This window comes from Aegilops tauschii, chromosome 2 (assembly GCF_002575655.3).
Source record: "Aegilops tauschii subsp. strangulata cultivar AL8/78 chromosome 2, Aet v6.0, whole genome shotgun sequence".
In the NCBI taxonomy this organism is placed as follows: Eukaryota; Viridiplantae; Streptophyta; class Magnoliopsida; order Poales; family Poaceae; genus Aegilops; species Aegilops tauschii.
Window position 1 is genome coordinate 28,531,261 of NC_053036.3, and position 60,948 is coordinate 28,592,208.

Below are 60,948 nucleotides of genomic sequence, written 5' to 3' on the forward strand. Positions count from 1 at the left end.
TCCTATAAGTGTCACAAACAGCCCTAGAGTTCGTACTAGAATAACACCTTAAGACACAAATCAACCAAAACCCTAATGTCACCTAGATACTCCAATGTCACCTCAAGTATCTGTGGGTATGATTATACGATATGCATCACACAATCTCAGATTCATCTATTCAACCAACAAATAGAACCTCAAAGAGTGCCCCAAAGTCTCTACCGGAGAGTCAAGACGAAAACGTGTGCCAACCCCTATGCATAGGTTCATGGGCGGAACCCGCAAGTTGATCACCAAAACATACATCAAGTGAACCACGTGATATCCCATTGTCACCACAAATACGCACGGCAAGACATACATCAAGTGTTCTCAAATCATTAAAGGCTCAATCCGATAAGATAACTTCAAAGGGAAAACTCAATCCATTACAAGAGAGTAGAGGGGGAGAAGCAACATAAGATCCAACTATAATAGCAAAGCTCGCGATACATCAAGATCGTGCCAAATCAAGAACACGAGAGAGAGAGAGAGATCAAACACATAGCTACTGGTACATACCCTCAGCCCCGAGGGTGAACTACTCCCTCCTCGTCATGGAAAGCGCCGGGATGATGAAGACGGCCACCGGTGAGGGTTCCCCCCTCCGGCAGGGTGCCAGAACAGGGTCCCGATTGGTTTTTGGTGGCTACAGAGGCTTGCGGCGGCGGAACTCCCAATCTATTATGTTCCCCAATCGTTTTAGGGTATATGGATATATATTGGCGGAAGAAGTACGTCAGGGGAGCCACGAGGGGCCCACGAGGGTGGAGGGCACGCCCAGGGGGTGGGCGCACCCCCCTACCTCGTGCCTTCCTTGTTTCTTTCTTGACGTGGACTCCAAGTCTCCCGGGTTGCTTTCCTTCCGAAAATAACTTCTCCAGAAGGTTTTATTCCGTTTCAACTCTGTTTGATATTCCTTTTCTTCGAAACACTGAAACAAGGAAAAAAACAGGAACTGGCACTGGGCTCTGGGTCAATAGGTTAGTCCCAAAAATAATATAAAAGTGCATAGTAAAGCCCATAAAACATCCAAGATGGATAATATAATAGCATGAATACTTCATAAATTATAGATACGTTGGAGACGTATCAGCATCCCCTAGCTTAATTCATGCTCGTCCTCGAGTAGGTGAATGATAAAAGAAATAATTTATGAAGTGTGAATGCTAGCAGGTGCATAAGTTTGATCAATGATAATTTCAATCACCTTTTCTAGCATCATTATATGTCATAACAGTAGCTCATATCATAAAACTTTGCTTGATCAAGTAACAAACTATTCACATGTTCAAGCATAGATCATAAGCTTTCTTGAAAACTAACAAACTATGTTCTCAGACATCAAACAATTGCAATTCATCTTATTTTCAGGAAGAGTCTATGTCAAAGCTTTGATTCAGGAAACTTCACATACTCAACTATCATTTAGTCTTCCATGATTGCTACCACTCAAAGCATATTTTTAGAACAAATATTATTCATCGAACACATAGAAAGATAGGGGCTTAATGTTTTGCCGCCCAACCTTTTACCTCAAGGGTAATGTCAACAGTAATACTTCATGCCCAAATATATTTGAATGGCCATATATGCCTAGATCTTTCCATCACATGATGCTTGCCAACTAAAGAGTAGGTTGGAATGAGAAGGAATACTACTGACTCTTGCATAAAAGTAAAAGATAGGCCCTTCACAGAGGGAAGCAGGGATTTGCAGAGGTGCCAGAGCTCGAAGCAAAAACAGAGATGGAAATAATTTTGAGAGGTATGCTTTCATTGTCAACATAACGACCAAGAGTTCCCAATATCTTCCATACTACATACATTATAGGCGGTTCCCAAACAGAAAGGTAAAGATTTTTACTCCCCCTCCACCAACAATCATCAATCCATGGCTTGCCCGAAACAACGGGTGCCTCCAACTAACATCAAACCTGGGGGAGTTTTGTTTGCAATTATTTTTGATTTGATTTCAATCTTTTGATCATGGGACTGGGCATCCCAGTTACCATCCATTTTCTCGTGAATGATGAGCAGAGTCCACTCATCGTGAGAATAACCCACCTAGCATGGAAGATACTGCTAACCCGTAGTCGCTACAAGAGCGATTCGGGCATACAAAACAGATTATTATTTGAAGGTTTAGAGTTTGGCACATGCAAATTTACTTGGAACGGCAGGTAAATACCGCATATAGGTAGATATGGTGGACACTCATGGAAGAAACTTGGTTCAAGGAATTTGGATGCACAAGCAGTATTCCCTCTTAGTACAGATATTTTGGCTAGCAAAGGATTCTAAATAGCAAGCACCACATGTTAGAAGATCCAAAACAATATAACTTATACAAATATACCCAAGCATAACTCATTATGTTGACTTCCTTGTCCAACTTCAACTAATTTGCTCAGGTTTGAAAATAATTAATGGGGATCACAATCATAGAAGATGTCCAAGATAGTATATTTATATGTGAAATCTCTCTTCCTTCAATATTCTTTCATGAATTGTTCAAGTGACCAATACAACGTTTGCTAACGTTCAATAAATTTACCACCTGTACTTCTTATATGTGAAGTCATTACTTCCCATGGGATAAGCATATCAAACATATATAATTTCAGATTTCTGATATTCAAATCATTCAACTATTTACTCATAGGATATAAGTGAAGCACGCGAGTAAATGACAAACTACTCCAAAAAGATATAAGTGAAGATTAATGAGTAGTCGAATAATTATGCAACTATGCGAAGACTCTCTAACATTTAAGAATTTCCGATCTTGATACTTTATTCAAACAGCAAGCAAAACAAAATCAAATAAAATGACGCTCCAAGAAAAACACATATCATGTGGTGAATAAAAATATAGCTCCAAGTAAAGTTACCGATGAACGAAGACGAAAGAGGGGATGCCTTCCGGGGCATCCCCAAGCTTAGACGCTTGGTTATCCTTGAATATTACCTTGGGGTGCCTTGGGCATCCCCAAGCTTATTCTCTTGCCACTCCTTATTCCGTAGTCCATCGAATCTTTACCCAAAACTTGAAAACTTCACAACACAAAACTTAACAGAAAATCTCGTGAGCTCCGTTTGCGAAAGAAAACAAAACACCACTTCAAGGTACTGTAATTAACTCATTATTTATTTGTATTGGTGTTGAACCTACTGTATTCCAACTTGTCTATGGTTTATAAACTATTTTACTAGCCATAGATTCATCAAAATAAGCAAACAACACATAGAAAACAGAATCTGTCAAAAACAGAACAGTCTGTAGTAATCTGTATCAAACGTATACTTCTGGAACTCCAAAAATTCTAAACTAAATTGGTAGGCCTAAGGAATTTGTCTATTAATCATCTTCAAAAATAATCAACTAAATAGCACTCTCCAGTAAAAAGTTGAAGCTAATCTCGTGAGCGCTAAAGTTTCTGTTTTTTACAGCATGATCATAAGGACTTCACCCAAGTCTTCCCAAAGGTTCTACTTGGCACAAACACTAACTAAAACATAAAACCACATCTAACCAGAGGCTAGATGGATTATTTATTCCTAAACATACCCAAGAAGTAAGAAACTAAAATAAAATTGGGTTGCCTCCCAACAAGCGCTATCGTTTAACGCCGCTAGCTAGGCATGATGATTTCAATGATGCTCACATAAAAGATAAGAATTGAAACATAAAGAGAGCATCATGAAGAATATGACTAGCACATTTAACTCTAACCCACTTCCTATGCATAGGGATTTTTTGAGCAAACAACTTATGGGAACAATAATCAACTAGCATAGGAAGGCAAAACAAGCATAACTTTAAAACTTTAAGCACATAGAGAGGAAACTTGATATTATTGCAATTCTTACAAGCATATGTTCCTCCCTCATAATAATTTTCAGTAGCATCATGAATGAATTCAACAATATAACCAGCACCTAAAGCATTCTTTTCATGATCTAATTGCATAGAAATTTTACTACTCTCCACATAAGCAAAAATCTTCTCATGAATAATAGTGGGAGCAAACTCAACAAAGTAACTATCATGTGAGGCATAATCCAATTGAAAACTGAAATCATGGTGACAAGTTTCATGGTTATCATTATTCTTTATAGCATACATGTCATCACAATAATCATCATAGATAGCAACTTTATTCTCATAATCAATTGGAACCTCTTCCGAAATAGTGGATTCATCACTAAATAAAGTCATGACCTCTCCAAATCCATTTTCATAATTATCATAATAAGAGTCAACATCCTCCAAAATAGTGGGATCATTACTTCCTAAAGTTGACACTCTTCCAAACCCACTTTCATCAATATAATCATCATAAATAGGAGGCATGCTTTCATCATAATAAATGTGCTCATCAAAACTTGGGGGACAAAAAATATCATCTTCATCAAACATAGCTTCCCCAAGCTTGTGGCCTTGCATATCATTAGCATCATGGATATTCAAGGAATTCATACTAACAACATTACAATCATGCTCATCATTCAAATATTTAGTGCCAAACATTCTAATGCATTCTTCTTCTAACACTTTGGCACAATTTTCCTTTCCATCATACTCACGAAAGATATTAAAAAGATGAAGCGTATGTGGCAAACTTAATTCCATTTTTTTGTAGTTTTATTTTATAAACTAAACTAGTGCTAAAACAAGAAACAAAAAGATTCGATTGCAAGATCTAAAGATATACCTTCAAGCACTCACCTCCCCGGCAACGGCGCCAGAAAAGAGCTTGATGTCTACTATGCAACCTTCTTCTTGTAGACGTTGTTGGGCCTCCAAGTGCAGAGGTTTGTAGGACAGTAGCAAATTTCCCTCAAGTGGATGACCTAAGGTTTATCAATCCGTGGGAGGCGTAGGATGAAGATGGTCTCTCTCAAGCAACCCTGCAACCAAATAGCAAAGAGTCTCTTGTGTCCCCAACACACCAAATACAATGGTAAATTGTATAGGTGCACTAGTTCGGTGAAGAGATGGTGATACAAGTGCAATATGGATGGTAGATATAGGTTTTTGTAATCTGAAAATATAAAAACAGCAAGGTAACAAGCGATAAAAGTGAGCGTAAACGGTATTGCAATGCTAGAAAACAAGGCCTAGGGTTCATACTTTCACTAGTGCAAGTTCTCTCAACAATAATAACATAATTGGATCATATAACTATCCCTCAACATGCAACAAAGAGTCACTCCAAAGTCACTAATAGGGGAGAACAAACGAAGAGATTATGGTAGGGCACGAAACCACCTCAAAGTTATTCTTTCCAATCAATCCGTTGGGCTATTCCTATAAGTGTCACAAACAGCCCTAGAGTTCGTACTAGAATAACACCTTAAAACACAAATCAACCAAAACCCTAATGTCACCTAGATACTCCAATGTCACCTCAAGTATCCGTGGGTATGATTATACGATATGCATCACACAATCTCAGATTCATCTATTCAACCAACACATAGAACCTCAAAGAGTGCCCCAAAGTCTCTACCGGAGAGTCAAGACGAAAACGTGTGCCAACCCCTATGCATAGGTTCATGGGCGGAACCCGCAAGTTGATCACCAAAACATACATCAAGTGAATCACGTGATATCCCATTGTCACCACAGATACGCACGGCAAGACATACATCAAGTGTTCTCAAATCATTAAAGACTCAATCCGATAAGATAACTTCAAAGGAAAAACTCAATCCATTACAAGAGAGTAGAGGGGGAGAAGCAACATAAGATCCAACTATAATAGCAAAGCTCGCGATACATCAAGATCGTGCCAAATCAAGAACACGAGAGAGAGAGAGAGAGAGAGAGAGAGAGAGAGAGAGAGAGATCAAACACATAGCGACTGGTACATACCCTCAGCCCCGAGGGTGAACTACTCCCTCCTCATCATGGAAAGCGCCGGGATGATGAAGATGGCCACCGGTGAGGGTTCCCCCCTCCGGCAGGGTGCCGGAACAGGGTCCCGATTGGTTTTTGGTGGCTACAGAGGCTTGCAGCGGCGGAACTCCCGATCTATTCTGTTCCCCGATCGTTGTAGGATATATGGATATATATATATATATAGGCGGAAGAAGTACGTCAGGGGAGCCACGAGGGGCCCACGAGGGTGGAGGGCGCGCCCCCTACCTCATGCCTTCCTCGTTGCTTTCTTGACGTGGACTCCAAGTCTCCCGGGTTGCTTTCCTTCCGAAAATAACTTCTCCAGAAGGTTTCATTCTGTTTCAACTCCGTTTGATATTCCTTTTCTTCGAAACACTGAAACAAGGAAAAAACAGGAACTGGCACTGGGCTCTGGGTCAATAGGTTAGTCCCAAAAATAATATAAAAGTGCATAGTAAATCCCATATAACATCCAAGATGGATAATATAATAGCATGAATACTTCATAAATTATAGATACGTTGGAGACGTATCAGAGGGGGCGACGACGGGGCGGCGGCGAGGCAGGGTGGCGACGGGGCGGGGAGGGCCGGCAACGGGCGGCGCTCCTCGGGGGGGCGGCGGCGGCCCGGTCGAGAGGGAGGCCGTGGCGGGTGGGGGCGGCGGCAGCCCGATGGAGGGGGAGGCAGCGGCGGGACGGGGCGGGGACGGCCACGCAGGGGAGGGGCGGGGCGGCTCGACGGCCGCGGCGCGGCTGGCCGACGTGGAAGGGGCGGCGGGGGCGCGGTGGACGTCGGGGCGCCGCAGGGGAGGGTTGTGGGGCGACGGGGCGAGGGGCGAGAGGGCGGCGGCGGGTGGTGGGGCGACGGGGCAAGGTGGGGGTGGGTGGTCGGGGCGGCGGCCGGTGGCTGGTGGCGGGTGCGGCGGTGGTTCGCGGTGGTCTCGTCGGGGAGAGACGACAGAGAGAGAGAGAGAGAGGGAGGGGCGGGGTGGGGAGCCGTTAGTTAGGTTATCTCTTTGCCATCCGCCCCCCTTTGTCGTGCGCTTTTTTGCTCTTTGTCGTCCGCTGGCGGACGGCAAAGAGGGGGCCGTTAGGTTTTTTCTGAACAGCTCGTTAGTGGGGCCCACCTCCCTCTTAGCCGTCAGCCCGCTGACGGCAAAGATTATTTGCCGTCCGCCAGCGGACCGCAAAGAACTGGCTGATGGCAAAGACATTCTTTGCCATCAGGCAGTTCTTTGTCGTCCGTTTTCTGCAAGCTGACGGCAAAGACCTTCTTTGCCGTCCGTCAGCGGACGGCAAAGAATTGGCGGACGGCAAATAAGCAAATTCCAGTAGTGATTGTCCGTTTTGTACACGAAGTGCATCGAGTTTTTGCGTAACCCTCTCAACTTTCTTGCACATGCTATGTCGATGAAATGATGATACCATGCCAACTTTCAACCTTTTCAGAGTTCATTTGAACTGCTTTTCAATTTCAGGGTCTTATAGCTCAAAATAATCATTAAATGCATGAAAAATAACAAATGAAGTCAGAAAGGGTTGAAAATTGATGATGTGGCTTTAAATGGTGCATTTTGAACACACACAAAGTCAGGAGTTGAAATATGTTTGAAAAAATGAAATCCTGATACTTCGAAAGAGATTGTCCGTTTTGTACACGAAGTGCATCTAGTTTTTGCCGTAACCCTCTCAACTTTCTTGCACATGCTATGTGGATGAAATGATGATACCATGCCAACTTTCAAACTTTTCAGAGTTCATTTGAACTGCTTTTCAATTTCATAATCAGTAAATGCATGAAAAATAACAAATGACGTCAGAAAGGGTTGAAAATTGATGATGTGGCTTTGAATGGTGCATTTTGAACATACAAAAAGTCAGGAGTTGAAATAAGTTTTAAAAAATGAAATCCGTTTGTAACAGACGAGTTTCCGTATGAAATCCTGATACTTCGAAAGAGCTTGTCTGTTTTGTACACGAAGTGCATCCAGTTTTTGCAGTAACCCTCTCAACTTTCTTGCACATGCTATGTGGATGAAATGATGATACCATGCCAACTTTCAACCTTTTCAGAGTTCATTTGAAATGCTTTTCAATTTTAGGTTCTTATAGCTCAAAATAATCAGTAAATGCATGAAAAATAACAAATGAAGTCAGAAACGGATGAAAATTGATGATGTAAGTAGAAACCAAATAAAATAAAATAAACTTTAATAAAATATATAAGTAGAAACAAAATAAAATAAGATAAACTTTAATAACATAAATAAAATCTATGGACCTAAAATTACCAAACTATTTTGTGTTCAAAACATTATAAGCAAAAAGAATTTTCCTGAAATAAATAAAATAGCAATAGTAAGTATTTTTTTGTAAGTAGAAACAAAGTAAAATAAATAAAGCAAAAAAGAAAAGAAAAAACTGGGAAAAAATAAAAAAAAATGCCACCTACTGGGCCACCACGTCGTGAATACGACTAGAAACCCATCCATGGGCCAGGATTCAGGCCCGCAGAAGGCCCAGCAGGCCCACAGGCATAGCAGTGAGATATTAGGCCCAGAGGCCTGCAGTTCAGAGGAGTTCAATGGAGATGGCAGGGCAGGGCTTATAAAGAGGTCATGCCGCTCCTCGGCTAGCAAGGTGGGACTAAACATCCCACCACACCAAGGCTTTGGCAGGCGCAGGACATTGGTCTCGGTTGGTGCCACGAACCGGGACCAATGCACACCTTTGGTCCCGGTTCGGGGCACCAACCGGAACCAATTCCCCCCCTTTACTCCCGGTTGGTGCCACCAACCGGGACCAAAGGCCTCTGCTTCCCGCCCTTTGGGCTGCTGAAAAAAGACCTTTGGTCCCGATTGGTGGCACCAACCGGGACTAAAGGTGGCGTTGGTCCCGGTTGGTGCGACGAACCGGGACCAAAGCCTTTCATATATAAGAAACACTTGGCAAAAATTCAGAATTTCATCTCCGGTTGCCCCCGACGACGCCGACCTCCTCGACGCCGCCAGGCTGCCCCGCCGCCGTCGCCGTCGCCCGTGCCCCCGAGCCCACGTCGACGCTGTCCGCCGCCCCCGAGCCCACGCCGACTCCGTCCGCCGCCCACGCCGTCGCCCTCCGCCACCCCTGAGCGCGCCCGGCCGCGCCCCTGCGCCACGACCCGCCCCCACCATCGCCGTCGTCGCCGGCCACGCCCCTGCCCCGGCCCGTGCCCCCACCGTGGTCGTCGCTGACGCCCTCGCCACCCCCGCCGTCGCCCTCGCCGGCCGCCCCCGATGTGAGTCGCCGCCGCCACGGCTTTGTTCAGTGCTTTTTTTCATATAATGTGTATTATTTTTTTGTTCATTGCATTTTTTCACGCATATAATGTATATATGTATGTGGTAGATATATGATGAATGGATGTGGCTATGTATGTATGAATATAATGTTCATAGCATTTTTTTGTTTATATATGTTTTTTCATATATGTATTAATTTTTTATTTAGGTTGTTAGTAGATATCGATTTTAGGTTAGTGCATTTTAGGTTAGTGTAGAGGAAAAAGTAAAATTAGTAAGTACTACTCCATTTTAGGTTAGTGCTAAGTAGTTGAACTAGTTGATTTAATAAACTACTTTATTTTACTATATATAGAAGTAGTTTATTTTTAGTAAGTACTGCTTTATTTTATTTATAGTAAGTGCTTAGTAGTTGAACTAGTTGATTTAATAAAACTACTTTATTTTACTATATATAGAAGTAGTTTATTTTTAGTAAGTACTACTTTATTTTATTTATAGTAAGTGCTTAGTAGTTGAACTAGTTGATTTAATAAAACTACTTTATTTTACTATATATAGAAGTAGTTTATTTTTAGCAAGAAAATTAATAGAACTAGTTTTTTTTAGTTCAAGCAATTATTCCCGCATCGACGTCGACGATGCCTATCCCTCATCCTCGTCGTCGACTCGGCGGAGGAGGCCGGCTTGATCAGAGGGGCCATGTCCGGGACTGGGCTCCGTCGGGCTGGTATTGGGAGGTGCTACCTTCCGGGGGGCGTAGGTTGGTGAGGAGCCAGCCCGCCGTTGACCCGATCCTTGTTTGGTGGCGGTCGCGTGGGCCAGTGACGGAGCCGAGGCTTCCGGACACCACGGAAGTGGTACTCACCGTGTCAGCGAGGAGGACGAGCACGTCCGTCGGTACATGGTTGCGTTGGAGGGCAGGTTCGACAAAGGTTCTTCAGGGATCTCACTGGAGCTATGATCCTGTGATGGTTCCTTCTCTTTGGGTGTCCACCGCCCGCGCCGATACCCGTCAGGCGCTACGGTTCTAGCTATATTAGCGATGCTATATGTATGATAGTATTCGAGGTGTATTAGTGATAATATTCGACGATGTACGAACGCAAGAGATGATGTAGTTTTGCTTATAATTGAATGCATGCTAATTTGAATACTACTTTATTTTACGATTTGGTTTTGCTTATTGAATGCTCAAATTGGAAAAGTACTCCTACTTTGAATGCTAAAATTGCAGAGCACTATGCAAGGCGTATGCATTTGATTAGTTGATAGCTTATAGGGTTTTTGTTTTTGCAGAAATGTAGAAGCCCCTCCATCATCCCCGCCGTTGTCCCTGTCACCGACCCCCCTCCGACCTCGAGGTGAGACCAGCCAAATCTCCATGTCAATATGAGTCCTATAAGATATTTTTAAATTTTTTTGCGCATATATTCAACCATTGAAATGTAATGGCCATCAAGTTTGAATGCTCATATGATGTAGATAAAAACATGTATATTTCCGTTTCGGCAAATTTCAGGCGCTCGATATGTCCTTTTTAAGAAAGATAATTAAACGATATTTTGGGTTGACTTTAAGTCTGTCGAGTCTCCACCATATATGAGAGAACGAAGAATGCCGACTGTTGTCATGGGGGTAGCTTCTCCTTCGTTCCCGTGTGCTAGACAATTTGGTGTAATGCACTCGGGAACGAAAGGATGAGCTACCATCACCGACGGTCGCAATGTCAGAGAGGAATCAGTGAGGGAGAATCTCCACCATATATATATGAGAGGACGAAGAATCCGGACTGTTGTCGTGGGGGTAGCTTCTCCTTCATTGCCGTGTGCTAGACAACTTGGTGTAATGCACTCGGGGATGAAAGGAGGAGCTACCATCACCGACGGTCGAATATGTACACCACGTGAGCTGAGAGTTTTCAAGAAAAGACTCGACAGACCGATAGCCAACACGTGTTGAATAATAATGATCTAATTTAGGTTTCTTAGTACATATATTTAATTGTACAAGCTTAATATTTGAATTAGGAACATAGGAAATGTCGTACTCGGACGACGAAAGTCTCCCGGGAGAGTGCGACTGGTGCCACGACGACCAAGGTCTGTGCGACAGGCCTCACCTGGACGAAGGTCGGCGCTTCAGCATTAAGCTGGAGGAGACCTTCGATGTTGAAACGGTACGCAACGACGGCAAGTGTTATTTTTTTCGTAATTAAGCACGACTTCAACTATTTCAACGTGTAATTTTCATCTTTTACAATTCGACTAGCTTATACCATGCCATGCAAGACGCTATGTCTTTGAGAGGATGGGTTTTAAAGACCATGAAAGTATGGAAACAAAGAAAATTCACCTAAGGACCCATCATGATATGGATTTTAAAGTAAATCTGTATAATTCTGAGAGCGTAACCCATTTTGGTTGCAAAAATTGGGAAGCATTTTGCAAGATGTATGATTTTGATGAGGGTATGCTTGTCACCATGGATCTTGGTGATCCTGACATCGACCAAGACAATATGGATATTTGGGTCCTTGTTGATACGCCTCCAATTCTACCGCTATGTGAGTTTCTCAAACATAGTTATTAAATAATTTATATTGTTTATTTCCCAAAAGTTGACAGCTTATTTCCATTGACAGCTTATTTTGATTGTTCAAACAATGTGCGGAACATGGTAGACAGAACCTACTACACCGATGGCTCTGAGTTAACTTCTAAGGAGAAAAATCATCTGGTCGCATTTTGTACTGATCTTGAGAATTACAATATCTATTGTAAACCTCCTCCACATTATAGTCAATACGTGCCACTAGTGCACGTGTTGAACTACGGTGACATCCATGGAGATGCCATGGTAAGATTTTTTAGTATTACGACATTCGTGCATCTTTTGCATAAATTCTTTTAAAACTTAACTAAATTGCTAACTACGAAGTTATTACTATATGTTTTTCAACAGGAAATCCTGAATGATTGTGTGCCTCATCTGATGTATCAGAGTGGTCGCCTTGATGTTTTGAACATACGTCTAGGTCATCCTACGAATCTCAACTGTCCATACCGGATTTCTAAAACAAGTGGAGACATGAAAATCAAGGAATGGAAAAAATGTATGGACAGTCGTAAGGAGGTTCTTAGAAGCAAAAGAAAGCGAAGCGCAAGAATTGAAGACAGGATGATCTCCATTTTCCATAATGGAGAGTCAGGGTCTATATTCACTAGTAGAAAAAGGGGCTTTTACCCCGGTTGGTAAGGGCCTTTTGTCCCGGTTTTCGAACCGGGACTAAAGGGTCGTTACTAAAGCCCTAACCCTTTAGTCCCGGTTCTTACACGAACCGGGACAGAAGGTCCTCCACGTGGCCGCTGCTGCCAGCCCAGGCAGGGGGGCCTTTGGTCCCGGTTGGTGCCACCAACCGGGACCAATAGGCAGGGCCTTTTGTCCCGGTTGGTGTCACCAACCGGGGCCAATAGGCATCCACGCGTCAGCATTTCAGGGGCTGGGGTTTTTGTTTTTTTTTTGAAAGGGGGGGGGTTGGGGGTTTTGGGGGGTTAATTTAGGTGTTTCATATATTGTGTTAGCTAGCTAATTATAGAGAGAAGTGTCCTCTCTTATCTCCGTGCTTGGTCGATGCTACGTACTATATACGTATGGAGAGGACTAGACACGCTAGCTAGTAAGCAAATGAAGGAAACAGAAGATTGTCATGAACATATGCATACAGAGAGAAGTGATATCGACCACCTCTCCTTCTCCGAGAGATTGGTCGAACAACAAGTTCTCGTATATCTATCAGACACTACCGGCTACATATATACAATAATTATCTCTTACAATATAATCTCCTAATTAAATTGTAAGAACACAGGATCCACATAGTATTCTCCATTTTCAGCGATCACGTGGTCAAGGAAGAATGCCGCCAATTCCTCTTGAATTGCTCGCATACGATCTGGTGCTAGGAGTTCATCCCGCATCCGAAACATCTAATTTGAAGAAGGGGGTCAATACATATATATATGAATAAATGAAACTTGACACAAATGATGGTAATAAAATAAAATTGTGAATATTATTGCTTACGCACTTCATATTGTTCGTCAGAGTAGCCCCACTCACAGGTCGTGTGGCGGATAGACTCGCAAACGTAGTATCCACAGAAATCATTCCCTTGTTCCTGGCACAACCACTTTACAAGAAATAGAGGTCAATCTAACTGATAAGCAAGCATGCTAAATGGTATTGATGAAACTAGAGCTTGAATCACTAGGAGATGTGCGGAACATGCTACTATAGTACTTACTTTCGGGTGTCTAAATTGTAGCTTCTTCGGCAGTCCCGGAGCTTTTGTGGTGAATTTTCTCCAAACCCTGCCAGACAAAGAAAACAATTACTTGATATCAGGAAATGAACAAAGTTGCTGATATGGTGGATAATGATCGATTTAACTTACTTCTCGAGCATTTGAGTCATGTCCGCATAGTCCTGGGGATCTTTTCGTCTCGAGTCTAAGACGGTTACTACTCCCTGCTCAAGCTTAATCTCTAGGAGAATATAGTGGAAGCTGCACATGCATGCATAAGTCATCAATTACATTACCATAACCTGGACTAATAAGGGAAACCGAATATGCACAAGACAGTAACACTCACTTGAAGTTGTAAGGAAAGAGTATTATATCTTTGTTTTGATTTAATACCAACGATCGTAGCAAGTTGGCCTCGGCTTCTTTGGCATGTTTTTCAACCGTATATGCATCTATGAGATTTGTGTTAATGAACCCAATATCACCGATTTGTTTTTTCTTCAATTCGGCGATCTTCAATCTGCATAATATAGTGAGGATAATTATAAATACATGCAATGAAAGAGCTGACCTATATAGAGAGACTTAATGACAGAAGTAGTACTACTTACAGACAGTAGCAAGTGATCATTGATTTATCGAGGGCCTTTCGATTGAAAAACTGGAAGAACTCCTCAAATGGAACATTCAGCAGTTCAATTCCAACGAGGTCATGCTCCGGTTTAACTCTCAGCGTCAAAGTATTCATCCCATCAGACTCTCTGCAGGTTTTCATGTACCAATCATGTAATCTTCGCATCATCGTTGTTAGAGATCTTCATCTTTGACGAGAGGCTTCCCGTAATGGTATTTGTGTTCGTCCACCTCCATGATTTCATAATGTACATCGTCGGGAAGGTAATCTCCAAGATTGCTATAACCGTCCACCATCCTCGGATCATTAGCGACGATGTCTTTAGACACCTTGAGCGGGGGGCACGATTGGTTCGCTTGTTCGCCGAGCTGGGCAATTTTTTTCCCAGCTCGTCGTTCTTTTAACCTTTGATCACTGACAGTACTTCCCGACCGCTCCGCTTCGACAAATTTCTTTGCAATAATGCGCTCATAGTTGCCTTTCGGCGGAGACATTGGTGGTTTTGTCAGGGCATCCAGAGTGCGCTTCGCTTTCACCGGATCTACCTTCTCCTCCGGAGGTGGATGTTTCTTTGCTTTCACCCCTTCAAAGAAGTTCTTCACTTCGGCTCGCACGATCTTCGCGTTCTCCTCCTCGGTCCTCTCGTATGGTAACTTCTCTGGAGTCTTCAGAGAAGGACCGAATCTGTATTGCCTCCCGCCTCTGGCAGTTGTCATGCTAGACGCCGACAGAGCAGACAGAGCGGCTGCGGCTGTCTTCTTTCCTTGCTTATGAGGCGGAGGAGAAGGACTACGACGCGCCGGAGCAGCCGGAGCGGCGGCGGGTCTCTTCCGCCCTTGCTGACGAGGTGGAGAAGGAGGAGGCTGGCTGCTCTGGCACGCCAGCGCAGGCGGAGAAGGAGGCGGAGTGCCGCCACGCGCCGGAGAAGGAGGCTGAGTGCCCTGATCACTCACCGGAGGAGGAGGTGGAGGAGGAGGCGGAGTGCCACCGCGCGCCGGAGAAGGAGGCTGAGTGCCCTGATCACTCGCCGGAGGAGGAGGCCGCGGCGGAGTGCCCTTACTCGCCGGAGGCGTCCAGTTCGGAAGGTTAATGAGCTCCTTCCGCCATAGGCACGAATTCTTCAGAGTTAAACCCAGCCGAGTCTCCCCTTCATCGGTAGGGTGGTCAAGCTGGAGGTCCTCAAATCCCTCCGTTATTTCATCCACCATCACCCTAGCATATCCTTCTGGAATCGGCCGGCAGTGGTAGGTTGCGCCGGGTTCAGGAGGTAAAACAGAGCCAACAGCCACCTTGACTTTGAAGTTCTGCCATTGCGCCATAAGGTGGCAATGTTGAGACTCCGTGATAGCATCCACGGGGTAGCTAGCAAGAGCCGTCAAGACATGCTCCGGCTAAAGCAGCTCGGTGGAAGCCACGCTGCTTCTCCGCTGAGATGGCGGGGTAGCTTCGGGGGTAGTTTCGGCATGTCAATTGCCGTCTCGTTCCTCTAGCGCTTGAACCCTTTCGTGCAGCTTCTGAATTTGGGTCTGCTCCATTTTTTTCCTCCTCTCCTGGCTTTTGTAACCGCCTGCGTCCGGAAAACCAGCCTTCCACAGAACGGAGCCTGGCGTGCCTCGTGTCCGTCCAGGGTGCTCAGGATTCCCGAGGGCCATTGTGAGCTCGTCGTTCTCTCTGTCTGGAACGAACGTCCCTTGCTGCGCTGCATCGATATCTTGCTGAATCTTCTTGACTGGTATTCTCAAAAGCTCGTTCGTCCAAACGCACCTCCCTGATACAGGGTCCAAGGTTCCGCCAGCCCCGAAGAACCAAGTCCGGCAACGGTCTGTCCAGTTCATTGTCTGTGGTTCGATCCCTTTTTCAAGCAGATCATTCTCAGCCTTGGCCCACTTAGGCCGGGCTTTGAGGTAGCCACCTGACCCCGTGCGATGGTGAAGCTTCTTCTTCGCAGCATTCTTCTTGTTTGTCACTGACATCTTCTTACTCTTTTCCGATGTCTTGTGGGCCACAAATGCGGGCCAGTGATCTCTGATCTTCTCATACCGGCCGATGAATTTCGGTGTCTCTTCTTTGTCGACAAACATTTTCAGCTCATTCTTCCACCTCCTGAATAGGTTTGCCATCTTCTTAAGAGCATGAGACTTGATTAATTGCTCTTTAACTGGCTTCTCCGGATCCTCCTCTGGCGGTAGGGTGAAATTTGCCTTCAGCTCAGTCTAAAGATCATCTTTCTGCATATCATTAACATAAGACACCTCAGGGTCTTCCTTCTTAGGCTTATACCATTGGTGGATGCTGATCGGGATCTTGTCCCTAACTAGAACCCCGCACTGAGCAGCAAATGCATCCTTTGTCCGAATGGGTTCAATCGGTTGGTCGTCGCGTGCGATTGCTGTGATCTCAAACCTTTCATCCGAGCGCAACTTTCTCTTCGGGCCTCGTCTCTTTACCGAAGTTGTGCTCGATCCGGAGGGCTAGAAAAAAGAAGAAAGACGAGTGTTAATTAATATGTGTACATACCAAAACAATGAATGCATCAATTAGCTAGTCAGCACAGGCTTAACTAATATATTTACCTGGCCGGACTCTGTTCGGTCACCGGAGCCGTCACCACGGGCTCCTTCTTGCACCAGCATTGGGTCACCGGAGCCATCATAATCATATCTTTCCTCCTCCACTCTTCGATCACCATAGCCTGCTTCTTCGCCATGTTCTTCCAGACCATCATTGTCGTTGAGATACGACAAGATATCACCTCCGGCTAAGATTATGTCCCCCAACACCTCTTCTGCTTGCTCGTCTCGTCCGTGCTCCATTGTTTCTGCAAATATTACAACATGGCAATTATTACACAAACATGACAGCAGGTGGATATATTAGTGCAAACGTAGACCTAGCTTATTCCGGGTTTGGGGTGGCCTCGGCAACGCTTCAAGGGTAGGGGCGCGGCGGGAGGGGGTAGGAGACCGACATCGGTTTTTTCTAGGGTTTGGGTGTCCTCGAGAGTTTTGGTCGAGCGAGAGGGCCGGGGGGTGCTCCCGTGGTATAAGTTATCACAGTCGAGAGGGGGTATAAATATCGACCGTCCATCATGTCGAAGTTATCTGGGAGGGAGTTATATATATCGACAACGACGACATACATACATGGGAAAATAATGTTATCGGGGAGGGGGTATATCGACCCCCCCCCCACGTGTATAAAAATCCTAACTTTTCTAAAAATCGCATATATACATGAACATATATATACACAGAGAACATATATACATTTTTATAAAAATGCAAAAAAAATCTAAAAAAGGACATATAAACAGATATACACAAATACATATACTCATACATATACATATAATCAGGAAAAAAACATCATATATATGTGCAGAAAAAACAGGGAGGAAGGGGGCAGTGCCGGCCCTGACCAAGGCGACGGCGGCACGTCGGGGGGCTGGGGCAGAGGCGACGGCGGCGTGGTCGGGGCAGGGGCAGAGGCGACGGCGGCGTGGTCGGGGCAGGGCGAGGCAGAGGTGACGGCGGCATGGTCGGGGCAGCTGGGGCGACGACGACGTAGTCGGGGCAGGGACGCGCGGCGTGGTCGGGGCGGGCCGCCGGCGGCGTGCTCGGGGAAGGGGCGGCTGCGCGTCGACGAGGCAGCAGAGGGCGGCGATGGCGTCTACGGGGCGAGCTCGGGCAGCCTGGCAGCGTCGTCGGGGCGGGGGAACTGATGCAGAGATAAATCTGAAAAACGATAAGTGCTTTCTTATATACTGAGAGCATTGGTCCCTGTTCGTGGCACCAACCGGGACTAAAAGGGGGCATTGGTCCCGGTTGGTGGCACCAACCGGGACTAAAGGGGGGCATTGGTCCCGGTTGGTGCCACGAACCGGGACCAAAGGATGGCATTGGTCCCGGTTCGTGCCACCAACCGGGACCAATGGCCTTGCACAGCGGCGTGGTGGTGGGAGTTTAGTCCCACCTCGCTAGCTGAGAGAGAGCCGCACCTGTTTATAAGGTGCGGTGCGCCTGAGCTGTCGAGCTCCTCTCTAAAGCAGGCTTACGGGCCTAACCTCTCTATACATGCCTATGGGCCTACTGGGCCTTCTGCGGGCCTGAATCCTGGCCCATGGATGGGTTTCTAGTCGTATTCAGGCCGTGGTGGCCCAGTAGGTGGCATAATTTTTATTTTTGCCTGTTTTTTTGTTTTCTTTTTTGCTTTATTTATTTTGTTTTGTTTCTACTTACAACAAAAAACTTATTTATTTTATTTTGTTTTGTTTCTAATTACTTATTTATTTTACTTTATGATAATTCTTTTTGCTATTAAAGTTTCTAACAAAAAAGTTCTTTATGAAAATTATTTTTGCTTTCAATGATTTTGAACAAAAAATACTTCGATAATTTTAGTTGCATCAATTTTATATAATTTTAGTTTCAATAATACTAGAGGTTGCTTATAATGTTTTGAACAGAAAATACTTTGATAATTTTAGTTTCATAAATTTTATTTATGTTATTAAAGTTTATTTTATTTTGTTTCTACTTATATATTTTATTAAAGTTTATATTATTTTGTTTCTAATTACTTATTTATTTTATTTGTTATTTTTCATGCACCATTTTTCATGCATTTACTGATTATTTTGAGCTATAAGACCCTAAAATTGAAAAGCATTTCAAATGAACTCTGAAAAGGTTAAAAGTTGGCATGGTATCATCATTTCATCCACATAGCATGTGCAAGAAAGTTGAGAGGGTAACGGCAAAAACTGGATGCACTTCGTGTACAAAACGGACAATCTCTTTCGAAGTATCAGGATTTCATACGGAAACTCGTCTGTTACAAAGGGATTTCATTTTTTTAAACTTATTTGAACTCCTGAATTTTTGTGTGTTCAAAATGCGTCATTCAAAGCCACATCATCAATTTTCAACCCTTTCTGACTTCATTTGTTATTTTTCATGCATTTACTAATTATTTTGAGCTATAAGACCCTAAAATTGAAAAGCATTTCAAATGAACTCTGAAAAGGTTGAAAGTTGGCATGGTATCATCATTTCATCCACATAGCATGTGCAAGAAAGTTGAGAGGGTTACGGCAAAAACTAGATGCACTTCGTGTACAAAACGGACAATGGTATCGTAGTCGTCTGTTACAAAGTTGGCATGGTATCATCATAATAGTTGCGGGAGAAAGTCTTTACTTTTTCTTCGCTTGTGTCATTTGCTTATTGCGCCGTAACCATGGATAATCTTCATCGTTTATCAGGATGCTTGGGTCAGCCTTGACTTTGAAGGGAGGAATTTCATGAAACTTTTCATAATCTTCAGACATGTCTGTCTTGCCCTCCACTCCCACAATGTCCCTTTTTCCTAAAAGAACTATGTGGCACTTTGGCTCATCGTATGATGTATTCGCTTCCTTATCTTTTCTTTTTCTCGGTCTGGTAGACATGTCCTTCACATAGATAACCTGTGCCACATCATTGGCTAGGACGAACGGTTCGTCAGTGTACCCAAGATTGTTCAGATCCACTGTTGTCATTCCGTACTGTGGGTCTACCTGTACCCCGCCTCCTGACAGATTGACCCATTTGCACTTAAACAAAGGGACCTTAAAATCATGTCCATAGTCAAGTTCCCATATGTCCATTATGTAACCATAATATGTGTCCTTTCCCCTCTCGGTTGCTGCATCAAAGCGGACACCGTTGTTTTGGTTGGTGCTCTTTTGATCTTGGGCGATCGTGTAAAATGTATTCCCATATATCTCGTATCCTTTGTAAGTCAATACAGTCGAAGATGGTCCCCTGGACAACGAGTACAACTCATCACAAACAGTGGTGTCACCTCTGAGACGTGTTTCCAACCAACTGCTGAAAGTCCTGATGTGTTCACATGTAATCCAGTCGTCACACTGCTCCGGGTGTTTGGAGCGCAGACTGTTCTTGTGTTCATCGACATACGGGGTCACCAAGGTAGAGTTCTGTAGAACTGTGTAGTGTGCTTGAGACCAAGAATATCCGTCCCTGCATATTATTGAGTCCCCTCCAAGCGTGTATTTTCCAGTCAGTCTCCCCTCATACCGCGATTTAGGGAGACCTATCTTCTTAAGGCCAGGAATGGAGTCAACACAAAACCCAGTGACATCCTCTGTTTGATGGCCCATGGAGATGCTTCCTTCTGGCCTAGCGCGGTTACGGACATATTTCTTTAGGACTCCCATGAACCTCTCAAAGGGGAACATATTGTGTAGAAATACGGGCCCCAGAATGACAATCTCGTCGACTAGATGAACTAGGATGTGCGTCATGATATTGAAGAAGGATGGTGGGAACACCAGCTCGAAACTGACAAGACATTGCGCCACATCACTCCTTAGCCTTGGTATGATTTCTGGATCGATCACCTTCTGAGAGATTGCATTGAGGAATGCACATAGCTTCACAATGGCTAATCGGACGTTTTCCGGTAGAAGCCCCCTCAATGCAACCAGAAGCAGTTGCGTCATAATCACGTGGCAGTCATGAGACTTTAGGTTCTGGAACTTTTTCTCTGGCATATTTATTATTCCCTTTATATTCGACGAGAAGCCAGTCGGGACCTTCATACTGAGCAGGCATTCAAAGAAGATTTCTTTCTCTTCTTTCGTAAGAGCGTAGCTGGCAGGACCTTCATACTGCTTCGGAGGCATGCCGTCTTTTTCGTGCAAACGTTGCAGGTCCTCCCGTGCCTCAGGTGTATCTTCTGTCTTCCCATACACGCCCAAGAAGCCTAGCAGGTTCACGCAAAGGTTCTTCGTCACGTGCATCACGTCGATTGAAGAGCGGACCTCTAGCTCTTTCCAGTAGGGTAGGTCCCAAAATATAGATTTCTTCTTCCACATGGGTGCGTGTCCCTCAGCGTCATTCGGAACAGCTAGTCCGCCGGGACCCTTTCCAAAGATTACGTGTAAATCATTGACCATAGCAAGTACGTGATCACCGGTACGCATGGCGGGCTTCTTCCGGTGATCTGCCTCGCTTTTGAAATGCTTGCCTTTCTTTCGACATTGATGGTTGGTCGGAAGAAATCGACGATGGCCCAGGTACACATTCTTCCTGCATTTGTCCAGGTATATACTTTCAGTGTCATCTAAACAGTGCGTGCATGCGTGTTATACCTTGTTTGTCTGTCCTGAAAGGTTACCGAGAGCGGGCCAATCGTTGATGGTTACAAACAGCAACGCGTGCTGGTTAAATTCCTCCTGTTTGTGCTCATCCCACGTACGTACACCGTTTCCATTCCACAGCTGTAAAAGTTCTTCAACTAATGGCCTTAGGTACACATCAATGTCGTTGCCGGGTTGCTTAGGGCCTTGGATGAGAACTGGCATCATAATGAACTTCCGCTTCATGCACATCCAAGGAGGAAGGTTATACATACATAGAGTCACGGGCCAGGTGTTGTGATTGCTGCTCTGCTCCCCGAAAGGATTAATGCCATCCGCGCTTAAACCAAACCATACGTTCCTTGGGACAGCTGCAAACTTAGCCCAGTACTTTCTCTCGATTTTTCTCCACTGCGACCCGTCAGCGGGTGCTCTCAACTTCCCATCTTTCTTACGGTCCTCACTGTGCCATCGCATCAACTTGGCATGCTCTTCGTTTCTGAACAGACGTTTCAACCGTGGTATTATAGGAGCATACCACATCACCTTCGCAGGAACCCTCTTCCTGGGGGGCTCGCCGTCAACATCACCAGGGTCATCTTGTCTGATCTTATACCACAATGCACCGCATACCGGGCATGCGTTCAGATCCTTGTACGCACCGCGGTAGAGGATGCAGTCATTAGGGCATGCATGTATCTTCTACACCTTCAATCCTAGAGGGCATACGACCTTCTTTGCTGCGCATGTACTGTCGGGCAATTCGTTATCCTTTGGAAGCTTCTTCTTCAATATTTTCAATAGCTTCTCAAATCCTTTGTCAGGCACAGCATTCTCTGCCTTCCACTGCAGCAATTCCAGTACGGTACCGAGCTTTGTGTTGCCATCTTCGCAATTGGGGTACAACCCTTTTTTGTGATCCTCTAACATGCGATCGAACTTCAGCTTCTCCTTTTGACTTTCGCATTGCGTCCTTGCATCGACAATGACCCGGCGGAGATCATCATCATCGGGCACCGGTTCCTCTTGATCTTCAGCAGCTTCCCCCCTTGCAGCATCATTGGGCACATCGTCTGGTTACTCTTGATCTTCAGCAGCTTCCCCCGTTGCAGCATCACCGTATTCAGGGGGCACATAGTTGTCATCGTCCTCTTCTTCTTCGCCGTCTTCCATCATAACCCCTATTTCTCCATGCCTCGTCCAAACATTATAGTGTGGCATGAAACCCTTGTAAAGCAGGTGGGTGTGAAGGATTTTCCGGTCAGAGTAAGACTTTGTATTCCCACATGTAGGGCATGGACAACACATAAAACCATTCTGCTTGTTTGCCTCAGCCACTTCGAGAAAATCATGCCCGCCCTTAATGTACTCGGAGGTGTGTCTGTCACCGTACATCCATTGCCGGTTCATCTGCGTGCATTATATATAATTAAGTGTGTCAAAAACCATTACAGAACATCATGAATAGATAATTAAGTGACCAAATTAATAGAAGTTCATCATCACATTAAACCAAAGTACATACATAGTTCTCATCTAACAACATATATATAGCTCTCTAGAGCATCTAATTAATTAAACCATACATTAAAACTATGTAAAACATTTCAATGCGAAAACAAATGCGATCATAATCGCAACCAAGGTAACAATTGATCCAACGGCATAATGATACCAAGCCTCGGTATGAATGGCATATTTTCTAATCTTTCTAATCTTCAATCGCATTGCATCCATCTTGATCTTGTGACCATCGACGACATCCGCAACATGCAACTCCAATATCATCTTCTCCTCCTCAATTTTTTTTTATTTTTTCCTTCAAGTAATTGTTTTCTTCTTCAACTAAATTTAACATCTCGACAATAGGGTCGGTTGGAATTTCCGGTTCAACCACCTCCTAGATAAATAAAATCTATGACACGTTGGTCGGCATATTTGTCATAAACAATAAATGAACCAAATAGTTATAAAAAGATAATATATACCACATCTGAATCATAGACAGGACGAGGGCCGACGGGGGAGGATACCAAAACCATCGCACTATGTAATAAGAAGGAATAATAAAAGTAACAAAATTAGACAAGTATCTATCTAAAGTAAGAATTTTTTTCTTTCAGAAAGAAGATAAGAACAAGAGGCTCACCACGGTGGTGCTGGCGACGAGATCGGCGCGGGAGATCGACGGCGGTGAAAACGGGGACGGGACGTGACGGACCGCTAAACCTAGACAAATCTCGGGGAAAATGGAGCTCGGAGGTCGAGTTTCAAGAGGAGAAAGATTAACTAGTGTGGCTCAGACATTTCATCGAACACCTCATGTGCATAGGAGGTGAGCTAGAGCACCCAAATGCCCTCCCCTCGCCGGCCAGAAAAAACAGAGCACTGTGGAGTGCTCTGCTGTGGCGATGGGGTATATATAGGCAACTCATTGGTCCCGGTTCGTGGCACCAACGGGACTAAAGGGGGGGCATTGGTCCCGGTTGGTGCCACGAACCGGTACGCATGCCCCCCTTTAGTCCCGATTGGTGGCACCAACCGGGACCAAAGGCCTTGTGCTGCCCCGCGTCAAAAGTTTAGTCCCACCTCGCTAGTTGAGAGAGCTCGAGAGTGGTTTATAAGCGCTGCTGCGCCCACCCTCTCGAGCTCCTCTCAACTGCAGGCTTTCGGGCATAACCGTTCTCTTTGCCTGTGGGGCCTACTGGGACTTCTGTGGGCCTGAATCCTGGCCCATGGATGGGTTTCAAGTCGTATTCAGGCCGTGGTGGCCCAGTAGGTGGCATAATTTTTTTCCCTATTTTTTGTTTTCTCTTTTGCTTTATTTATTTTGTTTTTTTTTCTACTTACAACAAAAAACTTATTTATTTTATTCCATTTTGTTTCTAATTACTTATGTATTTTACTTTATTTATTTTATTTTTATTTATTTTACTGCTGCTATTTTTATTTATTTTATTAAGGTTTATTTATTTTATTTACTATAGTTTATTTTATTTTATTTTATTAAGGTTTATTTATTTTTATTTATTTTATTAAGGTTTATTATTTTATTTACTATAAAAAAATGAACATAGATGCGCCTATAGAGAAATTAAACTTAAATTCATAATAAATTTCTATGAAATTCAAAGAAATTTACTCTGAATTTAGGTCAAATTCCCTGTATAAGGGCATCTATTTTCACTTTGAGAGGAGCTCAACAAGGCAGAGAGGGACGGGCTTATAAACAGGTGTGAGCGCCCTTCGGTTGGCGAGGTGGGACTAAACTCTGACCGCTACTAGGACCAACCGTTTACTCCCGGTTTGTGGTATGAACCGGGACTAAAGGGTGAGCCTCTGGTCCCGGTTCAAGCCACCAACCGGGACCAATGATGGTGGGCCAGGAGCGAGGCCCATTGGTCCCGGTTTGTTCCACCAACCGGGACCAAAGGGGCCGGACGAACCGGGACCAATGCCCCCACGAGGCCCGGCAGGCCCCTGGCCGCACGAACCGGGACCAATGCTCACATTAGTCCCGGTTCGTGACTGAACCGGGACTAATGTGAATATTGCCCTGTGACCAAAACTCAGTTTTCTACTAGTGATTGTTTTATGCTATTTTACCTTAAAGAGAGTATTTAGGTCCTACCTAATACTGATGATCATGTGCCTAGAACAATTAAGTAGGGTTCGTTCAATGACTATGAGGATGATGATCGTATGACTTGTTATTAATAACGAGTAGAAGTTGTATGATGATGATTAGTAGGACTTGTTATTATGATGATGCATGATGCAGGCATGAAGAGTTATTATATATCAGTGGGTGAAATGAACATGGATTGGATTGAAGTGAAGGCAACATGCATGTGGTGCATGTCGAAAGTAGTACTAATCTAAACTTGCTCAAGTTAGGATTAGTATTATTAGTATTACTTTCGACATGCACCACATGTTGCCTTCACTTTAATCTAAGCCATGTTTAGGCATAGCAGTAGCGTTGGTAAAACAAGCACGGAAATAAGAGAGGACACTTCTCTCTGTTAGCTAGCTAACACACCCTAAATTACCCCCTAAACCACCCCCTGTCAGGAAAAAAAACCTCAGCTCCTGCCAGCTGCTGACGCGTGGATGCCTATTTGTCCCGGTTGGTGCCACCAACTGGGACTAAAGGCCCTCCTACCTGGCCTCGCAGCACAGGCCACGTGAAGGCCCATCTGTCCCGGTTCGTGTAAGAACCGGGACTAAAGGCCTATGGCTTAGTAACGACCCTTTAGTCCCGGTTCAAAAATCGGGACAAATGGGCCTTACGAACCGGGACAATAGGCCCTTTTTCTACTAGTGTTAGTTTAACCAAAGTTGCCAATTATGCGGCAGTAGTAGCAGTTAAAACGCCCTGTTGTTTTTTAACCTTCGATTGCAAGTTCCAAATGGAAGAGCCCATTTGTTGCATAATCCAAGCACACGACCAAACTCTGGATGCTAAAGTGTAAAGATCTGATCCAAGAAAATTCACCTTCAGAGCCTTGAATTTATTTGAAGTGATGACCGCACAACAGGTTGTTGTCTGGGCACATAGTCTGGACCAAGTAGGACAAGTTATGCTTATTGAAACTCCATGCAAGAAACACTATATGGCATAATAGAATTCATTTGCCCGAATTTCAAAATGAGGGAGAACACTGCTTTCATTTCCACTATTTTGTGAACAGAGTTTCAGCTTATATGCCAATAACTTTATCATCACTTAATTTGGTGCAGAATTCAAGCTCCCATGCTCCCATCAACATATCAATACTTGTATCAAAATTCTAAGCTTGGTTTGGAATCATTACGGTAGCACTTCCACTGGGAAAAAGGTATGAACATACCAGGAACCGATAAGACCACACATGCTTTGCTAGAACTGATGTGGCCATTTGGGATGGAACTATATATACAAGTAGACATGTCTCTTTCCACATAAAAGTCAACGGACAAATACATACAGTTGCTACTATGCATAAATTATATTCTTTGCGCGCTGAAATAAAAATGAAACAAAATCACCTTAAACGAGCATGAGACATGTATTTCCACCCTGGCGCCATTGCCACTCCATTAATTAAGCATGAATTGGTGCTCATTTTACACACTCTACACTCTACATGAAGATAGACTTGTATGTAGTCTGTACATTTATTTTTGTGCTCATTTTACACACTGTATACTCTTACATTAAAATACATGGATGAAAGGAAGTAGCAGAACTTAGAGTTGTATGTCAAAGTGTTTAATAAAAAGTAGCACTTGTTCTGTACATAACCCCTATAATCCTATGTGCTTAAAGGATTAATAAGTGATATAGTCAGTGCATTCAGTGCATAGTAATTTGGTTTTCTTAAAAATATATGGATGAAAGGTGGACCGCTAATGAAAGCACTTGAAATGCAAAATTAGCACTTAATGTAACCCTGCAATTCTGATGTGCTTCCAGAATGAATAAATTATCCTGAGGAAGCTGCAGCTTTTATACCTCTAATTGCCTCAAAGTCGCTCAGTTAAATGAAAGTATCCACAGACTAATTTTTCACACGAATCTCCAAACACATTATGAAATATTTGGAATTTCTTGAACACCAACCAAATAAATCGTCAAAAAAAATGCATTCTACCCAGATATAAGAGGCAGAGAACTTTACTCGCAAATCTTGCTGGAATAACCAGCGATGGAATCTCCTTGGTGAACATGGAAATGCACGCACAAATCCTCGAAGGGAATGACGACAGTATGGATGTGCCATGCATCCAGGCGAAAGTGGCGAAAGACGTCCTTAAGCGTGCGATGATGAAATCTAGCAAGTGATGGCATCCTCCCTGGTGACGGCTCAAGCTGAAGGAACGCGCAATTGGATCAACGAGAGTACGCGGATGCATGAGGGGTTGAGAGAGGCCAGGTCCGGCAGAAGCAATGCAGGGGGTGGCCAGATCGGCACTATGGTGTGCCTGCCGCCGGCGCACATGGAAACCATAAGGGGAGTCGCCACCACTGGAAGCAGCCATCCCCGGCGTGGAGGTCCGCTCGCATCCGACGCTCCTCGTCGGCACGGCCGCCTCCCGCGGCATCCTCTAGATGAGGCACGCCTGTGCGTGAGTGGGGGCGGTTCCAGAGTGGTGGGATGCGTGGTCGGGGCAAGAGGCGTCGCGTTGGGAAACAAGAAACCGCGTTCGGGTGAGAGATAGAGAGAGAGGAGAAGCCGAGAGGGAGAGAGAGAGAGAGATCTCGCTCGGTGTGCGTGGTCGGTGCGGCGGCGTGAGGCGCGGCGCGGGAGGAGCAGGAGGCGGCGTGCGGCGCGGCGCGATGGGAGGAGGAGGAGCAGGAGGGGGCGTGCGGGCGTGGGGTGTGGCAGTTTTTTTTTTTCGGAACGGCGGGCTTAGCGATGGATGGATCAGCGGTGGCTTAATGCGTGGTTAGTGGACTAAGTCCATACAACGGTGGCTTAATGCGTGGTTGGTGATTATTCAGAAAAATGAGTATGAAATGATAAGTCCTGGACTTAAACCTGAGTGGGATGGTTCCATCATAAGAAATCTAATCATATAAACTACGGTCAGCTCACCGTATAGAAAAAGAGTGATTCACATAGAAACTCAATCCACAAATTGAGAATAAAAATAATCCCAGTGTGAATAGTACCTTGTTCAAAATTCGATTTGAATACTAAACTAAGCAACTATTCACAACATAGTTTCTTTTTTTAATTAACTATTCACAACATAGTTTTCTTTATCATTTCTAGAAGCGTAGATGGGCTGCACATCAGTACAGGCACAAGCGACTTTCTACAGGCACAGGCGACGTCTCTGGCGATTTCCGGCGATGGTTCGGTGACTGGCGTGATGCCGTTTCTTCATCTCCCCTTCCCTTGCTGATCTCCCCTCTCGCCCTCTGTTCCCTATTCCCCTTCTCGTTGGTTTCCCTCTGCTGTTCCTCTCTTCCTCTTCCCGTCTTGCCCCATCCAGATCCCTTTCTCTCGTTTTCTTTGCTGCTGAGTCTTGGGCTCCATCAGGTTCTTTGCTGCGTCCTCCTGCCTAGGTTTCCCCTTCTTTCTCGCCTCATCCTCTCAGTCCTCCCTCTCTGATGCCTGCTTCTCTCTAGGTCTCATCCCTCCTAGATCCCGTCCCCGCCTCCTCGTTCCAGCCTGATTCAGGGCGTCGCCGGCCCTCCGGGCCGGATCCGGTTTCTCCTCGCCCCCCATATTATCCCTCCAATTGCTGTCCCCCTCCCTGCTTTTCTACTTCTTTGTGTAGCACCTCCTTTCCCGCAAAAAAAAGAAAAAAGAAAAAGAATATAAGTGTAGCACCTCCTCGCACCGGTGGCATCTCAGTTTCAGACGACGTTCAAGTTCAAGAGACTACGAATATCAATCGGGCAGCGGCGTATAGCCCTATTGTGCCTCGGGCGCTATGAGGGTCATTGCTTGGAATTGCCGAGGTATGGGCCGCGGACTCGGTAATGATTGTATGCTTTTCTTGGCCAACTTGATTCGTTCCAAAAGCGCAGGTAACTTTTGTCTCAGAAATCAAGTCTTCCAAAGTCCATTCTGTTGATCTGATTAATAGGTTTGATGTTACTAATGCCTTTGTAGTTCCCTCTAGAGGTGCTTCGGGAGGTCCCTGGCTTATGTGGACTGATGATCTGAATATTACTGTTCATAGTGCTACCTTCCACTATATATTAGCTAATGTAGTTCATCCTGCTTCTGGGGTTCAATTTTGTTTGATTTGTATTTATGGTGACCCGTACCACAGGCAAACTAGTGCCATTTGGAGTCAGATTTCCGCTTTTGTGTATGATAATCTGGGTATGCCCATGATGTGTATGGGTGATCTTAATGACATCTTGTATGATACCGATGGTTGTAATGGTAATGTGAATTACTTCCGTATGAATGCTTTTCGCTCCCTTGTTAAAAATTGTGGTTTTTTTGACATAGGTTTTAGTGGTCCAGCGTACACTTGGCGAGGTAACCAACACACTTCTAAACCTATTTACCGTCGTCTTGATCATTCTTTGGTTAATGCCGAGTGGTGCATGCATTACCCTAATACTAAAGTCCTCAATTTGCCTATTATTCTCAATGATCATGCTCCCATTTTAGTGTCTACAAAAGGAAATTTTGTTAAGCCTAAGCAAGCTTTCAAATTTGAAAATTGGTGGTTGATGGAAAGGACTTTGCCAGTTTTGCTAAATCTGCTTGGAACAATTGTTCTCTAACCTCTTTTGCTGCCAAGACTTCTTCTTTGGCAGGTTCTCTCAAAGTGTGGTGCAGGAAAAAAAAAGTCTCTACAATCAGATCTTTTGGAGCTAGAAGGGAAGATTAATCAGCTACAACAACTCCCATCACAGCAGCAGGACCATGCATTGGAGGCTGATCTCACTGTCAGGTATGAACATACTCTCTCTAAGCTGAATCAGTTTTATAAACAACGCAGTAAGAAGAACTGGCCTGGGGCTGGTGATCGCAATACTAAATTTTTTCACCAACCTGTTGTTAAGCGTAGAAAACGTAATACTATTTGCTCCATCAAAGATGAGACTAACATTCTTCATTTCAAACCTTCTGCTATCACCAACACGTTTGTCAATTATTTTCGTTATATCTTCTCTTCTCCGAACAATAATACTGATAGACCTTATGTGTCCACCCAGTGGCCGAATGATCCTTCGGACCCAACCTATGCTCTTCCTGATAAACATGAGGTTTTGCAAATTCTTAAAGATATGAAGTTAAATGCTTCTCCAGGGCCAGATGGTTTTAATGTTGAATTTTACCTGGCTGCTTGGGATTGGATAGGAGATGAGATTACCCAGCTTGTTATCAATTTTTATCTTACTGTTGTTTTGCCTCCTCACATTAATGATACCAGCATTGCTCTTATTAAAATAGATCTTGCTAAAGCCTTTGATCGTCTTGAATGGAGTTTTATTGTTTCTGCTCTTTCTCGGAAAGGGTTGCATGGTCATTTCATAAATTTAGTTCATGCTTGCATCTCCTCGCCTACGTTTTCTGTTGTCATTAATGGGCAGCCTTCTCAAAAATTCAACAGTTCTAGGGGTATTCGTCAAGGTTGTCCTATGTCTCCTTATTTATTTGTTATTGCTATCAATGAACTCTCCATTGCCCTTAATGACGCTCTTGCTGCTCATCAATTACAGGGTATCTCTCTTGGACCAAATTGCCCCTCCATTCACTCTCTTTTATTTGCGGATGACTTATTGGTTTGTGGACAGACCACTTTGCAGGAAGCTCACACCATGGCTAATCTTATAAACCAATTTTGTGCTATTTCTGGTCAAACTCCAAACTGGTCTAAATCTGCTATTCTTTTCAGCTCTCATGTTTCTCCTAATGCTATGCAAGACATCAAGCAGATTTTCCCTGTTTCTTCTTTGGATGCAAATTTTACTCATCTTGGTCATCCGTTGATTCTTCCTGCTAAAAACAGAGTTCTTGCTTATAATTTTGTTCTGGACAAATTCTTGCAAAAATTGCCTTCTTATAAAGCCAACTTGGTTTCTCATGCTGCCCGTCTTGAGCTGATTCGTTCGGTTTTCTCGGCCATTCCTGTCTACTATATGGCTAATATCTTGTTCACTAAGAAATTGATTGCTAAGCTTACGGCTATTATAAGGAATTTTTGGTGGACAAGTGTTCGACAAAATGACTCTACAAAGAGTCTTTGTCTTAGAGCATGGAAAGACATTTGCAACTCCAAAGATGAAGGAGGTCTAGGTGTTAGGAACTTGAAGGCCATCAATGAAAGTCTGATTTTATCTGCTGCTTGGAAGTTAGCTAAAGACCCTTCTTCTCATTTGTATCTCGTGCTTAAAGCTAAATATTTTCCTAATGCTTCCATTTGGACTGCCACTACTACTCCTCCTAAATCTGCTTTCTGGGCTTCCATTCTTAAAATGTTACCTAAGCTTAAAACTCATTCATTCTATCAAATAACGCAAGGTAACATTTCTATTTGGAGCACTCCTTGGTGTAATAATTGGAGTTCCATTCATGAGCATCTCATTCCTCAACATGCTGGTTTTGTTTACCCGGCCTTGGTTAAGGATCTTTGGCTTCCAGGTCAAAGGATTTGGAATCAAACTCTCATTTTCTCGATTTTTCAGCAACCTTTGGCTTCCATTATTGTTCATACTGATATTGTTGATGACGAAATTCCAGATTTGTTGTGTTGGGATCTTACTCCAAATGGTATTTGTTCCTCCAAATCTGCTTACAAATTGTGTTTACAAGATATTCATGCTAATCCTAGACATGCCCCTACTGTTGTACCTTTGGATTTGAAAAATCTGCTTAAAATATTTTGGAAACAAAAGAATATGCTTCCTAGGGTGCAAACTTTTGCATGGAGACTTTTAAGAAAAGCTTTGCCTACGGGTATGCGAGCTGGTCGTTTCTCGATTCATATTTCTCAAATGTGTTGTCGATGTGGTCAATCGGAGGATGAGTTTCATCTATTTTTCCTTTGTCATTTTGCTCGTGCGGCCTGGTTTTCTTCTCCCTGGTTTCTCAAAGCTGATGTTTTAACCCAAGGCCATACTACAATGCATTCAGTGCTTATTGCTTTCATTCAAAGGAATCACCCACATGGCTCCATCCCGAATATCCTAAATTTTCTGTGGAGTCTTTGGAAAGCAAGAAATTATTTTCTTCTTGATAGAAACAAAGCTCTTCCTTATCAAGTTAGCATTGCGGCTGGTGCTTTAAATTTGGAGCCTCATGATGTTCTTTCTGGTCTTTCTATCAAGAATCAACAGGTTCAACACATTCCTGCTAGCAATCAGCTCCCCTTGCCAGGTAATTCTCTCAGGTCTGATCTTTTAGTTGTTGGGCCAAAAATTTACTCTGATGCAGCTTTCAGAACAAAAAAAGTTCCTGGCCTTCCTCCAGGTGATGTGGCTATAGGTGTTGGTATCTATATTTCTCTTCCCTCGGAGCAGGGAGAAATTAATATTCAAATTCAGGCCTCCGCTTCCTCTACATCCACTCCTTTGCAGGCTGAATCTATTGCTCTTGCTTCTGCTACTAATATAGCCTCTCGGCTCAATATTATGGATGCTACTTTTCTAACTGACTGTCTTACTCTTGCTAAATGTGCTGCTTTGGCCAACACCTTAGATCCCTCTATTCCTTGGAATATCAGAAAGGATCTTGCCATTTTTTTTTCAAACATTCTGCAGCTCTTAATCCTAAAGTGTTTCATATTGCTAGAGAAGTTAATGGAGTTGCCCATAACCTTGCTCACCAGGTTTTCACAGCGAATATCAGATTTGTTGCTTTGCTCGTAATCACTCTTCTAATTCCTGCAATGTTGTATCCCTTCTTTCTAATTTCCAAATTCCTGGTATTAAGATTCACACAGTGCATTGTTACTAGCTCTTTGCTTCTTGGTTCTCCTCTGTTCAAGATACTCTGCTTCATTTGTTCTTGTAGTATTTCAGTTGCAGGGATGGACTTCTTCAGGCGCAAGGAGACTTGTTGGTGAATCTGCAGACTAAGCCAATGATTTTGGAGCTCGGCTGGACTACTATCTCTATGTTCGAAGTTCTCTTTCTTCTTCAGAACTTGATGCAAGCTATTGGAGCCCAATTTCACTCTGAAGCTGTTGGTCCAGTTGCTCTTGCTGTTGTTTCCATGGTGTATCTTTGCACTTTGAGTAGCAGAAGGGCAGTTCATGCCATCTTCTTCTTTAGGCTGCCTTCTTATGTTTAGTCATGTGGTTCATCAGAAGGGATTCTGCTCCCTTCCTGTCTTCTCCGACTTCTATTCAGCTCTTCTTTCTCAGATTCTGCAGTCTAATTCTATCTTTCTTGCAAGCAGTTTCTGTAATCATGATGTACACTGAATTTGAGCTGAATATATTGGCACCTGTTGGTGCCTCTCTCTGTTCAAAAAAAAAGCGTAGATGGAATTTGGATTTGAGGTCTTATAGCGTGGTAAATACATCATATGCATCATTGAGATCTTGATTTTTAGCTTATTTACCTTGATGATGTCCAACTAATTAAGGTAGACGCATGTAAAGCAAATGAGATTGATTAAACAAATGGCCGTCCACGAGATCCGCACTAGCCTCTTGTTTAATCATCCCACGCTGTAGACAAGCTCCAGCGCGAGTGGATTTTTCCTACTCTAGGCGCATCTCCTCCACACCAGTCCACGTGCGCCAGCCTATCGCGTCACCCTCGCTGACCTCCAAGATCCCATCCATGGCGGACGCCGGGACGCTCTCCTACCTGCCCCTCTCGCTTGCCACGGTCCTCTTCGTCCTCATCCTGCTCGGGATCCTCAGGAAGAGCAGGCGTGAGCGCAGCCTCCGGCTGCCGCCGAGCCCGCCGTCCCTGCCGGTCATCGGCCACCTGCACCTCTTCAAGAAGCCCCTCCACCGCGCGCTGGCCAACCTCGCCGCGGCGCACGGGCCGGTGCTGCTCCTCCGCTTCGGCTCCCGCCGCGTGCTCCATGTCACCGACCCAGCCGCAGCCGAAGAGTGCCTGACGGCGCACGACGTGGTCTTCGCCAACCGGCCCCGGCTCCCCTCCGCGCGCCACCTCTCCAACGGCTACACCACGCTGGGGTCCTCCAGCTACGGCGCCAACTGGCGCAACCTCCGCCGCATCGCCACCGTGGAGGTGCTCTCCGCGGGCAGCCTCCTCCGCTCCGCGGCCGTCCGCACAGACGAGGTCCGCCTCGCCGCGCGCCGTCTCTTCCTCGAGGCCGCCGCCCACGGGGCGTCGGAGCCAAGCCCCGCGCGCGCCAACGTGAAGGCGCGGGCGTTCGAGCTGGCGCTGAACATGGTGGCGCGGATGATCGCCGGGAAGCGGTACTACGGTGGCGAGGGGGACGTGCCGGAGTCGGAGGTGGAGGAGGCTGGCAGGTTCCGGGAGATGGTGCGCGAGTACTTCGCGATGCACGGGGCGTCCAACCTGCAGGACTTCCTGCCGGTGCTCGGCGTGCTGGACATCGGCGGCGCCAGGCGGCGCGCGGTGCGGCTGTCCCGGAAGCGCAACGAGTGGGCGCAGCGGCTCATCGACGAGCACCTCGCCTCCTTGGACGATGACGAGGGGAGGAGCCGCCGCGGCAGGACGATGGTCGGCGACCTGGTGGAGATGCAGGCGGCCGATCCGGAGGCGTACAGCGACAAGGTCATCAGAGCGCTCTGCCTGGTGAGTAGAAGAAGCTCTGCATCAGCATTCAGGCTGCATTTCATTAACGAGCAAAGCATTCGTCAAGCTATTTTCTCCTTGCTTTTTATACAAAAAATTTAAGAAACAAACAAACTATTTTCTCCAATCTAAGTAGCTGTTAAAATTAGTGTTGAGAATCGTGATGGAATCTTTGAGGCAGTCCAGTCCACTGACTTGGTTGGCTATTTAATTAGGTTGCTCAGGAGCTTCATTTGGTGGTTCATCCATCCTAATCACATCCTTATCAAATATTGTCAACTAATCTTCCCATCCACATCCAAATTTCCTTTATGCCGGACAGACTTTTATGTCTGCATTATAATGATGAAGCAATTTTAAAATACTTTGCGGCAAATGCAGTACTATTATGTAGTCCATGTGTTTTGCTATTGATTTTTTTTTGGATAATACTGTAGTTAGCATCAGTGCATGACATGTGGGTAACAACCAGTCTACCAGATTATCCACATTATGAACTGAACATAGGTCTATAATTAATTTATGATAATGTATGACGAACTGTTTCACCAGCTTCTTGCGATTTCCCAGGACTTCTATTGATTCCTCGGAGCACATTCATAAATCACATTGTGCCGTTACAAATGATCTTCATCATCCTCAACGCACTGCACATACACATCAACAGCTCATCATGTCAATCTTTGCTGCAACAGAGCATCCTTCAAACCGGCACAGACACCTCGTCAGGCACCATCGAATGGAGCATGGCGGAGCTGCTCAACCACCCGGACGCCATGGCGAAGGCGAGGGCGGAGCTCGACGAGGTCGTCGGCATGGGGCGCCTCCTGGAGGAAGCCGACCTTCCCAGCCTGCCCTACCTCCAGTGCATCATCACGGAGACCCTCCGGCTGCACCCAATCGCCCCGCTCCTTGCCCCACACGAGTCCTCCGCCGCCTGCTCCGTCGCAGGCTACGACATCCCGGCGGGAACCATGCTCCTTGTCAACGTCCACACGATGCACAGGGATGCGCTCGTGTGGGAGGAGCCGACAAGGTTCTCGCCAGAGAGGTTTGAAGGCGCGAGGGGCGAGGGGAAGTGGATGCTGCCATTCGGAATGGGGAGGAGAGGGTGCCCTGGCGAGGCGCTAGGCATGAACATGGTCGGACTTGCTCTGGGCACGCTGGTGCAGTGCTTTGAGTGGAGGAGGGTCGGTGAGGAGGAGGTTGACATGGCTGAAGGGCCAGGGCTGACCATGCCCATGGCTGTACCTTTGGAGGCTTTGTACTGGCCTCGTGCAGAGATGACACCGGTGCTAAGGGCACTATAGGAAAGGAACACGGGCGGTTCATTTCTGAGAAAATTCACTAATAAAAACGCAATTTCGGGATGCAGGAGAATCAGGAAGTTACCTTTGGTATCATCAACTGCTCTTAATCACAAGAAGACCATGTAGAATGTATACTCCAGCATGAATGGTTCTTAGTTCATACCAGATCACAAGCTGATCATGTAGAATGGATGTTCCATCATCAGTACTTCTTAGTTCGTACCAGATGCAAAACCCTGTTACATAAGAAGAACCAGAGGTTAGGGAGAAGCGACGAAGAAATACTGTAGACGTGCATGAAGAAAAAATTACAGAAACTAGGAGTGGAGACAGTAGAGTAATGCACCTCAAGCACAAAGAAAATCAACTGGATCACCTAAACATGATACAAAAACAAAGTCAGGTATGGTTACTCGAGCATGTCCATGTTTTAATAGCAATGGCAAACTTCATAAGCAATAAACTTGGACCACTAGAACCAGCGAGCTTTCGCTGCGAGGCATGGCAAATGCGAATGATTTTCATAGCAATTTGTGTTGTCTGCGGCTGGCAAATTTCTTTAGCAAGCATGGCAATCTGCCCAGTTCAGTTTTTCGTCAGAACTTGACATGCTTCCTGAAGGAATTTGACATCCTCACAACAACATAAATTGCCATAAAAGAGTTTGTTTTGCCATGCCCTCCTAGGGAATGTCTGCACAATAACATTTCCCATAATCTTTATAGTAGAATTAACTCGTATACCACAGGCTGGTAGTCTCTGGTTTGTTTGGTTTTGGTTTCATATATAAAATGTGGAGCCGGGGCGGGACCTTGTTTTTCAAAAAAAAAACACAGGCTGGTAGAATAGTTTTCAGTCACTCAACTGAGACCAATAAGTGGCCTCAAGATTGCCCAGGACGTGCTTGAATGGGCATGAAGACAGGCTTTTTCAAATGCCACAAATATTGACAGCCCAAGTTTGAGGATTTCCAATCCAATCACCAAATGGATAATATGTGGCTTATTGTCCATTCTCTCCATGGTAGGAAACATTTTTACCTGAAGTCCATTCAAGACATCCACAAAGCTTCAAATACAACAACATTCAGCAGCATCAATCCCTAACCTTCAGTCCTCTTCTCAAGTCTACACTTACCCAGCGCAAGAGCCACCACCTTACTAGCGAGAACTCCTCAAACCAAAAAGCAACTGCCAGATGATCAGATTGCTTTGCTTCATGGTTCACGTTCAACACAAGCATCGTTACTACCAGGAAGTCGCAAGCCAGTGAATAGAGTAGTTCATGGCTGGATGATTCATGTTGGGGTAGGGCCATCATAGGATAGAACTGAAGGGTTTCCAAGATATACTAGAGCTCTTGTTCTTCCAGTAGGTCTCCTGTGCCAACGATAGTCGCTATCTTCTATGTTGCTTCTGCCATCGTTAATGAATGGTTAGCTAGCAGTTGTCATGTCCCCACTCAGTGATGTCAATCCACATCTGTAGGATGCGATGGTACAGAAATATCAAGTTAGGGTTAACTTTTAACACATTCATAAAGATACCATGTGTCACCGAAGAACAAATGTAATTTTACCCCAAATGAAGGATGCACTCATCTTTGAGGATGAAATAAGGATGCAAACACATACAAAGAATGATGTGCTTAGGAGAAAGGTGAACAGGACAATAACACAATGATATGCCGCATATATCAAAGAGCATCCATTAGGAAGTCCCACCTTCTAGGCTTATACAAATTTAATCTTAGCCCATGTATGAACATATAGAAGGAATCAAGGGTAAATGCCCCTGATGAAACAATGGATAGTCGATCTATTGTACTTTTGCATCAACTGTGCATGTCTATTATCTTAGTAGATACATTCCATATGTTAGCTGCAGCAATGTTTGATGCTAGCTGCTGTTTAACTATTATCCTGTCCACTGTGCAAGCTCAATAGTGGAGACATGATAGCTACATAGTACATAGCATAGTGTAGCAATGCATGGTTAGTACAAAGATTATGTGCTGCTTGAAAGAACTCAAGCCGACGATTTCAGTGATTTTCAGTTATAGATAGCACAACACAAACGGTGTTAAAATGTCCTGTTTTACAAAAATTAGGGGCATTTATTCTGTTTTATGTCGCCTCTAAAACCACCAAGATTTTATAGTTCAGTAGAACAAAGATTATTTAAGTATCAAAACTACCACAAATATCCATTGTAAGACCACATAATAACATAAAACAGAGACTGTGAAAGAGAAGAAAAGGAACAGAGCAAACTTACCATATCATACACTGTCAGTGACAAAACCGGCAATGATGAGGAAACGGTTGTAAAAATGCAATTCTGACAAACATCAAGCAACAAATATTCACCCAGATGTTCCATTCTCATATGCTGAATTCCTTGGGATCACGTTCAGCAAATGCCACTTGGCAGACTTATGCATGAACATACAGAAAAATTAGACATGCTTTATCCAGCAGAAAGAAATCGTAGACAATATTGGTAACGACTTTGTCCTGGCTTCTGTGAAATTATCTGATTAATTGAATGCAGCTATATAGTATGACATGATAACAAGATTGTCAAGATGGTGAACCCGAGTGTTTGCGTATCTATTACAGTACACAATCTAGTAGAAGCACCATTATGCATGCTTTTCAAGCCCATGACTCATTAGCCAATCACTGACTGTGTCCATTCCTCACCTAGAATATAGATGGCCTTAGTACAAATATTATTAGTACCTCTGGCATTTCAGGTAAATGTATATGGAATACAGTACTACACCTTGCAAAGTAGAATTTTTCTAAAGTGTATATGGAAAGACATACGAAGCCTAAATCTAACAAAAGCACTACATAGTGCATACAACATTGAACCTCAGGAAATCTAATGGTTGAAGGCAAAACTGAAATTTGCATCCATCAACACTCGACTGGGCTCGATCAGACCCTACTGTGACACATAACTGCTGGTACGACTGTATGAGAACAATGGAACATTAAATGATCCATCCAAATCATCTTGAATTGGTGCTCCTCAGAAAGGAATCCAAGTGAATCCTCTTCTATTCCCCACTTCCAAGGCTGCAACAATTCCCACATAAAAGTTGTACCGATACAAGAATGCTAGTAAAGACAAGGAGGCTGTAAAGAGTGACACATTACTCATGCACCTTTTTCCAGCTCCAAGGAACCAGCCAATCCAGAAATCAGTCGTCCATCTACAGTAGAATTTTGCATATCAATAAGTTAAAAAAAATGTGGTGACATAGAACCCTTAAACCATGTCACAGTTAAGCATCTGAAAGCCAATAAAGATAAATTTGGAAGCCCTTTTGTTCCTTGCATCAACTAGCATGGAATTCAAGAATGAAACAGAATGCTGGTTCTGATTGTGAATTAGATACATTAAACCATGAAATGAAAAACTGAGGTTATCTAGCATACATTAAACCATGAAATGAAAAACAGATTGCTCATTAATCAGCAGAAACATTCTTTCTGGCAGTACCCAAAACTTCAGTATCTTACAAGATGACGAAAACAACACGTTTTAGATGTGCAGCTGATGATTAGAACTCCTCACAACTGTGAATTATCTAGCATGAGTTGTTTTCATCATTTTGTTGAGATTCTAGAGCAACCTATCAAAATTTACAGGTTGGAAGATGTATAAATATGAGGAGAGAAAATTTTGAGATTCTCCAGAAGACATAACCATACTGTCAAACAACACTAGTAATCTAGTATGGCATAACGCTAAACTACAAAATGAGATAATCTAGTATGGCATAACGTTAACCTATAAAATTTAAAAAAGAAAAACAGGAAGAGAGAACAAGCTTACCGCATCAAACACTAGGAAGTGACAGTGATGGGGGAAACCCCGTGTAAAGGTAGGCTTCGTTCACCGTAGCAGAACTTATCTCGGTGAACCTACCAACCTGCATAGTCTTGAGATCGAACCAAAAGTATGTGACATTTTGCTCAACAGGATCTCCCAAGTTCTGCTTTGGATGATCTAGCTTTATATATAAGCAGCCCTCAAATGCACCTATGATGCCTCGAAACCGGTCTCCCCATTCCTCAGGTAAGGTGATTTTGTTCAGCAGCTGCCACCGGTCACTGAAATGCATGAACGAATAAAAGTAGAGGACACATCTTTTATCCGCCCTGAAAAGATCCGAGACCACAACGGTTGTCCTGCCTTCTCCTGACTCCAGAGTGGTGATCTGATTACTGAACATCATCGAGCGGCCTGCCAGGACAGGCGAAATGTCGAGGATGGAGAACTCCATTTTGCGGGTGTCCAGCACGAGCCACCTCCGGGTGAGAGTTATCATCCAGTAGAAGCACCCGTGGGCATGGTTGCGCTGCCCCAGTCGGACACCCATGACCCTCCGCATGCTGAGCGCGTGGTGCACCGGCGGCGAAAGCGCGCTCCATTCCCGAGATCCAGAGCAGAAGGAGAACGCGACCAGCTTCCCTCGGCAGCACGCCATCCAGATGACGGCGAACGGCAGCTCCTCGCCGCGGTCGTCGTTGCCGCGAGAAGCCAGGAAGATCTCGTTGCTGCGCGACTGGAGCCCCCCGTCGTCGCCGCCGCGCTGGAGGTAGGGGTTGTCGACGGAGGCGGCGAGGGCGTCGGGGATGGGCGGGAGCAGGAGGCAGCGCCGGGAGAGCGGGTCGCAGACGGCGACCTCGGTGAAGGCCGTGGAGCCGGCGGGCGCGGCGCGGTCGAGGAGGAAGCGGCCGTCGCGGCGGTCGCGGACGAGCCAGGCGCGCGCGGGGGCCGGGAGGAAGGCGAAGGAGAAGTCGGCGGCGAGGGCGAGCGCGCGGGCGGGGCGGGCCGCGGGGTTCGGCGGGAGGGCGGGGAAGAATCCTGCGGCGGCGTCGGGGACGTAGACGCCGAGCGGGGGCGGGGCGTGGAGGGAGCGGACCCGGCGGAGGAACCGCGGGGAGGTGACGACGCGGCGGAGCGGGCCGCAGGAGGCGGAGGCGCGCGCGAGGTCAGCCGGCGACGGCAGGCGGATGAGGATGTCTGCGATGAGGTCGTCGGTGAGCGCCAGCAGGCAGCCCATCGTCGTCGTCGGCGGTGGCGGCGGTGGATCTACGGCGACGGAGAGAAGGGTGGGGAGGGGACGGGAATGCTCGGCCTGGTTGCCGCCTCGTGTTGCCCCAGAAAGAGGTCGGTTGGGCTCGGGAAGCCGGTTCCTGCGTATGGGCTCATGGGCCTAGGCCGCAGTTTTGGCCCACTGGCCGATAATATAGCGGTGGCTCACTCTCTATTTGGCCCGGCGCGCATTAAAGCACGAAGATGCCATGCATGCATGCCATGTCATCTGATTCTCAAAAAAACGAAACAAATTTGTCGTCCTTCCGTCACTGAATTTGCCATCAAAAATATTTGATTTTCCATGTGCTCATACTTGACGTTTGGGCGTTATCAGATTCCTTGAAAATTACTTAAGTACAAAGTACTTCAAATATAAAAGAAATTCCCCTCAAATGGGATTTTTTTTTAATCAAGGTCCTTTTTGTAAAAATATGGAATGCCGACTGGCTGATGGAGTTCAGACGTAGCTTCATATTTTGTAAAATTTGTTTTGTGTGACGGTGCTTCTATGCTCTTCTATAAATGAAAATCACGTAGAGTTCAAAGTGGAAGTGTAATATCGCCAAGCAATCCAGACCTGAAGAAGGCTTAGCCATCAGTACACTTTTGTTCACTTGTTTCATTTCCTCTAGGATGTTTCATGTAAGAAAAATAAGTTAATAAAGAACAATTCGAGCTTGATCCCAACTTTTATGTTTGCAGTTCTCTTTTGTTTTCCATGAAGGGTATCAGATCACATTAGTCACATCCCTGCCACTTTCATTTTGTGCTAGTTACCAGTATACTTCTACATGTTGCAATTACGAAGGAAAAATATAGCTGTTATTCTATTGTTTCTTGTAAAAAATGCATCCTTCTGCTTCTATGCCCATCTTAAGATAGTTGTTGTTACATTGAGTTTGCCGCAGTACGTATCTTCTGGTGCTTCTTGCCCTCATGACTTAGATGTCTTGTTGGACGTGATGCACTGCATCAATCTCCTATTCTCTGAAATTGGCTCAAGGGGAATACGTAGCGGAGAGGACCGATAACCTATATGATAATTGCAAGTTCATTGCCAGTTTATCTGCGTTAATTCCTCAATCTACTACATCCGACCAAGCGAGTACATCTTCTTTCCTTAGATCCGTTGACATATGTATTGTTGATCGAAAGACTTTTTAGGTAATCTCCATTGTTATTTCCCCTCTATTCCTCCCACTAAGCATCATCTTCACTTTTTTTTTTGTTTCTAGCTCTTCCCATTCCCTAAATGACATGCATTCCTGAAGCTACTACATCAAACCAAGTAGAAAATCCTTCTTTCTTACTTCTGTTTGATCTTTTCTCGTTGTAATTTGTGGTCGACAGTCTGCTCATGTCGAAAGCCTATCTTGCTTTCTCCCTTTTCTTTCTTATTTCGAGCTGCGTTAATTACATAATTACTAATTTTCGATATCCAGGTACTGAAGCAGCCTACATGAACATCTGATTCGATAGGTTTCAGTCGGAGAACTAGTATTCAATCTTCATGGTTGCTGTTTCATAAGTTATATCTTCAAGTGATATGAATAAGATTTAACTCATTTGGATGTGACACCGTAAATTGAATGAGTGAAAATTCTTGCACGTATGGTGGGACCATGCTCACGCTTGTAGGCAATGTTTTGGATGCTCACGCTTGCTAAAGAAATCTTATCCTGAATCAACTTTGTTGGACGAATGCTCGACCGGCAGCGCGGCGGTTGCATTGATCTGAAGCGAGGGGCCGGCTTGTATACCTCCAGGGAAGCATCCTGAGTAGCCAGGAGCCCAGGACAAATTAGTTATTTCTGCTGTTTTGTTAGTTCTATATCGCGGGAATGGTTTTGGTTGTTGCTGGCCTGGCACTCGAGCCCGGTCCAGATGCTTATACCGCGACTCTCTTGGGGTTCCTTCTGATGTAAGGGGAAAATCGTTAGCCAAGGCATTAGTTGGTTACCCTATGTATGAACTCTTGAAGATCTTTATACATGTCAAAAGTTTATGGTTCAACAGTATGAGAATTTGGAATTTCATGCTGCAGAGAGAACACATCTGCTGCTCAGGTGGATGGACATGGCTGAATGTGAAAATTAGTGTAACGGATGTACGCTATGCACTCTCATAGACAAGTTATGTATAAAAAATAACATATTGTTTAGTCCAATAACTAAACACGTATTTTCAAAAAAGCAAACCAAAATTTAAATTAAAAAAAAACACAGAAGGGAAAACAAAACAGCCACAACAAAAGTTTCATATCCAACATCTGGAGTAAAAGTAATTGAGTTTTTTTTTAAATCAGGCAACTGAGTATAATATAGCCTGGAATACATATTGCAAAGCACCTAGGAATTTGGAGGGATTAACCACATGAGAGTAGGACAACCATTGGCCATGTAGTATCTGAACGACGTGATCCTATCCACGGCACTGATTTTGCGGTCTTTCGTGCGATACATATGGTTGCCATTGTCACACATGTTCAGTTGCACGACATCACTGATACTGCTTGCGTGGGGATGGTTGTAGTAGATGTGGTTTCTCTCCACATCGCCATGACAGCCTCTTGGCACGTGCACAAAATTGGAGTATGGCACACTCAAGAACAAGGCATGGTTGTCCAATGACATCACTTCTGCCCACATGTAGTCATATTCGGTTGTCTTGTCTTTGTCAATTTTGCTGAGCTCAAACACCTTGAAGAAAACCTCGCCCTCCTGTGACCACTTGGTCCTTTGTGCCATAAATAGCTTGTCATTGTGCGTGAAAATGTAGTTGATCCTGGGGTTTCCCCACGAATATATGCGGCTAGGTTCTTGGATGCGCAGTGGGTATGTGGCGCTGACCACCGACGCAGTGGGGTCGAACATGAATAACTCGTTATGGTTGTTTATGCCATAGAGCGTGCCACGGCAGAAGGCAATGTCTGAGAAGAAGATAGGCTGTACTGACATCGACCACCCGCGGTCTCGGCATCCAACCTTGCACAGCCCGAGCGTGCTCCTGTTCGTCAAGATGGCGGCAAGGATGCAGCGTTTTGAGGTGGGGTCCTCTGAGAAGATGATCTTCTGGACTGGTGCGTCTAAGATCCTTCGTTGCACGGCAGAAAGTGGCACCTCGATGCCAGAAAAGAGGTTCACGATCACCAGCGAGGTAGCGGCATTACCGGTGGACGCGGCGACGATCCAGCCACCATCATGAGATCCGACTAGCCGCATGCCGATCGCTTTGGCCGGGAGGGGAATGCGAAACACCGTGCCATCCACGGGGCTGAACACGCGCTCTGCCGCGCCGTCCTCGTACGGCGAGAGGATCAACCACGGGAGAGCTGGCTGCGGCGGTCGGCACGATAAGACATGGCGCCATGAGTTGCACACGCCGGTGAAGCGTACTCGATCGAGCGGTGAAGGGATCCTGGAGTAGACCACACTGAGAGGATCGACAGGAAGCCTGGACCACGCGTCGTCTGCAGCCGCCGCCGGAGACGCGCTCATCTGCGCTGCCGTCGTTTGTTTTGCCCCAGCCTGCGCCGCCATGCTTCTCTCTCTCGTACGTCCGGTTACAACTTACAGCAAACTAGTCTAGGTTCGTTGTTGGCTATTTCAGAGTTGGAATCGTCACGTGGGGTAGGTAAAGCAAACAGGTTTTCCACGCAACTGCTTGATCCTTATATCGCCAAGGACACTAGTTACTCGTTCAAATTATTCCACAAATTTGAGACTCGTCGGAACAGAAATAACTTTTTTGTAAATCTTCTAGTAAAATGATAGTATGATTTTATAAACTAATAATCAAATAAAGTATTCCCTCCGATTCATATTACTTGTCGCTCAAACGGATGTATCTAGACGTATTTCAGTGCTATACATTTGTTTGCGCGAGAAGTAATATGAATTGGAGGGAGTAGTACTGTACATCAGATCGAGGTTGCTGAAACAAATGCAAACAACATAGATTTCAGATAAAATCAAAAGTTATATCACGGGTTTTTGAAGTTTTGGTCTCTAGCTTCACTTTTTGACGCTCGATACCTCAGATAAAAAAACGGTAGAAGGTAGATTAACTTCAAGTTTTTTGAATAGCCATGTGAGAACTATGTACTGTTGAGTGACCCGTGACCGGGAAACCACCCCATGCATGTCAGGATATAGAACTGTTGCTTCGTTGCTATACAGTTGAGAAGAATACCACGATCGCAAGAGAATGGAAGTGAGCTTCTCCGGCCAAGACAAACTAGACACCACCACAATCAGCACCACCAGCACAAGTCAGGCCGAATCACAGTTCACAGGCAGATCCTTTTGTCCATGAGACCAAAACAAACCATAGGATCATTGCATGGTGGGTGTGTTTCGTGGATGTGACTGCTAATCCTTGTGATTGGCGTTGTAATGACCGAAAGGCTTGTATCCGGGTTTTTTTTTTGCCTCTTATCCTATCAATATATGATACGGGTGCTTGTGCGTATTCTAGAAAAGAAAAACATACGATCTTTGGTATCGCCCATGACGACCATACAAAGACATGCTAAAACCATGTGACTTTTATTCCAAATGACATTGCCTCCATCACTCATATGTTGTCCGCGATGACACAAATACTAAACATATAAAAAAAACCACTCGAAGCTACAATCTGTGGTTTGACATACCTCTCGATGCCAAAAGGTTGCCGAAGGCGAGGGGAACTGGTAGGAAACAGAAGCATGTCCGAAATTTGGAGGTCACCAACCATCGGAATTACTGAAATGTCAGAAAATTCATTGACATTTTCAAGCTTGGCTCTCACATCCCCCCCCCCCCCCCCCTCCTTCACCTCTCTTCATTCTTCTTCCCATGCTCCTCTGATCGTACAACTCATCTTCTCTAGAAGACGCGGTTTAGTATGCGATTGGTATGACTAGGCACCGAACACTTGGTATGGAGCTATCACATTCGAAAAATTCAATATCTTGTTTAGTGTTTGAATACATATTTATATGTAATGCATTCTCCGGTTCGCAGCGGCAATGAGCTTAGATTTATCCTACAAGCACCGGCCGAGTGATGATGAGAGGATGAGCTGTATTAGAGGATTGGAGGAAGAAAGAATTTGAGAGGGCTACATATACTACTACATTATTTTCTTCTGAATTCTATGAAGTAGAAAATGTCAGTCCTTTGGCCGTATTCCCACAAGGTTATTTGCTGCTACAATACCTATAACCTAGGTGCTACTGATGAATAGTATTTTACATGGAAGTAACTTTTTTTTTGCCCAAATAGTCAAATATGAGTAGTCTGTGTAACTACTGATGGATAGTTTCTTCACCAAAATGTCATGACAAAAATGCGATTATTTGTTGATCGAAGCAGGACACATTTGATTTAAAGTCGCCTCTCTCCAAATGCTATACAAGTTATAGTATGCTATAGAAATGCGTCATTAGTCCATGAACTCAAACTGATTGCACACTTTAGGCCAACAACTCAAGAAGTGATCGAATTTGGTCCGCAAACTCGTTGATTTGATCAAATAAGGCCAAAACCGGCCCGAGAGTAAAAGAACCGGCCACGCGGATGCCATGTCATCGTTCCGTTGACCATTCATGAGTTCACTATTTTTACAGGGGTGTATCTGCAAATTGACCGATTTTTTTTACAAACCATCCTAAGGGCGTATATAGACTGAAAAAGTATTAAAAAAAACCTTGCATCGCCCAGTACTTGAACTTGGGTCAACCGGAATTTTGATTGCCTCAGTGACCACCGCACCTACACCGCACACGCGCAATAAATTTCAGCCTACTGCATATGTACGTAGAATCAGGAGAGAGAAAAAAACAGAAGATCCCTCCAGATCGTTTTTCAATCATGCGATCCCTTTCCTTCTGTTTCGCTTGACTGTTGCCTTGTTTGTCGCTAGATCGTAGCGTTCCATGGTTTCGTCTGCCTTCTGTGACAAGCAGGTTAGGACGACGCACCTCCGCAAACGACCACGGCGGTCGTCCTCTCGATGCCGTCTAGCCGCAGATGGCGCCGCAGATGGCGCCGCGGCTGCGCGAACGGAGCGCCCCCGCACCCTCATATGGTATGTATCTTCTTCCGTTGTCCCAGAGAGAGACAGAGTTCGTGTGTGTTCTGGCCAGGAGAGTTGATCTCACCGAATCGATCCAATCCATCAGAGCTAGTGCAGGCGAGAGTCACTTATACGTATAACAATACGCGGCTAGACGTGCGAACACTGTCAAGCTGTCCGCTTGCTTGCTTGCTTTGCACAAATACGTTTATTAGCTTCTGGGCAAATCATGCTAGCTATGTGAGAAATCATGATGACTGGACGTTAGATCAAAGAGAGGATGCATATAATTGTAGTGCGGGTTTTTTATTTGAACTGAATATGTGATCTATGTTTTCTTGTTTGTCGTGGAATGCAGAAATTGATTATGGTTTGTTCACCCTGGAGAGGTACATCACAATGGCTTTTTCTGTGGCTCGGGAAGCAATATGACATATTTGGATGACAGAGTTGATTTTTTCGATTATTGTGAGGCAGAGGACATGTCTATTTTGTGGCTTGTTGATTTGTTAGAGCGACTCGGTTACCCTGATAGTGAAAAGTACAAGATATATTTGCTCATGCCTGGGAGAAGTATTACTGAAGGACTTTTCTATGTGTGGTGTGATGATGATCTTCAGAAGATGATGAGTACAGTACCGAAGAACTGCAACAGCATAATACTTTACGTCGATCAAATGTTTGAAATTCCTGTTAACATATGTGATGAGGTTGCCATAGAAGAAAAGGTTTTAGAGGTAAAGAAAACTCTATAATGATATTGTGTTACTGTTGTTTGTCTTGTTATAGTTCGTCACCATTTTTTATGCTGTTTTGCAGCCCATTGTAGGTGAGGGGGTCAATCCTGAGAGCATTGTAGGAGAGGACATGTTGCAGGCAGATCAGGGCAGGTTGCAGACAGAAGAGAAAAGGTTGCAGAGATTGCAGAAATTTAAGAAACTGAAGGATGAAGAGTCTGATGACAGCGACCAGTTGGATTCAGATGCAGATTTCTTTGATAGTGACAATGACCCATTAGATGGGGATGATGACATCTTTGCTGCATTTGTGGACCATGATGTCATAGATGCAATGATTACTATCAAAGGCAAAAAAGTAGTTGAAGTAAATGAGGATGGTAAGGACAAGAGGAAGAAGAAGAAGAAGAAGAAAAGTAAAAAGGAAAATTCTGATGAGGAGTTGCTTCTTCCAGATTCAGATGACGAGAACTTCAATTTTAAGTTCAAGTCTTTTGCTGAACATGACATGGCAGACCCGGAGTTCAAGATTGGAATGACTTTTTCAACAGTTGAGCAGTTGAGAGAAGCAATATCTGAGTATAGCATAAAGAATAGAGTGGCTTTGCACAAGACTAGAAATTGTAGAACCAGGGTTGAGGTGGTCTGTGCTGAAGGTTGCCCCTGGTATTTGTATGTGACAGAAGACAGCAGGTCCAAGAGCTTGCTTGTGAAGAGATATGTTAATGAGCACACATGTAGCAGAGAGTGGGCTATCAAGGCAATGACTGCTCCCTATCTTGCCAAAAAATATGTGGAAGAAATAAGAGACAATGAGAACATTGATGCAAAGTCATTTGGCAATAAGGTGCAAAAGGACTACAATTTGGCTCTTGGCAGAATGAAGCTGCAAAGGGCAAAGAAGAGAGAAATGGCTATTATCAGAGGAGATGAGGAGAAGCAATATAATTTGCTTTGGGATTATGCGAAAGAGATTAGGAGATCAAACCCTGGGAGCAGTGTCTTTCTTAATTTGGATGCAAATGGTTTGTTTGAAACTATGTACTTTTCTCTTGATGCATGCAAGAGGGGCTTTCTGGAGGGTTGCAGGCCAATTCTTTTCTTTGATGGTTGTCACTTGAAGACAAGGCATGGTGGTGTTATGTTGACAGCAATAGGTATTGACCCTAATGATTGTATCTTCCCAATTGCCATGGCTGTGGTAGATGTAGAGTGCAAAAACAGTTGGAAATGGTTCATGAACACTTTGAAGCATGACCTGAACATCCACGACCACACGACAGCCTTTACTCTTATGTCAGATAAGCAGAAAGGGCTGATACTTGCAGTGTAGGAAGAATTTCCAGACAGTGAACATAGGTTCTGTGTAAGACATCTCTACCAAAACTTCAACACGATTCACAAGGGGGAAGTTTTGAAGAATCAACTTTGGGCTTGTGCAAGATCTAGTAACAAGCCACAATATGAAAGAAACATGGACAAATTGAAGGCTCTGAGTCCTGAAGCATATGCATGGCTTGATAAGCACCCACCAAACCAATGGTGTAGGGCTTTCTTTGATTGTTTCTGTAAGAGTGACACACTCCTCAATAATCATTGTGAAGTGTTCAACAAGTAAGTTACCGAATGATTGTATTACGTGTTCTCAATAATGTAGTTTTGTTGTTGTTGTTGTTGTTGTTGTTGTTGTTGTTGTTGTTGTTGTTGTTGTCGTACAAATCACCAGAGTTATTGGAGCATGATAAAATCTTGAGAAAAACTAGATAACAGAACCACATATGTCTAATATTTTTGCTAATAATTTCAGAATTTTATAAGTTTCAAAAATATTTTTAAAATTAATTCTTTGCATGCTGGTTTGTTTTGACAGTTTCTTCTGCAACTTGTATGTTAGCTACTGAGTATATGTTTGTGTAGTTTTTGGAGTCTTCTTGATCATGCTTTGTATTACATGTTGACGCAGATATATAGTAGATGCAAGAGAGCTTCCAATCATGAGTATGTGGGAAAAGATTAGGGGCCAGATTATGCACAGGATGTATGATTATGCAAACACTTGTGAGAACAAATGGACTGGCAACATTTGTCCCAAAATCATGGACAAGATGCGTAAAAATGAGGACTATGCTAGTGATTGTTTTGCTTATCCTTCTGGCCACAGAGTATACGAAGTGAAGAGCAAAGATAACACCTATGAGGTGAAGATGAATGAAAAAACTTGTGATTGCAGAAGATGGCAACTAACGGCCATTCCATGTTCGCATGCCATTTCCTGCATGAGAAAAGAGAGAATAAAGCTAGAAACCCATATAGCTAGTTTCTATACAAGAGAAAGGTACATGAAAGCATATGGAAATACTGTTTGGCCAGTAAGGGATAAATCTTTCTGGGAAAAGACACATGGTAGGGATGTGGGAGCACCTTTGTATGAAAAGAAAGCTGGGAGGAAATCAAACAAAAGGAGAGAGCACCCATCGGAGAAGGAGGAAGGGACGATACTTAGCAAGCATGGTGTGAAGATGCATTGCAGCTTTTGTAGGGATCCTAATCACAAGAGGCCTTCATGCCCTGAATTACATCCCGAACTCAAGTTGGAACCACAAAGGAGGACAAATGATGATGACAATGTTGGTGATCCTTCTGTGGTAGAGGTAAAGAAAACTATATAATTATATTTTTGTTACTATTGTTATTATTGTTATTGTTGGTCATCGTTTCTTCTTTATACTGTTTTGCAGAACATTGTATCCGAGGAGGGCAATCCTGAGTTGATTCCCACACAATGTAGTAGGACTTTTGTAGTTGAGCTCATGGAGAAGGAAGTAAGAATAGTTTTAACTATTTATATGTTGATCTATATATTTTGTATGGTTTTAATGTGACGTAATCCCTATGATCTATTTCGCAGGTGGAAGAGTTGTCAAATCCAACAAGGAGGAATAAAGGTCCACTTCCTGCAAATGCATTTATTCAGGACCATATAAGTGAATTTCCTTCTCCGAGGGCAACAACGGCAACAAGGGCTGGCATGGACATAGCAAGAGGTAGAGGAAGGGGAGGAGGAAGGGGAAGAGGGAGAGGCAGAGCCAAGTCTTCTTCTCTTACAAATAATGTAAGTGGTTCAGATATTGCTTCAAGTGTAGATGTGGAAAATTTAATAGAAAGAACAAGAGCAAGCGTGAGAGGGACAGGGACAGGGAGAGCAAGAGTGAGAGGAGGAGCAACCGATGGTACTGCTACCCATGTTGAAGGAAGTAGTGCTACTGCTAGTAGTGTGCAACAAGGAGGAGGGACAAGTGTTGCCCACGCTGCACCAAGAGCAAGAAGAGCGAGAAAAACAAAAAGACCAGTGCCTGGAGGTGATCATTGGAATGGTTATGAGCACTCAAGATAGTATCAGTTGCTCTACAGAAATAAGTAGAATGTTTAAGTGCAAGTATGTGCAACCTGCTTGTAATGCAATTTCAAATGGTTTCAGAACTATGTTTTGGAAGCTTTTAGAACTACGTGTTGTCACTGTTTAAAAACTATGGAATAAGTGCAAGTATGTGCAACTTGCTTGTAATACTTTTTCAAACGGGTTACAGAATGATGTGTTGGATGGTTTTAGAACTATGTGATCATTTGGATTTTTTAAAAACTACCAATGATATTGTCATTGAAGTCATGTTCTATATATTTTCTGTAGTGTGAGTGTATATTGAATGTGAGGTTTTGTATTGTCGTCAAGATTTATACATATTACTTTGATATTCTCTGAAACCCACTGATTTTATATACATATTTAACAATGATTACGTGAAGATATATATAGTAGCCTGCCTATTTGAACATAAATCACGTCATGGTGCATTGGTCTGGAAGCCAACTTCTAACCCAGACTGCCTGTGTTCAAATACTATAGGACAGACGTTTTAATATTTATTTTTTCTCCTGATTCAGCATAAATATATATACTCGGCACCGTGTTAGTCTGCGAACTTTGTGTTATTCCAATGGTTGGTGATGTGTTGCCTGTTCAGAACGGCCAAGGTTCAAGTCTTGGGCAACACAATTTTTAATACTTTTTTGCTCCAAACGCCCTTAATTAGCATGGTCTATGAGAAAAAAAACCCGACCAATTTGCAAATAAAACCATATAAAAATAGTGAATTCACAAGCACTCAAAGGATCAATGACATGGCATCCACGTGGCCGGTTTTTTCCTGGTCAGACCGGTTTTGAACTTATTTGATCAAATCAACGAGTTTGCGGACCAAATCTGATCACTTCTCGAGTTCTTGGACTAAAACGTGCAATCAAGTTGAGTTCATGGACTAGTGGCGCATTTCACTCTTTGGAAATAGTGTTTTGCGTAAAAATATCAATTATATCATACTTTTTTGCTCCAAACGCCCTTAATTAGCATGGTCTATGAGAAAAAAAACCCCGACCAATTTGCAAATAAAACCATATAAAAATAGTGAATTCACAAGCACTCAAAGGATCAATGACATGGCATCCACGTGGCCGGTTTTTTCCTGGTCAGACCGGTTTTGAACTTATTTGATCAAATCAACGAGTTTGCGGACCAAATCTGATCACTTCTCGAGTTCTTGGACTAAAACGTGCAATCAAGTTGAGTTCATGGACTAGTGGCGCATTTCACTCTTTGGAAATAGTGTTTTGCGTAAAAATATCAATTATATCATAACTTAAGATATAAAATGTCAATTACATAACAAAATTGTCCAAGAGCAATACATGCATAAGCAGTTAACCACATACACCAAAAATAGTCTCCAGTTGTCTACAAGGGCCCAATACATGGCATAAACACACAAAATAGACAATTCTATATAAGATAGGGTTTACAGAACCGCGCTACTGCTACTTTAGGTAGCTATAGCCCTGGTTACATAAACGCGCTACTGCTAGCTATAGCGCGTGTCAAATAATAGCGCTACTACTATCTTTTTCTTTTCCTTTTTCTTTTCTTTTTTTTTCTTTTCCTTTTTTCTTTTCTTTTATTTTATTTTCTTTTCATTTTCTTTTTTCCTTTTCTTTTTTCCTTTTCTTTTTCATGTGGTCAAGTTCAAACTTAGCAGTAGCGCCTTGTCCTAAAAACGCGCGGCTACTATACCATTAGCAGTAGCTCTGTTTGCAGAAGGGCGGTACTACTAAACCTAGCCTGTCGGCAACGGTGTGGCAGTTGTAGTAGTAGCTCGTTCTCTTCTTCCTGCGCTATTGCTATGTGGATAACAGTAGCACCCTTTGTAGTTAGCAGTAGCGCATCCTTTTAGTCAGCATTACTGATAAGCTTATGTGTATAAGGTTTTCCTAATAGTGTTAAGATAGCCTGTAGGGTGAAGTGTCGAAATTTGAGTACATGGATAGAAACCGTACAGAAATGTAGGACATGCATATGTGTCTGTACAAAAAAGTAGGACATGGACAAGGGTCAAGCAGATGCATGCAGATCCATGGGGTCAAACGACTCAAAAAAACAAACAACAAATTTCTTTTTTTTTGTTGAGAAAACAAACAACAAATTTCATGTTTAAATAATTCAGCAAGGTCTACAGCAAGCTAATTCAGCAAGGTCAACAACAAGCTAATTCAGCAACAACAAACTCCACTAATTAACCACACACATGCAGATCGATGGCATCTAAGAGAGTGTGAGAGTGATTTGGGCTTGGGTCGATAGGCTGCTCTGTTGTTGGGTGCACGCAACAAAGCAGTATAATGCTATAACGTTAGAGCGTATAGCGAGGTTTAACGACGCTATAGCGTGATTAGAGCCATAGCGAGAAAATATGCCTAAACATAGCGCGTCCTTCCCAGATAAGTTAAAGCGACACTATAACATGGAAATGGCACACCTTTTTTTTCCATTGTGTATATCACACTATAAGATCTAAAATCCAAATTCTATCTACACTTCTAGAAACGATAAAGAAAACTATGTTGTGAATAGCAGCTCAGTTTACTATTCTAATTAAATTAAATTTTGAATAAGGTACTATTCATGACAAAATTTATTTTTTACTCTCAGTCGGTGGATTGAGTTTCGGCACCTGTTAGGCTGTGCATATGCGTATCGGTGAGCGTCCATGCATGCATGTTTGTACTATGTTTAAAAGATTTGTCATTATGGAATAGGAAAAATATTATCATCTAGTCTCTATGTTTGGATAATGCAAATAATAAAAAATTACTATTGTTGTACATGTTTATTTCGTTGATGGTTGTCAGGTTTTTAAAATAGTTTTTGGATTTTGGGTAGTTCAGTTATGTCCTGGTGAGGCTAAACAATAAGGTTGGTAACAAAGCAAAATCTGTGTCAGTTATCTGGGCGTAGAAACTTATGACATTCTCATAAGTTGCTACCAGAAAATAGCTACGCCTGCACTACGCCTGCAGAAACGTTTCTGAAAAGGATAACCCCTATAGAAAAAACACTGTGACATTAGTGATGTAGTTTTTGTAGACAAACTGCGGGAGCAGAAAGTCGAACGAGCACAGACCTAGGTGCACGATCACATCCGAATACAGCTTCTGAATGTCAAGTATTACATGGATTTCATTCGACATGAATATTAAGGAATTTGAAACCTTCAAGTCGCCCATATTTATGTTTCTTCGTGCTTTGATTGACTGCAATTTATGTTGTGCTTTGATTGGGTAAAGAGCCAATCAAACAGAAGGATAGCACAGCTGAATTCGTTGTGGTGTATAAACTATAAAGCCAAAAAGGCAACGCCTGATTCAAAACAATATTTAAATAGTTGGAATGATGGGCCAACATAGTAAAATTTAGACTGGCAGGCCTAAACATCTGAAGCATGCACAATATCTAAATCAAATAAAAGAGTCAAGATAACATCCCGTTTTTGTTGACACCAGATAAAATCATAATTCATCTAAAAAAAGACAACTTCATAATTTTGATACGTACTACGATCACATTGAACGGCTAGAAATCAGGAGGAAGAAGCCACATGAGGTTGTTATGGTCACCACTAGGCACGTAATATCTCACTGCCATGATTATATCAGCACCATTGAACTTTCGGTCTTCCCCACAGTACAGATGTTGGCCATTGCCACATCTTGTCAACTCTACACCACTACAGATGGACTTATCGTCGCCTATTAAGTTGACATTGTTGTAGTATATGTGGTTTGTCTCTACTCTGCCACGCCTGGCCGCTGACATGTACACCATCCTGGAGCAATTGGCACTCAAGAACAAGGCATGCTCGTTTAATTTCGTCAGTTCTGCCCACCTATAGTAGTTACGTGTATTTCTAATCTTGACGAGCTCAAACACTTTGAAGAAGAAGCCCTTGTTCTCTTGTGAGCACCAGGCTCTTTTGGCCATGAACAACTTGTCGCCGTGCTTGAGGATGTAGTTGATGTCGAATCCCATTCGTTCGCACTTGGGTAGTTGGCTCAAGCGCAATGTGCGGGCCACGTTGATCACCGGATTACCTTGTTTGGTCATATGAATGTCGTGCACGAATAAATCGCTTCTGAGCAGGCCATAGAGCTTCCCACGGCAGAAAGCAATGTCGTCGTAAGAGCTAGTAAAACTTTGCAGCATCCACTGGTTACTATTGTTTCCACATCCAACTCTGCATACCGCGAGACCGTCCGCGAGGATGGCGGCAAGGATGCAGCGGTCCAGCGTGGGGGCCACCGAAAACACCAACTTCTTGATCCATGGCGTGGTGCGTTGCTTGACGGAGAGCGGCACCTCGAGGCCAGAAAAGAGATTGACGATCAGTCGATCACTAGCGACTCACCACCAACAACGGACGACGTGGCGGCGACCCAGCCCCCGTCGTGAAACCCGACCAGCCTCGTGCCGACCACCACGGGCGGGAGCGGGACGCCTAGGAGTGCGCCGTCCACGGGGCAGAGCACGCGCTTCGCCGTGCCGCCTTCACGTGGTGAGATGATCAGCCACGGGATGGTCGGCGGCGGCGGTTGCAAGGACCTAACAACGCGCCACGAGCGGCAGACAGCGGTGAAGAGGACGCGGCCGAGCGGAGAAGCGATCCGGGCGTAGATCTCCCAGAGAAGATCACGCGGGAGCTTGGACCACGCAGCGGACGCGATCATCTGCGCCGCCATACTTCTCCTTCTCGATTTTGACTAGGATAGGAGGTGGCGTTTACGCGGATGGATTGTTACGTAGTAGTAGTCGCTAGGTTTTGGCAGGTACTCCCTCCGTTCCAAAATAGATCTCCCGGAGGTGGCCAGTGTCCAGCCAGCTACGCATGCAGCGCAGGCGCAGCCATGGCTAGGAAGAATCCAACAAGAGGAAGAGGAGGGCTTTTGGCGTCGCCGAGGTCCCGCAGGCTCCTACGCGATGGAGGCGTAGTGAAGATTGAAGCATCGAACATACATGATTCAGGGAGATTAGCATCATCTCTTCCAGGCTTGTGTATGTTGTTGTGTATTAGGCTATTAGCGCACATTTGGATTTGCTTCATGGAAACATTATTCAGTTTGATGGAAACAAATTTACGTTTATGGAAGCAAAAATTGCAAGCCATCTCAATCAACTCTGTTGGAAGAATGTTCAACTCGGTGAGCTCTCCAGAGTATTGCCAATTTACGTTAATGGAAGCAAAATTTATGTTTCGTTTTTTGGGGAACCCCTTGTAGTTCATTAGCTTTGGTGTCGTTTCCTTGACCTTGGCATGCGTGGTCCATCGAAGCAGGTCTCATCGTAGTAAGCGGCGACCTAGGAAAGCAAAATATTTGACCAGATTGGGGTTTGTGGAACACGGGGTATGATGGTTCGACGAGTCAAATAGAAAAACTACTGATGCCCAAGCATACAATGGGAAAAGGCTGTCTATAACTAGTGATTTTGTTGGGATATCAGCCTTCTGCTGAATTACAGTCACACTCCTCCTCAATATCTCTTCTCCACCTATAGCTTCCGGGCAGACGGGTCAGTGTGCACCGTTCTACATGCCCTCGTACACAATGGGGTAAGCCGGCCTCCGGGATACTACCTAATATCACAACGGGTGGTATCATGCCTACACCGTGATTGACTGGTTGGGGTGGTGGTTCCGCATATGCCACATCTAGAGTGAGAATTTGAGCTCCACTTATACTTGGAACAGTTCATACATGTGCTTATTCAGTTTTCTACTAATATCTCATCTTGGCTACACTACCTTTCAATTGTATACTTGGCTCGAAAGTGTAGTACTATTTAATTGATCATACAAACGGACCTCATAGCTGAGCGAGTCCTGGATTAAGGGGTCTTCGGGCGTCCGGCCTATATGACGTGGGCCGGACTGATGGGCCATGAAGTTACAAGACAGAAGACTTCCTCCCGTGTCCGGATGGGACTCTCCTTTGCGTGGAAGGCAAGCTTGGCGTTCGGATATGAAGATTCCATCCTCTATAAACCGACTATGTACAACCCTAGGCCCCTCAAGTGTCTATATAAATCGAAGGATTTAGTCCGTAGAGGCAATCATAATCATACAGGCTAGACATCTAGGGTTTAGCCATTACGATCTCGTGGTAGATCAACTCTTGTAATCCTCATATTCATCAAGATCAATCAAGCAGGAAGTAGGGTATTACCTCCATCGAGAGGGCCCGAACCTGGGTAAACATCGTGTCCCCCGTCTACTGTTACCATCAACCTTAGACGCACAGTTCGGGACCCCCTACCCGAGATCTGCCGGTTTTGACACCGACATTGGTGCTTTCATTGAGAGTTCCGCTGTGACGTCGAAGACAGGGTCGATGGCTCGCCTTGTTATCAAGGACAGTATCACCTCCGGAGGAGCCCTAGCCTCAGGCCAAACCCTCCGGCTGGGCGGCTTTACCATGGCCGCCTGTTCGGCTGTTAAGCCAATGATGACTTCTCAGGTCATCAAAAATCCTCTCCGTGTTGACTCCGAATACTCCAAACGGATGGATCCCGCGGAGTTGTCGTCTTTGAACGAACTTTTGGATCGCATCACCGCCATGGGAGTCGCTATAGACTATGATCAGATTGGGCTTAAACCCGATCAGAGAGAAATCAAATCTCCGCCGATCACCCATCAGATAGCTGTCGTAGAGGAGCAAAACAACAACTCTTCCCCTACGTTGAAGACAAGCTATGTTCGGATTTCCGAGTTCCAAGAGCCGGATACCCGTTCGCGGGATGACACTCCGAACCCCTCGAACTGTGAACCGGGCGCCGAGCCTAGAAAATTATCTGACATCCCGGAGCCCGAACTCATAAGCTCGGAAGTTTTTCAAACTCCGGACTCCACATCGGGTCAGGGTTCAGATTTAAAGCCACCCACCCACCACAGGCAATATTCGCCAAGCAATTATGGCCCTCCGGATATATGCGACCTCATTTACGTATGACAGTAGTCTCAGGAAACAGTCCATCACTTTTGGGCCAGATTCCTCCTTGTCAAAGACAAGATTAAAGATTGTCGCGACGAGGACGCGATTTCAGTATTCTGCAATAATTGCACGGACGAAGGAATCCTCAACGCCATAAACCGCCGTCGCGTATTACACTTTGCTGACTTGGCGACCATAGTACAGAAGTACTGCGCAATGGAGAGTGCCTGGAAAACTCAGACAGCTCGGTGGGAACCACTAGTCTTCACTCAACCCCTCTGGCGGGCAAAAAGGATGCACCCCCGTGGGGCACCCGAACCCATAGTGAAGAAAACTAAGCCCATTACGGGACGCAGAACTGTTCTGGAGGGATGGCTCGATAGGCCATGCAAAATACACACAACACCGGATACCATACCAACCCATAGCCTTAGAGCATGTTGGATACTCCGGCAGGTGGCCAAGAGCGGCGAGGATATCCTCACCACAAACACCTCAGAGCAACGCCCCCCGGAGGAGACTACCCCAGAGTATTGACGGTCTTCGAGACTTTCGCCTCAAACAATCGGCGCAAGAGGGCACTCCGCGACCTCGCCAAAGTCTGCCAAGTTGCAGCAATAAACCCCTGGAACGACACGACCATAACTTTCAATGCGAGTGACGAACCAAAATTCCGGTCAGTCTGGGCACCAGCCGCCTTGGTCCTCAATCCAATTGTGGACGGCTTTCGGCTTACTATAGTGCTTACGGACGGCGGCAGTGGGCTAAACCTCATCTACGAGGACACGCTCAATAAAATGGAAATAGACAGGAGTCGTATCGAACAAAGTAATATGACCTTCCGAGGAATCATTCCTAACCGGGAGGCGCAATGCGCGGGGAAAATTACACTCGACGTGGTATTCGGCACGCCGGAGAACTATCGGTCCGAAGAGATAACCTTACAGGTGGCCCCTTTCAACAGTGGATACCACGCCCTGTTGGGGCGATACGCATTCATGCGCTTTCAAGCTATACCTCACTACGGGTATATGAATCTCAAGATACCCGGGCCCAACGGTATTATCACTCTCGCCAGTGATCCGGACATAGCACTCCGCGCCGAAAACAAAACTGCATCCCTGGCCCTCGAGGCACTATCCGAGGCCCTCGCGGCCGAAGAGTTAACCGCACTACGCTCCACGGTGGATAGGGACGATGTAATCCTTGATAAGCGGCCCAAATCCACCTCCTTCAAACCAGCAGACGAAATAGTCAAATTTCAAGTCCACCCGACGGACCCTAAGAAGACAGCTTCCATCGGGGCGCAGCTGGACCCAATGGTCGACGCCGCACTACGAGCGTTCCTGCGCGAGAACTGGGACATATTCGCCTGGCACCCTTCTGATATGCCGGGAATCCCACACAGGTTGGCCGAACACAACCTCAATATACTGAAGGGATATAAGCCGGTCAAACAAACATTGCGGCGCTTTTCCGAACCCAAACGACAAGCTATGGGGGAGGAGCTAGCCAAGTTAATCGAGGACGAATTCATTAGAGAAATAAAACATCCGTACTGGCTAGCAAACCTGGTGATGGTGCCAAAGAAGAACAAATCCTGGCGCCTGTGCGTCGTTTCAAAAACCTCAACAAGGCCTGCCCTAAGGATCCCTTCCCCCTCCCCCGCATCGATCAGATTATTGATGCTACCGCAGGACACGACTCACTATGTTTCCTCGACGCATACTCCGAATACCATCAAATCAAAATGAATGAATCCGATCAAGCCGCAACGGCATTCATTACCCCATACGGGCCTTTCTGCTTCAACACTATGCCCTTTGGGCTTAAAAACGTCGGCGCCACCTACCAACGCATGATTCAAACATGCCTGGAGAAACAAATCGGCAAGACAGTTGAAGCATACGTGGATGACGTCATCATCAAGACTAGACATGTCGAGTCATTAATAGACGACATGCGTCTCGCATTCGACAACCTCCGTACTTATGACATCAAGCTCAATCCGGAAAAGTGTGTTTTTGGCGTTCCCGCTGGAAAACTGTTGGGCTTCATCGTTTCCAATAGAGGAATTGAAGCAAATCCAGCCAAAATCCGAGCTCTGTCACAATTGGCTACACCAACAGATCTTAAACAGGTCCAAAAGCTAGCCAGATGCGTGGCAGCCTTAAGCCGCTTTATCTCCAGACTAGGAGAAAAAGCATTGCCACTTTATCGCCTTCTCCGACGCACCGACCACTTCAAGTGGACAGATGCAGCAACGGCCGGACCGGAAGAAATAAATGCTCTTTTAGCGAGCAACCCAATCCTGGCCGCGCCGAATGTCGGCGAACCCATGTTATTATACATCTCCGCCACACACCAGGTGGTGAGCGCGGTGCTCGTCGTCGAGCGCGAGGAGGACGGACACAAATTCCCACTTCAGAAACCGGTATACTATGTATCCACTGTCCTCACACCATGCAAATCCCGGTACCCTCATTACCAAAAGATAGTATACGCGGTCTTCATGGCATCTCAGAAGCTATGACACAACTTCCAAGAGTGCTCGATCACGGTGGCTTCCGAGGTCCCACTCAATGACATAATAAACAACCGCGACGCTACATGTCGGATTGCTAAGTGGGCCATTGAGCTCCTGCCATTCGACATAACATACAAACCACGCCGAGCCATTATATCCCAAGTATTGGCCGACTTCGTCGCCGAATGGACAGAGGCCAAACTCCCTAAAGAGTACGGTACATATTCCAACTGGGTCATGCACTTTGATGGCTCTAAAATGCTGGCCGGCTTAGGAGCGGGCATTATCTTAACGTCCCCCACTGGAGACACGGTTCAGTATGTACTCC

General features: G+C 44.7%; 4 protein-coding genes across 14 annotated transcripts; 1 reads left to right on the plus strand and 3 right to left on the minus strand.

Annotated features, from left to right (window-relative positions):
* Nucleotides 1–27,904: 27,904 nt before the first annotated feature.
* On the minus strand, nucleotides 27,905–41,041 carry LOC109768479 (uncharacterized). Of its 11 annotated transcripts, none has more exons than XR_012201647.1 (6): nucleotides 39,660–41,041; nucleotides 38,986–39,033; nucleotides 36,852–38,244; nucleotides 36,158–36,187; nucleotides 35,894–36,047; nucleotides 27,905–34,498 (listed from the first exon to the last, which is right to left on the minus strand). XR_012201647.1 is itself a non-coding variant. In XM_020327196.4 (2 exons), the coding sequence occupies exon 1, from the start codon at nucleotides 40,891–40,893 to the stop codon at nucleotides 39,664–39,666; it is 1,230 nt and encodes a 409-aa protein (XP_020182785.1). In that variant the 5' UTR covers nucleotides 40,894–41,018; the 3' UTR covers nucleotides 38,533–39,033; nucleotides 39,660–39,663. The 11 variants fall into 11 exon arrangements, 1 of the variants encoding a protein (XP_020182785.1); XR_012201643.1 differs by lacking the exon at nucleotides 27,905–34,498 and adding an exon at nucleotides 34,960–35,805; XR_012201646.1 differs by having other exon boundaries at nucleotides 36,158–38,244.
* Nucleotides 33,548–35,871, plus strand: LOC109768478 (cytochrome P450 81Q32). Its single transcript, XM_020327195.4, has 2 exons — nucleotides 33,548–34,501; nucleotides 35,197–35,871. Exons 1-2 carry the CDS (start codon nucleotides 33,548–33,550, stop codon nucleotides 35,809–35,811), a joined length of 1,569 nt encoding a protein of 522 aa, XP_020182784.1. The 3' UTR covers nucleotides 35,812–35,871.
* A 2,235-nt stretch (nucleotides 41,042–43,276) lies between the features above and the next one.
* Nucleotides 43,277–44,467, minus strand: LOC109768483 (putative F-box protein At5g55150). Its single transcript, XM_020327200.1, has one exon. It carries the CDS (start codon nucleotides 44,465–44,467, stop codon nucleotides 43,277–43,279), a length of 1,191 nt encoding a protein of 396 aa, XP_020182789.1.
* Nucleotides 44,468–54,683: 10,216 nt separating this feature from the next.
* LOC141040667 (uncharacterized) lies at nucleotides 54,684–55,846 on the minus strand. Its single transcript, XM_073506783.1, has 2 exons — nucleotides 55,523–55,846; nucleotides 54,684–55,466 (listed from the first exon to the last, which is right to left on the minus strand). The coding sequence occupies exons 1-2, from the start codon at nucleotides 55,844–55,846 to the stop codon at nucleotides 54,684–54,686; spliced, it is 1,107 nt and encodes a 368-aa protein (XP_073362884.1).
* Nucleotides 55,847–60,948: the final 5,102 nt, after the last annotated feature.

Coding starts and splice junctions, on each gene's coding strand:
- LOC109768479 (XM_020327196.4), bottom strand. CDS start 40,893: ATGGGCTGCCTGCTGGCGCTCACCGACGACCTCATCGCAGACATCCTC.
- LOC141040667 (XM_073506783.1), bottom strand. CDS start 55,846: ATGGCGGCGCAGATGATCGCGTCCGCTGCGTGGTCCAAGCTCCCGCGT. Junction 55,467..55,522: donor TCGCCGCCACGTCGTCCGTT/GTTGGTGGTGAG, acceptor TCTGGCCTCGAG/GTGCCGCTCTCCGTCAAGCA.
- LOC109768478 (XM_020327195.4), top strand. CDS start 33,548: ATGGCGGACGCCGGGACGCTCTCCTACCTGCCCCTCTCGCTTGCCACG. Junction 34,502..35,196: donor TCATCAGAGCGCTCTGCCTG/GTGAGTAGAAGA, acceptor TTGCTGCAACAG/AGCATCCTTCAAACCGGCAC.
- LOC109768483 (XM_020327200.1), bottom strand. CDS start 44,467: ATGGCGGCGCAGGCTGGGGCAAAACAAACGACGGCAGCGCAGATGAGC.